Source organism: Rosa rugosa, chromosome 1 (genome assembly GCF_958449725.1).
Source record: "Rosa rugosa chromosome 1, drRosRugo1.1, whole genome shotgun sequence".
In the NCBI taxonomy this organism is placed as follows: domain Eukaryota; kingdom Viridiplantae; phylum Streptophyta; class Magnoliopsida; order Rosales; family Rosaceae; genus Rosa; species Rosa rugosa.
The window spans coordinates 36,636,778-36,697,725 of NC_084820.1; the positions used below are offsets into that span (position 1 = coordinate 36,636,778).

The 60,948-nt window shown below is 38.6% G+C and overlaps 2 protein-coding genes and 2 long non-coding RNA genes across 4 annotated transcripts; 3 read left to right on the forward strand and 1 right to left on the reverse strand.

Annotated features, from left to right (window-relative positions):
• Nucleotides 1-20,070: 20,070 nt before the first annotated feature.
• Nucleotides 20,071-21,512, forward strand: LOC133736279 (uncharacterized). The gene is made up of 3 exons (XM_062163730.1): nt 20,071-20,368; nt 20,482-20,704; nt 20,854-21,512. The coding sequence occupies exons 1-3, from the start codon at nt 20,138-20,140 to the stop codon at nt 21,276-21,278; spliced, it is 879 nt and encodes a 292-aa protein (XP_062019714.1). The 5' UTR covers nt 20,071-20,137; the 3' UTR covers nt 21,279-21,512.
• A 21,603-nt stretch (nt 21,513-43,115) lies between these two features.
• LOC133736286 (uncharacterized) lies at nt 43,116-44,708 on the forward strand. Its single transcript, XR_009859492.1, has 5 exons — nt 43,116-43,252; nt 43,373-43,404; nt 43,475-43,525; nt 44,337-44,402; nt 44,618-44,708. It is a non-coding gene; the product is annotated as an uncharacterized LOC133736286 (long non-coding RNA).
• A 10,680-nt stretch (nt 44,709-55,388) lies between these two features.
• Nucleotides 55,389-56,620, forward strand: LOC133736293 (transcription factor bHLH162-like). The gene is made up of 3 exons (XM_062163746.1): nt 55,389-55,628; nt 55,727-56,077; nt 56,248-56,620. The coding sequence occupies exons 1-3, from the start codon at nt 55,455-55,457 to the stop codon at nt 56,398-56,400; spliced, it is 678 nt and encodes a 225-aa protein (XP_062019730.1). The 5' UTR covers nt 55,389-55,454; the 3' UTR covers nt 56,401-56,620.
• A 3,294-nt stretch (nt 56,621-59,914) lies between these two features.
• On the reverse strand, nt 59,915-60,610 carry LOC133736303 (uncharacterized). Its single transcript, XR_009859501.1, has 2 exons — nt 60,564-60,610; nt 59,915-60,217 (listed from the first exon to the last, which is right to left on the reverse strand). It is a non-coding gene; the product is annotated as an uncharacterized LOC133736303 (long non-coding RNA).
• Nucleotides 60,611-60,948: the final 338 nt, after the last annotated feature.

A 60,948-nucleotide genomic window follows, 5' to 3' on the forward strand; every position in this document is an offset into this window, starting at 1 on the left:
GCGGAGGCGTCTGGTGGCAATGATAAGTGCGAGAGCGAGTTGCTCTAAGGGAGGATATCTTGTTTCTGCTCCGTTCATGCCTCTGCAGGCGTAGAATACTGGGAGTTCCTCCTGGCCCTCACGCTGGACAATGGCGCAGCTTACCGCTGATATTGATACCGCTAGGTATATGTACAGTGTTTCTCCCTGCACAGGAACGGAAATGAGTGGGACTGCCGCCAGGTATTCTTTCAAGCCCTGGAACGCCGCCTGACACTCTAGGTTCCAGTCGATGACTTTCTTGTGAGTTGTTTTGAGGACTTCGAAAAATGGGGCACACCTATCCGTGAGTCTAGAGATGAATCGAGAAAGGGCAGTTAACTTGCCCTGGAGGCACTGGACGTGTACCTTATACTCAGGGTCTTCCAGGTTGAGTATGGCTTGTACCTTATCCGGGTTAGCTTCGATGCCTCGTTCGCTGACGATGTAACCCAGAAACTTGCTGGCGGTGACGCCAAAGAAGCACTTTTCTGGATTGAGGCGCATATCATAGACCAGGAGAATGGTTACTATGATCTTGAGGTTTGCCACATGTCCGCTGGCCTTTATGCTCTTGACCAGCATGTTGTCCACGTAAACCTCGATTATTTTTCCGAGATGTTCCGCGAACATGGCGTTCATCAGTTGTTGATAAGTTGCACCGGCGTTCTTTAGACCGAAAGGCATCACATTGTAGCAGTAGAGGCCCTTGTCGGTGGTGAAGGTGGTGCACTACTGGTCGCCGGGATGCATCTTGATCTGATTATAGCCGGAGAAAGCGTCCATCATGCTAAGGAGCTCATGCCCGGCGGTTGCATCAACCAGTTGATCAATGCGGGGTAGAGGGAAACTATCCTTTGGGCATGCCTTGTTGAGATTTTTGAAGTCGACACACATCCGCCACTTTCCGCTGGGCTTTTTGACCATGACCAAGTTGGAAATCCACTGGGAATAGATGACTTGGTGGATGAACCCAATGCCCTGGAGCTTGGCAACCTCCTCTCCTATTGCCCGGTACTTTTCCTCATCAAAGGCCCTCCGCTTCTGTTTGATGGGATAAAAGGATGGTTTGATGGTCAACTTGTGTGTGATGATTTCAGGAGAGATACCTGGCATGTCTACGTATGACCATGCAAAGACAGCAGCATTGTCACGTAGGAATTGAGTGAGCTCCGCCGCCACCTCTGGGTCTAGTTGGGCGCCTATGCGGACTGTCCACTAAGGGTGCTCGTCTGAGATGCAGACAACCTTCAACGACGTTTCCGGGTTGACCGGCTACTTCTTTACATACTTCTTCTCCTCATCTCTAGGATCCTCGAAGATATTTGGTGGCGGTGCCTGATTACCCACTGTCAGGATTTCATGGCGGCGCGTTGACTGCGCTATAGTCATTGAATAGCATTCTCGTGCCAACTGCTGACTTCCCCTCACACAGCCCGTGCCGTTGGGTGTGGGGAACTTCATGAGAAGCATGTATCTGGCGATGATGCACTTGAGCTTGTTGAGTGTCGGCCGTCCAATGATGATGTTATACGAGCTGAAACAGTCGACGACTATGAACTCTGTATGTACCTCCGCCATGCATGGACTAGTGCCAATGGTCAACCGCATGTAGTCGGAGCCCAGCGGTTGTGTGACGTCGCCGGAAAAGCTGAGCAGTGGCTCGTGATCCTGGAGTAATTTCCTGTTCCGCTTGAGGTGGTTGTAGCAACCGCTGAAGATGACGTTGACATCGGACCCGCTATCCACCAGGATTCTCTGATAGGAGCATTTTAATGCGACGTTTTAACTGCATTTCCCTACATTTTCTGCGTTATTTCCTTAATAAAAACTCTATTTAGGAAAGTTTCCATTCTTTGATTGGGAAAGTTCCTATTTGTAGAAAGTTTTTATTTTGTAGTTTCTATTTTTCATTTTTGGAAAGTTTCCATTTTCAGTTTAGGAAAGTTGCCATTTTTCATTTTAGGAAAGTTTCTATTTTTCTTACTAGTTTCTATTTTCAGGACCTCGGAGCTAAAAAGTGGAAATGAGCTCGTAAATGGAAAGAGGAGCTAGAGAACGTTGGAGGGAAACAAGATGAGATACAAAGGGATGCACAAATGAGCAGAAATGAAGAAAAGAAGTTTTCCTGTTTCAACCAGGAAATCCTGTCCAGGAAAGGAAATGACTCCTAGGCTGTCCAAGAAGTGTGATCGAAAATATTGAAGTGTTATGATGTTGAGAAGCTTCTTGAAGACATTAGAAGATGACATGGCTTGAAGGTGACGCATAAAGGCCCAAGAACTCTCAAGAGAAGTTAGATTTTCGGCAAAATGGATAAAGGCCCATGGAAATTAGGGTTTGTGACGTAATGGAGATATTTTTGGAGGAATTAAATCTGATTTTGCCGTGGGAAATCATGAAGATAATGTGAAAAATCAAGAAGAAATCAAGGAAAAACGTTGGAGATATTCTAGGGAGAGTTTCAAGGGATTGTGCAACAAGAAAAAGCTCAAAACAAGTCCAGATTCGTTCCTAAATCCCCTCAATATATTTTGGACGAAAATGAGGAATAAAATCTGTATTTTGTCATGAAAATCAAGAGAAAATCAAGGGGAGACATTAAAGGAAGTCCATGGAAAGATTTAAGGAATAAAAGGTTCAAAAACAAGTCCAGATTCATTCCTACAATTCCTAAAGGAATTTTGGCCGAAAATAAAGAAGAAAATCAGAATTAATTTATGGATATTCGGCAATAATATATTTGGGACTTATTTTGAAGGCTTATGATTGGTTGGATGACACACCAGGGCTTACATGGCAATTTGTGATTGGTTGAAGTTATGTGGCATTTTCTGATAATTCCTTGGAAAATAATAGAAGATTCATGAAGACTTGGAGACCAAGGCCAACGTCCCCTATGTATACTCCCCCTATGCTAGACGTTTTACACAACCCCATAATTCAGAAATTTACTATATACGCGAAAGCTCTCTCCATCCTCTAGAGCAAGCCACGAAGTTCAAGCAAGGCCGAAGAAGAAGAAGAACCAAGCCGTGAGCATCATCATCCATTCTCCACCTTGAAGCTTGCTTTCGAGATTCAAGACTCCACACGTTTTATCTTTCATCCCCATCTCCATCTCACGGTGTAATTCAACCTCTTTCTTTGTAACCTTGTTTGATTTCGTTGGAATTGTTTCTAGTTGACATATATGTTTGAAGAATTGTTAATTTCTGGAATTTTATGATTAATTGAGAATTTTCAGATTCATATATTGTAATTCGAGAGATGCTTATGTGAGTTTGTTTAATTAAATTTGCTTTACAGAAAACTTTTATATGTTTATCTTATTTGGGTCGACACTTATAGGATTTGCATGTAATTGGTGCTAGGCTTAAGAACATAAATCAACTTTTTGCTTTGTGTGACTTGAATCAAAAGTAGTAAAGGTTTTGGACAAAGATCGAATTTAATTAACGAGGATTGCAATTAGGTGGACTTTTCCATACTAAGTTGTACACTTGAGTTGATAGCCTTTCTCTATGTCTAATGCGTTAAACATGTCATGATTGACTAGCTTTCTAGGGTTTGATTACATGTTTGATAGGATTAATCTAGGTGCTTTCACTTAGGTTAATTAGCATTGAAAAGTAAAATATGGGAAATTGTTTGCTTTCGAACGTTTCACATGATCAACTCCTTTCTCATGACTTAGATGAACAATATTAGGGTTTGAATCGATTTTAATCATAGTTTCGGTTTTGATCTTTGTTCTCTCATTCCATCATTATCTTTATGTTTTTGCATTTTATTTGTTTTACTTATTTAGTTTTATTTTCGAAAATCAAAACCAAAAATCCCCCCTTTTCGTAAATATGTTTATATTTGTGAATATCTTTGTGAATATTATACTTTGTTTTAATTTTAATTGTTTAATTGTTTGACAATGACAGGTGTACCCTCAATCCCCGGAATAGAACGATCCCTATTTGCTTATACTACTAACGATATTTTCAGGGTTAAATTATGCGCTTGCTTTTAGCGTATCATTCTCCCTACTGAAAATCTGCTAAGAATGGTGTCGACCAAGAATGGGTCGTCATGGGGTAAATGCACTCCACGCTCCTCCTCCTCCGAGAAGGTAATAGGTTCCCAACCTGACTTTGGGAGTTTGGCGGATCTCTCGTAGCGGATGTTGCAGACTTCCTTTGGGTGATTAGCACGTGCATAGCGCTTCCTTGCCCTGTGAGACATGCTAGTGATTGGAGCACTGCCGTCGATGGTGTTGATGCGGCCCAAGGTCTCAATGTTGGCGATCACAGGTGGCGGTTGGCGTACTTTGAACTGCTCCATCTTGCCGTCATGGTACAAGGTCTCAATGGCCGTTTTGAAAGCATTGCAGCTGTTGGTATTGTGACCGCTGTCCTCGTGGTATTTGCACCACTTGCCGGTGTTTCTTGGTTTTCCCGTTTTTGGGTATTTGGGTGGGGGTGGCGGTGGGATCTGATCCTTGCACTGATTGTATATTTCCTCGTACGAGGTTGTGAGGACTGTAAACACTACATACCGCTGAGAGGACTCCGCCTGTTTGTTGCGGTTATCCCCATGGGTTGGGCGATTGCCCTTGTTGTAGTGCTGGTCCCTCTGCCGCTTGTTCTGGTGGTGGCCCTACTGCCACTCCCTCTTCTTATCAGTTGGCGGCGCTGAAGGGGTCTTGTTAGCGGTTTCCTGATGATTGGGGGATGGCTGTGTTGACTTTGTTGGTGTTGCTGGTGGCGGTGGGGTTTCTCCATATGTGATGAATTCCGCCTGGGCGTGAATGACCGCCTCACTCATGACGTGGTCATATGCCGCATTTGGATGATTGTAGTTGAGGTGATAGAGGAATGGCCCCTTGAGGAGTCCCTGCTTGAAGGCCGCCGATGCCATTGTTTTGTCTAGATCGCCGCACTGAAACGCCGCCGCCCGCCATCTTGTGACGAATGCCTTCAGTGATTCGTCTGCCCCTTGCTTGACGCTGAACAGCTGACTTGTGTTGTGATGTCCGGCGGACAATAAGATGAACCGAGAGAGGAAGGCGTGCGATAGTGCATGGAATGAGTCAATGGACCCCGGCCGACACTCGAAGAACCAGTTCATTGCCTCACCATCCAATGTTTCGATGAACATGTGGCACAGGGTGGCGTCGTCAAATCCCTTATTGTTGGTGACCTTCTTGAAGGTGTCCATATGGACGAAGAGGTCAGACATGCCGATGTAATGTGACATCTTTGGGGTTTTTGCATACGCTGGTCTGATAGCCTGCAGAATCGCAGCGGTGAAGGGCCCAGTTCTGGAAGTGAAAAGCTGATTTTGAGTTGGCGCTGGGGCGCCCGACTCCGCCCGGATTAATCTCTGCTCCAGTTGTTGCATCCCTTCCAATATCTGGGCGATTGCATCGCCGGCGGAACCAGCCTGGATATTCCGCTGGACCTGTCTGCGCCTTGGTGCAGGCGGGTTGCCTTCAGTCCTCGCCCTAGCTTCCGAGCGGTTGGAATGTGGGAGTGATTCCGCCTCCTCCTCCAACATTAGTTGGGGTATGGGCGGTGGTCCCATCCCCAATAGTTAAGGTGGGTCCAGCGGTACCTGCATTTGTATGACTGGTCCTGGTACCAATGTGTCGGTGCCGGGCCGACTACGCCTGGTGCTACGTGATTGTTCGCTCTGCGCTGGATTGGCGGTGGCTTCCAGCGTCCTCTTCAGTTCATCAAAACGTGACATCAGCGTAGCCACTTGTCTTTGGGCCTCAGCCTTTTCTTTGCGCTCCTCTTCACGCCCTCTGTTTGCCTTGTGAAGGTCCACCAGTGCCAGCTCGTACATAGTGGTGAGATCTTGGCCCGGTGGGCGACTGCTGCTTGGATTTGCCTCACCGCCGGGGTTGGCTGGGGTGTTGAATAGTGCGCGGTTAACGCCTACCGCTGGGTTGGAATGTTGGGGAATGGCGGGTTGGTCCGCCTGCTCTTCAGCGTTTCCCCCGCTACCGTTAGTCATGGTGATTGTGGTGGGATGACCTTTTGTTCAAGGGTTCCCACAGACGGCGCCAATGTTAATGCTCAAAGTCTGGCGGTAGCCAAACCTTCGTTTAACGCGGGTCCGGTGGGCGGACTGCTACTCTGTAGACTTGGTGAACTTCGCTAGCTGTCAAATGAAAGACAGACGTCAGAGGGAGACCGCGTTGGGCGGTCTTCACTTCTCCGATGCCTAAGTCAGTCCAAACATATAGACAGCATAACAATAAATTAGTAGTAAATGCGTAATTAATTAGGAGAGAGGAGAGAACCTTTTATAGGTGAGGAGGAGGCTGATCTTCTCCTTGTTTTCGATGTGGGACTGATGTGCCTCAGTCCCCAGCTTTGGGAGCTTCTGATGCTATTTTGGCACGGCGCATGGCGGCGCGTCGGGGGTGATCTGGGGGTGATCCGAGGCTCAGGCTGTAGCCCGCCTGGCTGTGTATCTGCATGTTATTCCTTTGGCGGGAATTAGTACCTCTGGCGGTACAATGAGCGTAGCCCATTATAGCTAATTATGCTTGTAAATGTACATGTATGTACAGAAGGTGAACAAGCGAAGGTTCACTTAAGGTGCTGGAGTGAAGCGTGCTTTGGACATGGTTGATGAGAAGGCCGATGCTATTGCGGTGATGGAGGACACGACAATGATGTTAGCTAGTACTGATTCTGGGGAAGTCCCTTCTATGTAGGGCGGTCCTAGGTTTTTTCAACAAGTTAGGGTGGACTTCAGCCTTAAATCCTAACATTGTCTTCGTTACTAGTGTTTCATGCTAGGGTAATTGCATCTAGGTTGTTTTAGGGCGGCCTTACATTGATCAATATTGACATAGCCCGTAGAGGATGAGTCATGGCATGTTGTTACCTACTTTTATTCTTAATGGGTTGACATCCTTCCCTTTCAAAATAAATAAATAAATAAAATATTGACTCTATGGATCTCATTTTGGGGGAGGGCTTCTAATTATGGTCATTAAAATGAGGACTTCATAAAGACTTTCTAATCAACGGTTGTGAGATAGAATTTTCGATTACATTACGTCAAATCAATAGTTAGATATTTATGTATGCATTAGTAGATCACTTCAGAAAGTTCTCTTCCAAATTGCTAATCATTAAGGTACCAAATTAGATCAGATTAATGGATGAACCAAATTTGTCAAACTTGAACCTTTCATATTTACAAATGATAAATCACAATTATGAATGCCTTAACGATTTTCAATTTGGTTAAAAATTTACAGAAATAATCTACTCATGAATATCTAAACATCTAATGGTTGATTTATGAAAATGTGATCGAAAAGTGGATCTCACAACAGTATTTTAATAGTCCTCATTAGCAACTCCTCCCCCCCCACCCATTTAAGTATATTTATGAATCCCAAAACATATGCACTTATGTTTTTGATCAAAATTGAGAGGTTATATATATGAGTATAGATTGTTTGAATGTTTTTATACATAAAACGATGTATTATGAAGCATTGCATCTCCTGATAATAACATGTCTATCTAATAAATTACAATTAATCAATTTAGGGTGTTGCTATTTGTAGCCAGCAAAAATTCTAGTACTGTTTAAGTAAATCCAAATTGTGTCTGGCCCAAACTCTAGGTTACTTGACCTAGTGGTAATAGAGTTATTAACTAGAGATAATCTCAGAGAATCTTAGAGATATCCATTCAATGTATGATTACCTTTCCTTGTACGATTCAGATTCTATGCATTGTAATCCTCTATATAAAGAGACCCCTATTATCAATGAGAATACACAGCAATTTTCTCTCAATTCCCATTCTCTAAAACACGTTATCAGCACGAAGCCCTAACCCTGAAACCCTGATTTCGTAGCCTTCAAACCCTAGCAACCATTGCCACATATATTGAAGCCTTCAATTCCAGGACCCCAGAACCGGCGGCGCCAACCCCAGAACAGGACGAAAAAGTACAAAACCGGCCCTCCAAGCATAGAAAATATCCTTGCCCGGTTCACAAGATTCCAGACATCTTTTCACGGTCATACTTTGCCACCAAAGCCAACTCGACCCCAAGCTCCAGGAACCAGGACCACATATCCAGAAACCGGCCAAAACATGACCGGACCGGCAGCATCTCTGCCAGTGAAAGAGAAAAAAAAAACCAAAGAAGAAAAGAAAGAAGCAGCCCAGAAGAAAAGAAAGAAGCAGCCCAGAGGAATGACGCGGCCCAGAAGCATAAAAGAAAGGGAGAGGAGGGCCCAAGTCAGAAGAGAAGAAAAAAGAAAAGAAAAAAGGAGGGCAGCCCACTGGCCCACTGTGCGAGCCCACCGACACGTCAGCAAGCCAGTCAGCACAACCTCGTCAGCAAAGATTCTGCCACGTCAACTCCGGCCAGATTTCCGGTGACCGGTGACTTTTTAGGCCATTTTCCGACCACTTTTTCCGGCCAAATTTTCCGTCGACCTATTTCAAGGTATTTTTTACAAAAAGTTCCCATTTTTTGAGTTTTTATTCAATTTCTCGGGGACTTGCAAACTCCCTTCTTCTACCCCCCTTTCTTCATCATAGGGGAGACCTAATTAAGCCGAACTGTGGGGGTTCGTGCTCACTCCAAACTTAGAGTTTGTGGATAATTTATAATCGACCACTGATGTCATTGTTTTGATCTAATCCAATACCTCTTGGAAGCGATTACGCTCAGAAATTCCTAATTTCTTGGAAGCGATTATGCTCAGAAATTCATAATTTCTTGGGAGCAACTACGCTAAAAAAATTTATATGTTTTCATGGTAGCCTTTTACGCTCCGAAACTAAACCTAATTTCTTGTTCTCTTTCAGGATGAGTAACCTGAACAAATTGGACTTTGCCCCATTGGGAACAACTAGCTATGGATATCACAGGTGGGTTCGTGATGTCCACCAGCATCTGAAGGCCGATGGAATCTTGGATACGATTCTCGAGCCTAGCCAGGACGTGCTAATTGTTGAGCAAGCTCAAGCTTTAGAAGCAAATAGAGCAGCCTTAGAGGCAAATAAGGCGAAAGCCATCATCCTAATGACTCGTTATATGGATGATCCGCTCCAGTACGAGTGCATGAATGAAGAAGACCCTAGAAGGTTGTGGGTCTCACTAGAAGAAAGATTTGGCAATGTCCGTGACTCCCTGCTTCCTGACCTAGAAGTGAGATGGCATAGCCTCCGCTTCTATGATTTCAAGTCAGTTATTGACTACAACTCGGAAGCACTTCGCATTAAATCCTTAATGGAATTCTGTGGTAAAGAGATCACAAATGCGATGTTGATTGAGAAGACTCTCTCTACCTTCCCCGTCTCTGCATTGATGGTTGCTAAGAACTATCGAATCAATGTTACTGCAGGACGGATCACAAGGTTTCATGAGCTCATTGGAGCTATGAATGTCGCTGAAAAGCATGACAACATCCTTGTGAAGAACTATAATTCGAGATCTGTGGAAATAAAGCATATTCCGGAATCCAATTATAGTCGCGCCCCTACGAAAGGGCGCCAAGAGCGAAACCCTAATCTTAGGGATACTTCTGGACGTTCTGGTCCATATAATCGCTCTACATGGGAAGGTAACCGCCAAAATGGGCGAACACAGAACCGAAGAGGTCATCGTGGAAAGAGAGAGAGAGGCAACGCCTCTGGCCATGTTGGTGGCGCCACCAACACTAAGAGCCATCTAAATGATGCTTTCAAAGCACCTCAATCAATGGAGTCTGAGAGAAGAGATGTATGTTCTCGATGTGGAGTATCTGGTCATTGGGCACACATTTGTAGAGCTTGTAAAGAAATTGTCACCGCCTACAAAGCATATTGTGAAGCAAGAGATGCCCACTATGTGGAACAAGAATATCAAGAAGATGATCTAGAGTGAAGGGTTGAAGACTACAAATCTGGCTGGGATCAATAGATCGCCAATTCTGTTTAAGTCTTTATTTTTCCAAGAGATGTAATAGGCAATTGCCATATACTTTGTAGTAAATGTCATTGTTTTAGTTTTTCTTCACATAGGCTCATCCAAAATAAGTATGATGTCTAGGAAGGTTTTGAGATAAGTGGTACTTAAGCGAGCTTTGCTCCACCGACATCTCTCTATTCACCTGGTCATATTTATTTTGGAGTTACCGAAAGAAGTCAAACGACTACCTTTGTTTTGCATTAGCTAGCATTTGGATTAGATTCTCCTAATGGTTAAGAGACAATGATATACTCCGTTGGCTTATGAATAAAATTTCGAGTTCTTTTCATTATGACTCCATTTTGATTTTGAGAATATTAGTTTTGTGACTACGATGGCTGGGTCATCAATATTAATTCAAGGACATGAAATAGCCCAAGTTCCCCTTGCCAAATGGCACCTTGATTAATGTCACAGAAACTCCCTACGCTCCTAGTGCAAATCGCACCTATGAATAGCCAACGGATTCCATGCGAAAACGCATGTAGAGAACGGAAATGAGTTCTTTTGCAATACCTCGAACGATTGCAAACAAAGGCGCATCTTAGAGAAGTTTATGTGTCTCTCTAGTGGACTCTATGTCACTATTCGAGCTATTAAATCCAATAAAGTTATGAGAGAAGATCTCTTGGATTTAGACACATAATGACTTTGTCACGACAGGATAAGTCATCCTAGTCATGATGATCCATCTACTAAAGACTTCACACGGACATCTATTCTTTCGGGCGAAACGAAGCATGAATCAAAAGTTGATTCCTGGACTAAGTGTGACCGCCGCTTCTGCCTCTGGCACCGCCGCCGTCTACCACCAGCCTAGGGCTGACACAGTCCCTATCCATGATGCCATGGATGACGTCCATCATGGTGATGGCTTCCTAGGTGATGCTGCAATCACCAACTTTGCTTCAAATAGCGTTTCAGACGCTCAGGCCGAACCAAAATCCTCATTGGTTGCTTCTAAAGCCTCTCGCTTGTTTACGAAGCCTGTTCCTTAGGGAAATTAGGACTGAGACCGTCCTATGTAAAGGATATGAAAATACTCATTCTGTTCTTACATAGAATCCATGGGGATTCTTTGGACTGATTCAACTAACTTGCGGACGTTTAAATATCTCATGATGTTGGTTGACACGCAAACACGCTGGTCACGTGTTGTGCCATTGTCCACTTGTAAATGCTGCTCATGCTACACTCCTAGCACATATCGTATGACAACGGGCTCACTCCCCGGATCATCCTATTCAGTCAATTGGATTTGACATTGCTAGAGAGTTTACATCGAAGACTTTCGATGGTTATTGTAATGGGACTGATGTTAGACATCATATTCCCATGAACACACCCAAATGGTCTCGCGAAAACGACTACGATGGTAGTCAGGACATTGGTAATGCGCACCAATCTCCTTATATCCGCTTGGGGTGATGCAATATCGCATGCAGCTATGCTAATTCGTCTACGACCTACCGTCACTCAATGTATCTCTGCGTTATAGCTAGTGATTGGGTACAAGTATTTTGTACTTACGCACATTTTAGTGAGCCATTTAGGTGCCAATTGCATCGCCACAGCGCACTATGACAGGTCCTTACAGACGAATGGGTCACTACGTTGGATTTGAGACTCCTATAATCGTCTGTCACTTAATGCCCTTGCAAGGCGATCTCATTACCGCTAGATTTGCGGGTTGTCACTTTGATGAGACAGTCTTCCCGTCGTTAGGGGGAGATAAGAACAGGAATGTTCAGCAGGAATGATAGGAATTGTCGTGGTTTGTCCCCACTATGTCTCATCTCGATCCCCACTAAAGTGACGAGATCACACATATCTGCTGCAAACATGCCTGCAAGGATGGACGTCCTTACGAGAGAACGTAGCGCCACCCTACATGGAGGTAGATATGGCATCAACGCCAAAGAAAGTGGCACTCCAGCGTTACAGGTCATGGCCTCAGCTAGGATGCATGGGAGGCTCGTGGGTTCGAAGGATACTTTGGCACATTCCAATCCTCTGAACATCAAGACTCAAAATCCATCTCATGAGAATCTTCTGGATTAAGGTTACCGTTGGGGGACGCCTCAACGTTAGAACCTATTCCTGAGAATATAGAGCTCTTTGAAAATTACACTAGTGTACATGAGACGTGGGATAGAAACTCCATCATAATTGATGATGTAGTTGCGCATTTTGTTGCGCATAAGTTTGTTGAGTCCGATGATATCGAACCACGCTCCGTTGATGAATGAATGCCAACGTAGAAAAATTTGGCCTAAATGGAAAGATGCGATCCAGGTTAAGTTGGATTCTTTAACGAATAGGAAGGTTTTTGAGCCAGTGATGCCAACACCTCCTAACATAAAACCTATTGACTAATGGGTCTTCGTTAGAAAGCGTGATGAGAAAAAAAGATGGCAATCTCGCCTTATGGCGCAGGGCTTCTCACAAAACACCCTAGAATCGACTACGATGAGATATATTCTCTCGTAATGGATGTCATTACACTCCACTACCCTGTCAGTTTGGTAGTTTCCAAATAACTGATCATGCAGCTTATGAATGTGGTCACTACGTATCTCTATGGGGATCTAGATACGGAATATACATGAAGGTTCATGGTGAACTTCATTTACCCAAGTCAAGTGGCTCTAGACCACGGAGCGCGTTTACAATAAGGTTGAAACGCTCACTAAAGTGACTACTTGATTGGGAAGGGATATGCCTGCGCGTTTCCATAACAAGTTTCGGATTCTATCGCGGTTCATGTCGGACATGATCTTCATTGGAAGCCCTTAAAGAGTTAAGGGAAATCGCTGAACACTTGAAATCCGAGTTTGAGATGAAAGATTTTGGGAGAACACGATTATGTCTCGGTTTGGAACTTGAGCATCGTGTTGATAGATGCTTAGACATTTTGATAAGGTCAAGTCTTCAAGCACCCCCATGATCGTCGGTAGTCTTGGTCCTGAAAATGATCCTCTTTGTCTGAAGGATGATGACGAAGATGTGCTAGAGGCAGAAGTGCCTTACTTAAGTACAATAGGCGCATTATTGTACTTAGCTCAATGCACAAGACAGGACATCTCATTTGCAATAAATTTGTTAGCTAAGGTATAGCTCTGCTCCAACGCGAAGCCATTGGATTGGTGTAAAAGATATCTTTCGGTACTTGAGATGTACGATTGATATGGACTTGTTCTATCCCTATAGAGGGATGATGGATTTGGACACATCACACACCAGGAACGCCGCCAACACTGGCCTGCGTCCACTATCCCCATCCCAAAACGACATGTGTTTTGTAAGGTTTTGCTGATATTGGGTATCTCTTTGACCCATACCAAGGTCATTCCCAAACTGGTTAAGTGTTCACCATGGGTAAAGACCGTGATATCTTGGAGGTCTACAGAACAGCCCCTAGTCGCTATATCTTCGAACAATACAGAGATCATTGCTCTTCACGAAGTGTTTCGTGAATGTATATGGATTGGATCCATAATTACGCATGTTCGAAAAATTGTGGTTTGAAGTCTACCACAGATGAGCTGACGAGCATTTAGGATAATGCTGCTTGTTTTGAACAAATGAAGCAAGACTACATCAAAAGCGACAACACTAAGGATAATCAGCAACAACAAACTCTCCTCAAGATCAAAGTGAACTAGGTTCAATCTGAGGACAGTGTGGCAGGCTTGCTCACTAAGTCATTGCCTAAATTCCACTTTCGAGGAACATGTCGGTAGCATCGTTTGCGGAAGTTATCCGAACTCCCATGACCATAGTCATCAGGGGGAGATGCAGACATCAGGAGGAGATGTCTACATGTATGGTCTCAAAACGTGAAGGGTGTATTGTGCTCTTTTTCCCCTTCGAATGAGGTTATTTTTGTCCCACAGGGTTTTTGTTACTCGGCAAGGTTTTTAACGAGACAACGAGAGAAGCACCACGTTTGGGCGACACAAGGGGGATTGTCAAGTAAATCCAAATTATGTCTGACCCAAACTCTAGGTTACTTGACCTAGTGGTAATAGGGTTATTAACTAGAGATAATCTCGGAGAATCTTAGAGATATCCATTCAATGTATGATTATCTTTCCTTGTACGATTTATATTCTATGCATTGTAATCATCTATATAAAGATACCCCTATTATCAATGAGAATACACAGCAATTTTCTCTCAATTCCTGTTTCTCTAAAACAAGTACATCAATTATAAATTTTTTCCCTCTAATAAATATTACCCTCATATTTTAATAAATCTAGAACAAAAACATAAAAAATACTGCTCTTCGTCTCACACATTTTTTCTTCCTCATCCATCTTTATCTTGCCCCTGGGCTTCAATGAAATTTCTCATTTGATCAAAAAAAAAAAAAATCCATCTCCTATTCTTCTTTGTCTGTCTCTCAATTTTCTTCTTCTCAACATGCCCCTCTTCCTCTACGTTTCTTTTATCCAGATCACTAACACAATCCCAACTTGAATAAATCGAGATGACCTTCACGTCCTTGTTTTAATTTTAATTTTAATTTTACTTAATCCATAGTTTCGTGAAGCTTGAGCAATTCACTTTATAATACATAGATAGATAGATAGATTAAAATGAGGGGCTAATATTCGAAGACTGAGAGCAAAATTTTCACCGCTCGAAATGAATCTTTGATTCTCGTTAGTGACATTAATTAATGGCTTGTCTTAAAAACATTATCCAAGACATCAAGTGGCTATTTAGATTTTTTGACTCTAGTTTTTTCAGCATCTTGCAGGAGGCAAATTTCACTGCTACTCGATTAGCGAAGATGGGTCACTCGTTCAATGCAAGCACTTCATGGAGCCACAATCTTCCCCAAAATGTTGTTACTTCAGGTTTTGATAATCTCAATGTTAGTTATCCACTTATCCTAGAGATTTTTCTTTATAATTTGTTGTAGTCGTTTTCTTATAAAAAGCCAACACATACTTACTTTCATTAATTAGTAAAAGAAAAAGAAAAAGAAAAAGAAAAAGGGTTAATTAATTAATGAGTAAAGGCATAAACCAGTAAAGGGCTAAAGGCTACATAGTGTCGAGGAAGATGCTGAATCAAACTACCGGACAAGTAGATCCAGGGAGTTCGTGGGGTATAGCACACAAAGAAAAAGGGTAATGGTGCATAGAAAGAAGAATAGTATAAGGCATGGATTATCCATCATTACATATCTATCTAGCATCAAACGATTAGTGATCCTAACCTTTTACTTTAATATATGCTTAACATTCCATCAATTAAACTTAAAATATAAATTGATTAAGAAAATGGTTTGTGATGCAAGTGTTTAAGAATATCTTATTTTATTTTATCCATTTTTAATGATTTTTTGTATTGATTTGCAAGTTGGCTTCAATAGGTATGAGTCAAAAGGGCCCGGTACCATTTGGTCTAGTGACATAAGTCTCATCTTTAGAAGTAGGAGGTTGTGAGTTCGACTCACAATAGACTAGTTATTGTATATGAGTTGTTTATTTGATAAAAAAAAAAAAAAAAAAAGGTATGAGTCAAAAGTGTTATATTTACTATAAAATATTAAAATTTCAGAGTTCGAATTTATTGCAGTTTATCATTCACAGTGAACTAATTCAATGACTTTTAAGTCCACAGTTTTAGTATTCTGAAACACTATAAAACATTTAGTATACATATAGATATAAGTTTATGTTTATTTTAATTTTTTACCAACTGTATGAGATGTAAACATACTGAATAGACAATCATGTCATATCAAAACTATAATCATTTCACATGATAATATGTCTGTAATCAATGGGCAAGATAATGTGGTTCACCAAAAGCAGTATATTATTTTATTTTATTTTATTTTATTTGATACTTTCAATTGTAGTTTCAAAAGTCAATTTACTAAACTTGGAGTATTTAGTCAATTTTGTCAATTTTAGAGATTACCAAATTAAAGCACAACCTTACTGTAACCTTATCTCAGCACTCCAATTTAAGAAAAGTGAATTAGAGCATTTCCAATAGAGTAGTTAAATTCGATTTTTAGTTAAATATAACTAAATTTTGAAACAAAACTCAACTCAACAAAATAGCTATAGAAAGTTCTTCTTTGATAAAAAAAAAACACAATAGCTATAGCTAGGTTAAATTTAATTTTTGATAATATAACAAGCTAGTGAATCATGAATAACTCAAGCAAAAATTATATTTCTTTCTCCTCTTTTTTTATCTACATGTTAGTTTATGATTCGATAAAACATATCATATCACAATTTTAATTACTTAACTAAAAAATTAAAAAATTATAATTACTTTGCTACCTAAGATTCCCACATTCGGATATACATATGTATAAACGCCGGAAAAGTGACAAGGAAGATGATATGCAAGATTATATCCAGGATGGTAACATCAAATCCTACTCATATCAACACAACCTACCAACGAGATATTATTTATATTCTACAATATACTTTCATTGCTTTCGTACGCTTTTTCAAAGAATTCCTTTTATAAAGGGATCAATTATTTAAAACTCATTTGTTCCAACTAGGTTTAATGGACAGGTTTTTAAATAATAAATCACAAACTACTCCTACGTGTTAAAGTTGATGAAGATCTCTCTCTAGATTTGCCTTAAAACCTTCATATACCTGAGTATGTCATCTAGGGCATAACCAAATGTTAAAATACTATTTTGAGGGTTAAATGGTAATGCTTCTGACAGTAGCGGAATTTGATTTGTAGGATAATCGTGTAATACATACATTAGTAAATTATACAATAAATCTTAAATTCACGATAAATATATAAATATATATATATATATATATATATATTATTTTTATCAAATAAACAACTCAAATACAATATCTAATCTATTGTGAGTCGTATTCACGACTTCCAAATAACTTATGTTAATATACCAAATGGTGCTAAGCATATATATATATATATATATATATATATATATATATAGATATATATATATATTGTTGATATAATATAGACACAAAAATAGTAAAATATATGATAAAATAGAGTAGTGTGATCATTATTACTAAAAAACGAATATCTATAACAATCATGACCTATTAGAATTATATAAAGTTATAAACATGTAAGTTTGGAGACAAAAGGTCCCCATATGTAGTGGATAAGAGTAGAGATCAACATCCCTTATTACTTTATTAGCTAAAGCCACGTGTAATTTGTGCTCATTCTTTATACTGACCGCGGGAGGGGATAGAGCCCGCCAGTTTTTACTAACACAACCACAACAAAAGCACACTCTGAATTAATTATTACTAGCATCATATCTGTGCGGTCTCTCAAGTAATAATATAAAGAGTTAATTACATATAAGTGTATATTTGAATGTTTTTTTAGCCATAAGACCATCAACTAGTTTTTTCTTTCATATGTAAATATGCCACTAGAGTACAAAATCAACAATCATTCTCTCTCTCCTCTCCGGCGAGATCTCCGGTCAACTCCGGCGAACTCCGACCAACTTCCGGCGGGTCTCCAACAAACCTCCGGCGAACTCCGGCGACCACAAAAGCTACTGTCACTAACACCAAAAGCTACTGTGGCTAGGAACAAAAGCTACTATGATGAGATTCCTGGCAACCTCCGGCGAGATAACAAAAGCTACTATCACCAACAACAAAAGCTACTCCTTACCAAAAAACCTATGCTCCCCAAAACGAAAAGATACTATCCCCACCAACAAAAGATACTGTCACCAATACCAAAAACTACTCTCACCAACAACAAATACTACTCTCACCAACACCAGAAAACTACTCTCACCAACAGCAAAAGCTACTCTCACCAACAACAAAAGTTACTGTCACCAACACCAACGAGATACTCTCACTAACATTAGAGAGCTACTCTCACTAACATAGAAAACTACTAACATAGGTACAGAAAGCTACGATCACTATGATGGACAACCACTATAATAGTTACGGAGAGCTACTAATTTGAAAAAAAAAAAAAAGTTATTGACATTAGCTTGAAAATATACTAACATAGACACATAAAGCTACTATCACTATATTGAAATGCCACTAGGACAATTACACGGAGCTGCTAACTTGAAATAATGAAAATGAAAATAGAAGCTATTGACATCATGTTGAAAAGATACTAACATAGACATAGAAAGATACTATCACTATGTTCAAAAGCCGCTATAACAGTTATAGAAAGTTACTAACTGCAACAAATAACATACAAGAAATGGTTCATTATTCATCAATCAAAATACATCACAACACAAGCAATACCAAGACTTCATATGTCCCCTCCCCGATTAGAAGAAGCAATTAAAAGCTGTACAAAATACTGACAAAAAGAAAAAGCAATTGTTGATCATTGATTGTTGATTCGTAAGATATTCGAACAAAAATATAGAAAATCTAGAGGGAAGAAGCATAGAGGAGTTTAGTGGACAGTAAGACCAAATCAATTGTTAATTGTCATATCATTACGGCCAAAGCTAAGAGAAAATACGTCAACAGAGCAGCATCTTTATACATCAAGCTTCCTGTCTGCAACCTTTAATGACTCTTCGTAATACTGAGTCACTTGGTGACCATGACCTGTAATTGCTACTGAGTCGGAACAGCAGCAATTGATTCAACTCACTCCGAGTCGGTTGCCGTCGAGTGATGACATCAATAACATCAAAGATTCACCAATTCCGAGTGATGATAATTACCTATATGAAATCCTTTAAAACCAGAAGGAACAAAAAAAAGAAGAAGAAGCATAAACAGTCCTATAATCTTTCATCCAAAACTCAATTCCAGAATTGAAGCCATTATGAACAATTGCCCAATTTCTAATCCAATAAGCCAAATCTCTACTCTGATACAGAGAATTACCTTTAAAACACGAAGCACACTGCTTCTGGAGTAGCTCCGATTCGACTTCGAAACAGTAGCCTCGAACTCTGCAACGTCGACGGTGAGATTCTGAGGGAGAACGTCAGAGAAGAAATTGGAGACTGTGGCATTGATCGACAACTGTTCGATTTGGAGCTAGACTTGGAGGACGGAACAGTGGAGGGAGGGAGTCGTCAAGGAGCCTGAGACGGAGATGTGGTCGGTGGAGTTGAGAAGAAGAGGAGAGAGTCGAAGATCCCGTTCAAGTCGGCGTCGTGCGTCGAAGATCCAGTTTGTGCATCAGAGATCCAGTTGCGAAACGACGTCGTGTGTTGGAAATTCAGTTCCAGTTCCGATCGCCGACGTGATGGTGGAGAGAGGGGGTACTTCGCCGGCGAGAGAGAAAGGGAGTATTTCGCCGGTGAGAAAGGAGGAGAGAGAGAGTGATTAATCTAAGAGGATTTGATCGGGGGAAGAGAGAGGAGATAGTGATTAATTTAATATGAAGCAGTTAGTTTTCTTAGATAGAAGGGTAAAATCGGCAGGGTAAGAGAAATTTGAGGAAGCAAGTGGCCTTATGTGTACAAAAAAAATTAGATGGCATTCTAGCTAATTAAAGTTTCAAAATAAAACTTATGTGTAATTTTCTATAATATAAAACTTGATACATTTTAGTCTCAAATTTCAGTCACTAAAGAGAATAAAAGTTAAGAAACTCAACAATTTATGGATTAAAATTGTGTTTCTAATCACTCCTTTCTTCTTTCTGATATTCTTTTATTTGATTTTGATATCATAATGACATTTCAGATGTGATGTGTATGAATTAAGGTTTATTTCATTCAAAGGGCATATATGTTAATCTAAATTTTGATGAAGCCTTTTACACCCAAAAATGGCTTCCATTCCCATATAGTTGTAGAGATTAAAATAAAGGAAATGTAATAATAAGAATATTCGATATGGATAATTGTCTAGAATCTTGTGAAAGACGAGGACGCGGAACTACCCAACTGTTCCATGACATTATACACCTCCACCCGACTGACGTCACCAATACGACAGATTCCTTCACGTTCGCGGCGCTTCGTTCGTCCACGTCGGATTGACTGGGCCCCACCCCTCCCCTTATAAATTGAAGCCCGCGCGCCTGCCCAGGGAGTCTCAAGTCTCAACCATTCATCAACACCACGTGCCCCTAAAATTTTGCAAAGATATATCGATCGAGGAGGATGCCCGGAGTAATGCTTAGAATTCCGGTTACTCGCCTGAGCGCCGACGATATTTTGGAATTTCCCGGCAGAGCTGCCAGTCTTTCCGACATGGTTCTGGGGTTTATCGAGGAACCTGCCACGGATGCCTTCCCGGACAATATCACGTCAGGCTCCGATGAGGAAGAGGAAGATGAAGCTTCTGTGGAGGAGAACAAGGCATTTTGGGAGGAACAACACCAACTTCTCCAAGTAATTAATTTGTTGACTCTTTTCATTTCTATTTGTATGGGAGTATCTGACTCGTTTATTAGGTATTGACCATATTAATTGTTGCTTAATTGATTTGGTATTTGGAATTGCAGGCAACGTTGTGTAGAAGCAGTGGCGTAGAAAAGAAAATTCGACAAGCCACCAAGGAGGCGCTGAGAGAAACTATGAATAGCATGTATTGCGTCTGTTCGAGGGCGGTGGCCGGAGACTGCCGGAATTGTTTGCGAAGGGAAATATGCAATCGCCTTATTAGTTTAGGTTACAACTGTGCCATTTGCAAATCCAAATGGAGAAGCTCAGCAAATATCCCATCAGGTACTTATATCGATCATCTACAACTACATCTTTATTAATTTCAATCTAGCTATCTAGCTAGATAGCTTGTAGGTACAATATTAATGTCTATATATCTCCTTCATGCATGTGGCTGATTAGTGGAATTCTTCTTGTATGTGAATTTGCAGGAGAGCACACTTTTTTGGAAGTGCTAGACAATTCGGATACAGAGAGAGGGGAGATTAGGGTAGTGATTGAGCTCAATTTCCGAGCAGAGTTTGAGATGGCCAGAGCTAGCCAAGACTACAACCGTTTAATTAGCTTTTTGCCGGAAGTCTTTGTCGGGAAAGCCGAAAGACTACGAGCCTTGATCAAAATTTTGTGCAGCGCGGCTAAAAAATGTATGAAAGAGAAGAAAATGCATTTGGGACCTTGGAGGAAGCACAAGTACATGCAAGCTAAGTGGCTTGGAACCTTTGAGCGATCCACTCCGGGATCGTTACCGGTCGGAGGATATAGAAACCGGCCACCGAAGCCGAGGGCATCCATGTTGACCTTCGACTTGTCCGAGGCTATGCCCGGCTTGCATTGCACGGCAGTTGAGGTTCTGTGATCAGTAGAGAAACAAAAATTTTGTAACGCGGTTTTGGTTTTACATATATAGCTCTCCATCTCTAGCCAGCCTGTTGTAATAATCTAAATGCATGTGTAAAAATAGCGAGGAGTAGCTATATATATATATATATATATCTGTGGTGTGTGTAGTGTGAGCTTTTTTTTTTGCTGAGTGAGGACCTTATTTTTACTCAGTTAACCTCCTTCCTTATAGTGAAATTTTCACTGTCCATTTTCAGTTTTCCTTGATTCAATGTTTTTCTCTTCGATAAGAAACTGTTCCAGCTTGACTATAGATCTATCATACTACTTGATTAAGCTTGCCTTGAGAATTCCAACACAGACCAAAACGTATACACAAGCTTTCCTTAAGAGCAATGGAGAAATTATGAAGTCAAAGTCAAGAAAAACAAACAAAGTAACCAGCAAAACCACATTTCATTGGATCCAAGGATTGATCCAACTTGAAACAGGTTTCACGGTTGGTTACCCTAACGGACGGCGGTCATCTTAATTTTTTTAAATTTTTTTTTTTTTTTTTATGAAGAAAAGAAAACTACAGAAGAAAACCTCTAACACAGGGTGCCAAGAGTCAAACATGTGGCTTTGCCACAATGTATGAACTTTTTCAGTCTTTCGATGTTGTTTTGGCCTCAAAACTGTATTTTACTATTTTTTCAGCAATTTAGGTTTTCTAGTTCATTTTGGATTTGTTTTATTTAATCTGTGGGTTTTTGGGATTAATTGTTAGTCACCCAAGGGTTTTCTTTTCTGCTATATAAGCAACCTTAAACAGCTGCAGACGCTATCTGTCATATTATTTTCAATCAAATTGAGAGTTTTCTCAAATTTCTCTGGTGGACTTCGGAATTCTTTTTGAGGGTTTATAGCTTGTAAACCCAGGTTACTTCTGATTACATTAAGAAGCAATATGATCCGCAATGAAGATTGCTTCCCGATAGATATGTCTGAAAAGGATTGAAAAAATTGCACCGCCATGCTTTTAATATCTGCTACAAGAGGCTAAATTAAATCATGTTCACGTAATTAGATTTTGTTGACACCCAAAAATCCAGCTAACAAGCCCAATTTATGCTTTAAGCCCAATTCATATTTCGAGGCAAATTACACCCGCGAACATCACGCCACGCACGTGGACCCAAGCCACATTCACGCACTTGGGGCTTACAAGAATGGGTGTGGTATGGAAGGTAACGGAATTGCATGAGGCCCGTTATTAGTTTTAGGCTCGTTGATAATTTTGGACTTGGGACTTGATTCATGCCCAACGGCCTAACTCTTAATACGGGTAAGTGAAGAAGAGAGAGAGAGCCCAAAAACCCAAGCCCAAATCGTTTCTAAACAAACAAAATAGTAAATGCTAAACATAGGATTCTTGATCCTAGCCGCATAGCATAATCCCATAATCCCAGCAGCACATAATCCCAGCAACACAGCAGAAATCTTGGGATTGCAATCCTAGCAGCAAATCCTGCCTAAATTATGGCAGAAAATCTGCCCAAAATCTCATAGCCCTAGACACAACTTGACAAACCAAAACACATTGCAAAATCCAGTACATGCATTTAACCCAAGCCATCTCTTTACCCAGCAGTAAAGACCTTCCACCGAGATTCCTTTGGCTGCTGGAATTGCATATAAATAGCTATGTTACTAACCAAGCAGAGGCAGGACGGAGTGTGCTAGCAAGCTCCCTAGCACTCTTCTTCTCTCATGCTTCCTCTCTCCCACATTCATCCATAATTTTCCATCCTTTCAAACTCACCTTCTATCCAAACGCCCTTATCTCACAAACCTCAACCAGTATACAACACTGCTGGAACCTCTTCTTCTCAAACTCATGCTTTTCTAGCTCCCACGCCACACACATCTTGCCAAGCCTCTTTTGAAATGATCAATTCACTGCCATGCATATATATAGGAACTGCCGGGAAGAACACAACAGCAACCTTCCTAGGATTTTTAATCCTTCGAAGTTTGCTGGGCCTAGTCTTCGCTAACTCAGACAAAGAGGCAAAGTTTTGGGTCCTTACCCATGAATATCCACTGCCGTACAACTAAGATCAAAGTGCCCCCTATAGATTTAAATCACACGATGGAGAACAATAAGGTAGTTTGATTTATTTATTTTCTTTAGTATTATCCATCATGTGATTTAAATCGATAGTTGAACACAACTAAGCAAGGAACTCATTGAGTAGGTGAACAAACCTCTAAAAAGGAACAACTTGTGGCGTTCCAATTTAGCGAGGTGTTCGGCAAAATTAAAATCACAAGAATGTTGCAGGAAACCTAGATTTGGTGTGACTAGTCCAAATAGGAATGTGATCATATCTAATGTATTAGGGATAGTAGATTTAATCATAGATTTCCTATCTCTTTTCGGAATAGGATTCCTTGTAATATTATGTAATATTTGTACTATTGCCTCTCTATATAAAGGGCTCTATTATCAATACAGAAGCACACAATATATTCTCTCTCAAATTCTCTTATTCTACAATAAATTATCAGCACGAGCCCTAACCCGAGCACCCAAAAGGCCTAAAATCCTAGGAGCAAATGCACCAATGCACCAAGGGCAATTGCTCATTTGCCAATCAAATTGGTACTACCAATCCACTATTCATCCAAAATTGGCAATTGCCTCTAACTTACACAATGCACCAATAAAAGGCAATTTGACTGCCAATTCACTATTCACACTTCCAATTTGAATAATTTATTAATTCAAAATGATGTTAAACTTATAATTTAATTAATTAACGTAATTAATAATGAGATCAATCACTAAACATTAATTTTAAAAAAAATTACGAATTTTTTTTTTTTAACAAATCACTTTCTATATGCATAGATATCGTTATCATCGGAAGAATAAAAAATGGGGAAATGATCATTTACCCAATTTCAGCTTAAAAATTGCCCACTTGCTCCACTAAGAGTTTTTTAACCCCATTTATCCAAAACACTCTAAGAGATTATTTCCCTATTACCCAATTAATTCTTTTTTTATTCTTTTTATTTATTTTTGGGACTTTTTTGCCCTCTTCTTCTTCCTCACTTAGAGAGAGAAGTCGTTGGATACCTTGCCGGACTCCGGTGACTAGTGGCCGGCCGCGGACTCCGGTGACGGGAATCCGGCGATCGGTAACCGGAATCAGACGATCGGTGTCCGAAATCCGGCGATCGGTCCCTAATAATACCCAGTAACCATATTATTGCCCCCCCAGTAATCATATTATTGCCCCCCAATAATCATATTATTGCCTCCCAAAAATTATATTATTGCCTCCAATAATCATATTATTGTCGTCCAGTGAATTGTATGAACTCCCAAAACCAAAATGAATACACTACAGGCACAATTGATCAATTTATAATCATATTATTGTCTTCCAATAATCATATTATTGCCACCCAATAATCATATTTTGCCTCATAATAATCATATTATTGCCTCCTAATAATCATATTATTGCCCCAATAATCATATTATTACCCTCCAATAATCATATTATTTCCCTCAAATGAACCAAAATGAATACATTACAGATACAAAAAAAAAATAAAAAAAAAATCTCATTATACCAAAAAAACAAAAACAAAAATCCTCTAGGCACCCAGGAATTGATCTGGGCACCCACCAGACTGTGAGGCAGATGCAGGAGTCGTCGGGGCGAGTTTTAGAGTGACGGCGATGTTGGAGCGGAGTTGATTCGGGCTGGGTTCGGAGTCGGATCGGAGTTGGGGGCTGAGTTGTGGCTGTGGGCCTTGGATCGGTGGATCTGTGGTTTGGTTGTTGGTGACGCCGGAGGTTGATCGATCGACGTGTTGGCCCAAAGCCGAAAGTGGGGTGCCGGATCAGCCATGGCAGTAAGAGAGAGAGAGAGAGAGAGAGTCTGGTTCGGGTGGCGGCGGCACTCGGGGGTTGAGTTTCGAATCCGGATGCAGTGCTCCGATCTTGAGGCTGGCTTGGGGGACCCATGACGGTTGAGATCGTCTCGGATGGCGGTGGAGACTTGATGGAGGTGGTGGCCCAAAGCCGGAGGTGGGGCGTCGGAGCAGCCATGGTACAGAGAGATAGAGAGAGACCGAAGCCGGAGGTGGTGCGCGGCACACAGAGAGAGAGAGAGAGTGAGAGAGAGTCTGAGAGGAAAGAGTTATTATAGGGGGCAAAACTGTCACTAGAGGTTAGATTGGGTAAATGGGGTTAAAAAACTCTTGCTGGAGTAAGTGGGCAATTTTTAGTCTAAAATTGGATAAGTGGTCACGGCCCCATAAAAAATCTATGACAATTGATAAGATTATTGACCAATCTTCATATGACACGTGTGAACTACAGATATTGTTATCTTCTGAAATTATATCTAGGATATGTAATAAGATTTCTAACCTATATATATGTGACCCATGTACTTATCCTAACTTTTTATCTTTCAAGATTGATAATAAATAAGCTTCAGACTTCATTCTCTACTAACACATTCCTCTCATTCTGCACCTACATCTCTTCTGAAATCTTATCATCCATCTCATTTCTACTCTTTTTTATGGAAGAGTTGAATAAATGGTTGTTAGAAAGGGAGCGTGAATATATGGAAAAACTCGAGCGGATTCAAGCAACAAACTCTCAAGCGGCTGCGATGGTGGTGTAATATCAATTATCGGAGACACCTAGAGGGCGTGGTTCATGACCTGGCCATGCTCCAAATGTCGAAAGACATATAGAAGTCCGAGGTCATTTTCTCTTGGAGGATTGTTTTGTTGAACGTCAAGTGTATGACGAAGTAGATTTTCGGAGGCGGTATAGAATGCAAAAACATTTCTTCCAAAGCATAATGGAGGACCTATGCAACTTCGATAGTTTTTGGGGGCAAAAAGTAGATGCCATTGGAAAAATGGAATTGCTTCCCGAACAAAAAATTACAGGTGCCCTGAGAATGCTTGCGTACGGTGCAGCTGCAGATTAATGTGATGAGATCACTAGGATGGAGGCTTCTGTAGCGCTGGAATGTCTAAAGAAATTTTGTCGACAAGTTGAGTTTCTTTATGTTGGTTGGTTCCTTTGTCCTCCAAATTCCACTAATCTATATTGGCTTCTCAATAGAGAATAATGTCGCGGGTTTCTAGTCATGATTGGGAGTATAGACTGCATGCAATGGGAGTGGAAGAATTGACCAACTGGCTGGGCTGAAACTTTCTCGGGTCGAAAGGGCAGACCAACTATTATTCTTAAAGCAGTGGCATCTTACAACACGCATATATGGCACGCGTTCTTCGGAACCCCTGGAGCTCAAAATGACCTAAATGTTCTAGGTGCGTCTAATGTGTTCGAGCGTGTCATATGACAGAACCTGCCCCGGATTTCACCCTGAAATCCAAAGTGGCCCTGCGGGGCCCATCTTAGCAGAAATTATACCAAAAATTTGGCAGAACTTCCTTAAAAATGGACTACCCGAAACCTGTAGAAAGACAATTAAACTTCTAAACAATCCATCCTTATTCTTCTGGAGCCACCATGCTCCCTAAATCACAATATCTCCCATTTCACAAAATAATTCTCAACTTAAGAATATTAATCCCACGGGTTATCAGAGCAATCTAATGCACAAGGTATACAAGAAAATGGAATAAAAAGGTAAAGAACCGATACATTCTACAATGCGGAAGGCATGACAACTATGCCTCAACTCCATGTACGCACGACCTTAACTAATCTAGGCTGCAAACTGGGCATTTGAAATCAAAGGGCCTAGGGGAAAAAGTATTTAAAAACCGTTAGAGTGAGTAGACGAAAAATAAGTAATCTCGAAGGAAAACAAATATAAGATTTAATGCTTTCCCAAATTATTATCTCAAAAACCAAGCATGCAGTAAAGTCTGGAAAATACTCTTAATCCTCCTCTTTACTAAAATCACAATCACGTATTGTAGAACATCTCGAAAACCATCTCGAAATCGCTTTAAAATCTCATATCATAAGTACCTCTAAATTATTCAGAAATCTCAGAAACCTCGTAGTATACTCATCTTGTAAAACTCTTAAAATCTCAATAAATACTCATAATGGAAAAATAGGCGATAACTAGAGGGAACTGCCGACTAGTCATCTCATGCCACCTGGACGGAACTACCTACCGAACCAGGAGGTGATGGATAGGGGTACTGCCGACTAACCATACATAGGTAGAGGGTACTACCGACTAACTATCTCATGCCATCTGGAGGGGACTGCCGACATGAATATTCTGGAGGGTACTATCGACCAGAATATTACCTGGAAGGGAATGCTGACCACGTAATGCATGCATGCGCTAACACAATTGCCTTCTCGAATAACTGAACTCAATCTCGAAAAATCAATCATACATAATTAGGAAATATTCCGGAATATTGTGTAGGTGTACCCTACAATCCCCGGCAACGGCGCCAAAAATTGGTGCGGCTAAAATAGCCTCACAATTTAACCCTGCAAAATGTAGTTGTCAGTATAGGATAAGCAGGGATCGTTCAGTCCGGGGATTGTAGGGTACACCTACACAAAAAGGTCAATTAACAAATAAAAGAATAAAATGGGGGTTTTGAGATTTGGTTCCTAATCTACTTAAAAGGGCTAAATACTGGTAGTACCCTGTGGTTTAGGTCCAAAATCAATTCAGTCTCTGGACTTCTAATTTCATCAAAAACACCCCTGCACTTTCAATTTTGATCTAATAGGTCCAATTTGTTAATATTCAGTCATAGGTTCAAGTTATAGTTGGATTATTTGTTGAAAAACTATTTATTTGACAGATTTCTAATAGTGGATCTCACTCCTAAATTGACTATGTAGGCCACCTCAACACCACATCATAAAACATAGGCCATATATGAGCCACATCAACAAGTTAAATGACTCAATTGTCGGAAGACTAATAAATTGGACCTATTAGATCAAAATTGAAAGTGCAGGGGTGTTCTTGATGAAATTAGAAGTTCAGGGACTGAATTGATTTTGGACCCAAACTACAGGGTAGTAATCAGTATTTAGCCCTCTACTTAAAATAAAAAAAACGAAACAAGTAAACCTATATACAATGATTGACTTCCCTAACCTAGACCAATACCACTCAGAAATTCATTTCCACATGCTACAAAACTGTGCCCATCTTGAATGCATAGATAAGAGTCCAAATGAAAAGCCTCAGCGGATCAATCCATTTATCTGATTCGTTCTGATGTAGGCTTGGATCGGAAAAGTCCTTACCAAGCTTAATACTACTAATTTTCGAAAACACTCAGCGTAATTCTCTTAACTAGTAGTATTATCTAACCCTCGAATCAACTCACACGTGCAAATTAACCATTACACATAGAATTTAACACGTAATTTCCAGAATAATTTAATCATTAAAGCATGATTTTTACCACTTTTTAGAACTAATTGCTACTTGTTTAACTCAACGCCTTAACAAATAACAATTACCCTTGGCAAATTAAGCAAACACACAAGAATACTCAGCGTGATTCTAGCATGCAAACTTATTAACCTAACTCTGAAAATTACCTAAACACGTAAAAGGGCACAAGATTGTAACATGCATCATCAAAGAATTCTAGAAATTAACTCAATAATAAACTGAAAATCTCAAAAATATTAATAAAAATATTCTGAAAATCTCATGTCTCCAATTACACAACTCGCAAATCCAAACACACAAAACCGAAACAACAATTGTAAGTAGAGTCATAGTTACACTTTGAAGCTTTCCTCAGCGGCTTAGCAACAAGGTGATGAACTCGTCTCTGCTATGGTGGTGGAGCGTCCTTGACTCAATGCCTAAGAACTTCGTAGATTGATGGATGGATGGTGGTCACGGTCTTGTAGGTGTTGGAGGTTTGAGAAGTGAATTGGGCAAAGTCTTGGAATAGCTTTTGGCCAGGAAGTGATGAAAATTCTGTTCTGGACGTTGCCTATTTATAGGGGAGCACTGGTTGGCTTTTGTCGATCATACCCTTCATCATTTGGACGGATGGGATTGCATCATAATTCCTTTAATTTCCCAACTAAAACATCTCCTTTATGACCTTAATTCCTCTCATAATGGGGTCTTTTAATAAGCTGAAACGTCTTTTTCCTTTATTTCCCTTCTTCATTGCTTGGTCAAACGTCTTTAAATGCTTTATTTTCTGATTCCATCGTTGCTGTTTCCAAGAGTTCCACCAGCCAAGGTTTCCTACAACAAGCAGGAGAATATCAGAAATTTCTAGAGAAAATAAAGGGAATTAAAATGTAAAGACCTCAAAAACGTCGATAGTGAGGAATTCTGATCCAGCTAGGATTTTTCATGAATTTTGTGTTTTCCCTCTATTTCACACCAAACACTCTACAAGACTTTGAAAACGACTCAATGACTCAAAACACGAAACTAAGGGAGAAACAAGGCTAAAATGGGGCATATACTCAATAATATCGTCGCACTTTATGCTCCTATCAAATACCCCACACTTAGCTTTTGCTAGTCCCTTAGCAAAACAAAAATACAAAACTAAACAAAGATTCTACAAAAAGCAAGTAAATGACTCTACTACCCCTAACTGTTGGCTCAGAGACTCCAAACTCATGGCTTTCACGTTAAACACTTCATCAAAATCGCATAGATAATTCCATGGTTAATAAACATGTAACACTCATATGACTAAGTAAGATATGGAGAACTTAAGTTATACAGTGAATGATAGCATGTTTCGAACAAGTCCAATCCAAACTCACAAGGCATACTCTCGATTTTTCTCTCAGAAATGGCTATGCTTAAAAGCTTCACACTCAAGTATATGCAAGAGAACAAATTGTAAGGCAACAAACAACTTGCATATTTCATCAATAAAAGCATTTTGTGAAGAATTTTTTTAAAGACCTCATGAAATGACTAAGTGCACAAATGGACCTAAACCATAAGCTCGACTGCATAACTGACTCCACTAACCAAAGACTGCCCATCTCAAGGATCAAGTAAGGACTTGAAACAGGTTGTAATGGGGCTAAGCTAGGGTTTTCAAAATGAAGATTAAGGATACAAAAATCCTAAGGACCTAGCAGAGCATATATGAACCACCTTATGTCACCATTTTTGTGGGCCAATTATCATTGTTTTGGGCCCAACCTTCACTCTAACGAACATGGAAACGGACAAAGGCCTAATTTTCAACTTTGAGCCTTCTACAAATTTGAAAGTCCAAAACCACACTTACACAATTTCCCAAGAGTTTTCTTTTCAATTTTTCTTCTCTTCTGCCGTTTTTCTTTCTTTCTTTTTCAATTTGATAGGAGCATAAAGTGCGACGATATTATTGAGTATATGCCCCATTTTAGCCTGATTTCTCCCTTAGTTTCATGTTTTGAGTCATTGAGTCGTTTTCAGAGTTTTGTAGAGTGTTTGGTGTGAAATAGGCGGAAAACACAAAATTCATGAAAAATCCTAGCTGGATCAGAATTCTTCACCATCGACGTTTTTGCGGTCTTTACATTTTAATTCCCTTTATTTTCTCTAGAAATTTCTGATATTCTCCTGCTTGTTGTAGGAAACCTTGGCTGGTGGAACTCTTGGAAACAGCAACGATGGAATCAGAAAATAAAGCATTTAAAGACGTTTGACCAAGCAATGAAGAAGGGAAATAAAGGAGAAAGACGTTTCAGCTTGTTAAAAGACCCCATTATGAGAGGAATTAAGGTCATAAAGGAGATGTTTCAGTTGGGAAATTAAAGGAATTATGATGCAATCCCATCCGTCCAAATGATGAAAGGTATGATCGACAAAAGCCAACCAATGCTCCCCTATAAATAGGCAACGTCCAGAACAAAATTTCCATCACTTCCTGGCCAAAAGCTATTCCAAGACTTTGCCCAATTCACTTCTCAAACCTCCAACACCTACAAGACCGTGACCACCATCCATCCATCAATCTACGAAGTTCTTAGGCGCTGAGTCAAGGACGCTCCACCACCATAGCAGAGACGAGTTCATCATCTTGTTGCTAAGCCGCTGAGGAAATTAAGCTTCAAAGTGTAACTATGACTCTACTTACAATTGTTGTTTCGGTTTTGTGTGTTTGGATTTGCGAGTTGTGTAATTGGAGACATGAGATTTTCAGAATATTTTTATTAATATTTTTGAGATTTTCAGTTTATTATTGAGTTAATTTCGAGAATTCTTTAATGATGCATGTTACAATCTTGTGCCCTTTTACGTGTTTAGGTAATTTTCAGAGTTAGGTTAATAAGTTTGCATGCTAGAATCACGCTGAGTATTCTTGTGTGTTTGATTAATTTGCCAAGGGTAATTGTTATTTGTTAAGGCACTGAGTTAAACAAGTAGCAATTAGTTCTAAAAAGTGGTAAAATCATGCTTTAATGATTAAACGATTCTGGAAATTACATGTTAAATTCTATGTGTAATGGTTAATTTGCACGTGTGAGTTGATTCGAGGGTTAGATAATACTACTAGTTAAGAGAATTACGCTGAGTGTTTTCGAAAATTAGTAGTGTTAGGCTTGGTAAGGACTTTTCCGATCCAAGCCTACATTAGAACGAATCAGATAAATGGATTGATCCGCTGAGGCTTTTCATTTGGGCTCTTATCTATGCATTCAAGATGGGCACAATTTTGTAGCAAGTTGAAATGAATTTCTGAGTGGTATTGGTCTAGGTTAGGGAAGTCGATCATTGTATATAGGTTTATTTGTTTCGTTTTTTTATTTTAAGTAGATTAGGAACCAAATCTCAAAACCCCCATTTTATTCTTTTATTTGGTAATTGACCTTTTTGTGTAGGTGTACCCTACAATCCCCGGACTGAACGATCCCTGCTTATCCTATACTGACAACTACATTTTGCAGGGTTAAATTGTGAGGCTATTTCAGCCGCATCAATACCTCTCGAAAAATCAATCATACACATAATTAGGCAAGGTATCACTCACAGTACTATTTAGGCGACCACGCATGCGGGTTTCTTTGTCGAGCAGTAGCTTGGTCTGTCGCCCTGTACACATAATTATATTTTGTAAATAACTATTCGCAAATAAATATGATTCTAAAATGAACCCTTGTAAACCAATATCTCCTTTTCTTCTTGGATTCAACCCAAACTTTCCTATCAACAATTATGATTCTAAAATGAACCCTTGTAAACCAATATCTCCTTTTCTTCTCGGATTCAACCCAAACTTTCCTATCAACAATTATTCATCTTAACTTCCTTCCACTAGCTTCCCTCTAACTCCAATACTTCAAAGTCACAATTTTCCCAATTTATTCTCAACACCAAACCCCAATTTCTCATCCAAAATTCTACAACTTTACTTGGGGGCTAATACTAATACATCCTAGGAAGTATGATAAAGCTTAAAAATGATAAAAATGGTTATGAAAGGCTGTCGGAGGCGGCAGAGCAGCTGTGGCACAAGGTGGCCGGAATTCCAACTTCCAAAATCTTCAAATTTATGTGCAATATCATAATCAAAAGAAATCCCATGAGGTAAGGGACAACTTTATACCTTGGGATTTCTCCAAATTCTCGATGATTTGGCCGGATATTTGAAAATGGCCTGAAAAACCCAATCTGCTATAGTAACCGATGTTACTTCGATTCTCTCTTCTCCAGCCAAGATATCGTGATCCACCACCACAGGTGTGAGCAGAAGGAGGAGGCGGTTCTAACACGACCAGTGGCACGCCGTCAATTGGCTGGACGGCGGCGAATCGACAGAAAAACCAGAAAACACGAAGAAACGGTGCTGCAGTGAAATTTTTCTCCTTGCTGCTCTTTCCACAGTCCAAAGCAAGCTACAAACCACCACAGAATTGAAGAGGAGGAAGAGAACCAAAAGTAAAAGTAAATGTCTTTTACCGTCTGAAAGACTAGTAAACCGGTAAATTGCAATCCGAGATGTAACATCATAGGTGGAACTACTCCTCTGGTTGAGTTTGAGGTTAGTAACAAAAGGTAGACCAATGGTTACTATCTTGCTGATGGAATATATCCAAGGTTGTCCACTTTTGTCAAAACAATATCAAACCCCAGAACAGAAGAGGAGAAACACTTTTGTAAACAATAAGAGGCTTATCGCAAAGATGTGGAGAGGTGTTTCGATATCCTCCAATCTCGATGGGTCATACTACGTCAAGGTTGCTAAGTTGTTTAAACTGGAGGATCTTCGAGCCATCATGATAAGTTATATCATTCTTCATAACATGATTGTGGATGATGAGTTTGTTGAGGAAGAATTTGTGGAGTCTCAAGAAGATGATCTAATGAATCCAATAATGGCAACCATCTATGACCGACCTGTACGTGCATCCCAATACGGGACAACATATTCCTTTCGAACCGGTAAGGAGAAATGGACAGAATCTTCCTGCATTCATGGATCTTGAATTTCAGGTAGAGTCAGCCTACCTTCAAAAGTGCCTAAAGTTGATTTGGTGATGCACAATTGGAACATGGATGGTAACTGAGTATGAACCACCATAATTTGGGATTTAGATTTGAATAAATGGTGGTTTGTAATTTTAATCAATGTTTTCTATGTTTGTGTGCTTTCTTGATATGTTTGGTTTTATTTGTAACTTTAATCGATGTTTATTGGCATGTTTTATTTCTATGTTTGAGAATAAAATTTGTTTAACATTAATAAAATTATTGGCATTGGAGTTACATACTTGTTATTGTTATTATTATTGTTATGTTCATTCATCAATTTATTCAAAGCATAAAAATTTTATTTCATAAAATTAAAATTACATTAGTGAAATTAAGATTACAAAAAAAAAAAAATTGATAATCCTGAACAACATTTTATTATCGAATAATAAAATGTTGCTTACATAATAAAATTAGTCGAATTGAGGTATGTAGCAACCGCTGCTACCACCATCGGACATTGTTTTTGCTATGATATCACCCTTCTTCTTTTTCCACCAAGCCTTTGATGGTGGATCAATAAAATACGGGTGATACTTAACTTTCTCCCAACATTCAAATTTATCAAACTTCTTGGGATGTTTTTTCATGAAAATCCCTTGAGTTTGATTTTCCTAAACAAGGAGAATGAATCAATAAAATTCAACCGATATAAATCAAACATTTGTAAGGGACAAATTTAACTTAAAAACATAAATAATAATAACAATATGTCAATTAATAGTATCGGGAGAAAAGTCAATAACTCATCCATTCTATTGGATCTGCTCATTATACGATTACGAGAGGTCATTTGTGCATTGTGTCAATCTTGGAGAATTCTTTTCAACGTTCGAAATTGAGATTGGAGAGCTTGAGGACTTCGGCTTGTTGGTGGACCTTGTCAATTTTGCACATAATCAGCATGAGCTTTTTCCCATAACTTTGAGGAAGTTATATGTTTGCTGGTGATTGGGCACACTGTCTTACGCGCCCATGAATCGCACAATTAAATTTGCTCGTCGACTTGCCAATTAGTACCTAAATCTCCCATTGTTGGATGATAATTGAAAGAAATGACGAGAAGATTGATGGAGAGGTAAATTTTTGAAAATTTTGGTGTGAGAGAATTAAGGTGAGGGAGTAGGTATTTATAGAATTTTTAAAAATAAATTTATGATTTTTGTTTTTACCTTCCAGATTATTTTTTAGGGTGAAAAAGTAAGTTACCGTTGTCAATTAATTGCAGCCATTGGATCAAACGATCCAACACCTACAATTAATTGACCGTTGCACAAAAGTATCAGTTAATAAAAAAAAATGGAGCCGTTGCCAGCAGGCCCATGTGAGTGTGAAGCCCACCACCAACGGTTGGGGAATTCACTTGTGGAGAATTAACCTTCCAATTGCCTGGGCAGGTGGGGCCCTCCAATTGTCTGAGCAATTCAGTCATGCTGCATCACCTCATTTCACCTCTCTCTCTTCAATTGGTCACCCAATTCGTATAGCGCTGCATGTGCTTTAAAACCCTCACGCCACTGTTAGCTCCCATTCTTCATTCCCCTCTTTACTGCAACACGTGCATCCCCGAGAGATTCTGCACTCGCGCTCCTGTGCTACCACTCATCCACAAGTGCATTCTCGCGTCTCACTATCTTCGAATCCCTACGCGCACAAATCAAGCATCAATAACTGAGAAAGTTTTTATAAAGGTTGCTGCTTATTTAGTTTTCTGCTTTCCGTACTCAAGGATTCTAATATCCCTTGCCTACACCCACTTTTCAAGCAGAACTGTGGGGGTCCGCGTGCTCTGAATTTTGGATTGTTTGAAGCCTTGAACGTTTTATTGTTCCCCACCATTTAGAAACGTCCAAGTTTCTGTCTAATCCAAAATCCTTGACATTTACGTTTTTTTTAAGCGATTTTCGCTAGAAAACCTATTTGGTTAGTAATTATTGTAGAAGCCTTTTTAGCTCCGAAATACTAATTTTGTTCTTGTTTACCCTTTTCAGGATGTCAAACTTGAACAAGCTCGACTTTGCCCCATTGGACACTACTAGTCGTGGATATCACAAGTGAGTTCGTGATGTCGCAAAAAGCAACTCACGGCCAAAGGGATCATAGCAATGATCCAACCACGTAACAATGTTTGGGTTGTGCATAACCTCCTTGCAAACAATGCCAAGGCCTTTATCTTGATGACACGCCATATGGACTATTCAGTTTAACTCGAGTACATGGTTGAAAATAACCCTAGAAATTTGTAGGTTACATTTGAAGAGCGTTTTGGGAATGTCCAAGACTCCTTCCTGAATTGTGCGAGATATGGAATAATCTTCTGACCTACACAAAGTTAGTGCTCAATTTAAAACTCTATCAATGTAGTAAGAATAAGTAGGGATCGTTCTCAACCGGAGATTAGAGACCTTTAATTCCTGAAAAATAAAACGTTAGCAAAACAAATTAAAGAATAAATTTATACATTATTTACGAAAATACAAGTAAGGGGATTTATGATTTTTATTTAATTTAACAACTAAGTAAATCTATACACATGTGAAACATCAAAACACAGAGTCAAGTAGAGATAAATGGATGGAACGAATTTAGATAGGATTAACCACTACTAACACGTTGGCAAGGTTTCAAACATCAAATCACGAATTAAAATATGTCAAAGCATAGAATCAATCAAGAACAAAGATGAACGAATACAAAGTTCCTTGTACTTCCCTTAATTAGATTAACTAGATGAATGCACCATAGTTAACCCTATTAAACATGCAATTACTAGTGCTAGCTAATCACTAACAAAAACACTTTCAACGCATTAAGAATCATGGAAGTTTGATCAATTCAAGTCAAGAACACAAGTTAGAACGCTAATCACGCATGCAAGACTCATTGTTAATTTACCTAAGTAATTATAGGTTTTCCACTTAATTTATTAAAGCCTAGAACGCTAGCACCTTAGTATGGATTCAATTACATGTTCATCAACCTAAGTATGCATCCAAAGATCAATTGACACATAAAAGATGGGATTGAAGCTCGAAATTAACAATTATGCAAGAACATATAGAAATCGCAACTTTTCAATTTGAAAACCTAAAACCTAAAACATGCTTCATAGTATTAGAAAATCACATATTTAAAATCAACACTTCATCATCACAAGAAATCGCAAATCAAGAAACAAGAATAGAAAACCAAATCGCAATTTTATATAAAACCCGAAATAGTTTACATAGCAAAACCGAAAACAAAAATAGAGTTTCATGGTTACACTTTTTGATCTTAAAGGACGCAAGAAGCTTCAAAAGGTGGTGGAATGAATAAGGATCACGGCAAGGATTCTTGAATGGAGAGGAGGATGCTTCACAGCCTTGAACTTGGAATTCCTTGAAGTTGCCGAAACTTGGAAGAGAAGGGGAAGTGTTTGTGGCTTTTGATTCTGAATTTTGTGGTGTGTAGAAGAGCTTCACAAACCTCCTTTATATAGTGAACGGCAAGGGCTAGGGTTCCCTTGAATTTCTCTTTAATTGCATCACTTCGGCCAATAAGAAAATTCTTTTGAAATTGGAGAGCAAGTATTCTTTTGCCGCAATCTTCCATATATGTAGACTTCAATTCGGCCTCCTTGTATGTAGAATGAAATTAGGACTCCAAATTAATATTTATTCCTATATTTTCTTCTCCAAAATTCCATAGAAATCCAAAAAAGATATTTGCCGAAATTCCTTGATATTCTCCTTTATTTTTCACGGCAAAAAGCAATTAGAATGGGCCATGGACTCCTCAAAAACGTCAAGAAGGATCTAGAGCATCATGTGCAAGTCACATGCTTCAATCTTCGGGCCAGACTCTCCCAAAATGGGCCAATTCGAAATCCATCTACATTGTTGCCAAATTCTTCATTATTCTAGAATAATCTTGAACTATCTTGAGTCATCTTCAAGACACAGCATCTCCTAGTCTCACCAGGTCTCCTAGCAGCATCAGGACTCCTAGTGTCATCAGGTTTCCTAGTCCAACTGGGACTCTGTCATTTCTTCATTTTCGAACATAATTTTTCCGAGCTCATTCCTATTCGCATTAGGATTCCTACTTCAATTGGGATTCCTTTTCCTGGTAGAACTGGGAAAATTTCATTTCTCCATTTCTTCTTATTTCTGCGCAAATAACTCATTGCCTTCCATTTCCAGACTCAAAAACTACCTAAAAACACAAAACAAGTTAGAAATCATAATGTTAAGGAAATAACTCAGCAAAATGTAGAGAGAAATACACTAAAATTGTAGTAGAAATTAGTCTCAACATCTTCGCCTTGCAGAGTAAAAGTCTGTACTATATTACAATTCGGAAGCCCTCAGCATCTTATCAATGATGCAATTTTGTAATTAGAATATTATAGATGAGGACCTGATTGAGAAAACTCTCTCTACCTTCCCCGTCTCTGCTATGATGCTAGCTAAGCAATATCGAATCGATATACAAGCAGGAAAAATAGCAAGATTTGATCAACTGATTTCAAGCGATGTCTGTTGTTGAAAAGCATGACACCATTCTTGTGAAGAATTATAATTCTCGACTTGTTGGAAGAAAAGCCATTCCGGAATTGAATTATAATAATGCCCGAAAGGAGGCCATCGCAAGCAAAACCTAAGGAAAAACAATTCGAAGGATTGCTCAATACAGGAAGGAAACTGCCGGAACAACCACTGTGACAACCGTCTTAGTCATGGAAGCTGCAGTGGATGGAGATAGTCCACCGCCATCAACTGCTAGCTGCGTTGCTAACCAAAAGGGTCAAGGTATCTGACGAATCCTGCGCCTCAATCAAAGAATGACAACAAAAAATCGATAAATAATGATACGTGTTTCCGTTGTGGAGAATTCGATTATAGACAAACATATGTAGAGAAACAAAAGAGGTGGCTGAAGCATACAAGATTGTGAAGAGCGCAAGAGTTATCATGTTGAAAGTGATCAAGATGTCGAGCTCGAGGTTGTAGACTTTACTTAATTACTTTTGCCAAAGTCAAAGACATAAATGTCGTTGAATATGATGACTAGAAGCCTCTTTTATTTCAAGGAATTATGTTATGACGCTTGCCATATTTTATTGATAACATAGATTAAAACTTTTTTACGACTAGGCTCATCCAATTAAATGCAATGTCTAGACAATGTTCGGATGATGCAGTGCACTTATGACAGAACTCGCCTCGAATTTCACCATGAAATCCGAAGTGGGCTTGCAGAGCCCACCTTAGGAGAAATCCTACTAAAAAATTGGCAGAATCTACCCTCAAAGTGGACCAAAGAAAAAGTCAAACTTAGAGCCCCTAAAAGTTTGAAATGAGAGTAAAAAGTGAAGATTTTAGTCGTTTGCCATCCAAATGATTAGTAAATAGGTAAATCTAGATACGGGACGTAACAACCTCCTCACCTTATAAAAATTTCATCCTTGAAATTTCAAACTATCAAAGCAGAAGTGGGACTTACAAATCCAAAGTACATCTATTGAGGAAGAGAAAAGTGTACCGATCTCACAAAAAAGATAACAACAACGCATTGACTAGAAGTGTAAGTCTACTAAAGCAAAGGAAGTGTTTCTCCTTAATTACGCAAGATAAGAGTTGGTCAACTAGAAATGGATGACTAACATCGAAAATTGATTCTCATGCCGAAATGCTGAAACTTGGCCTGAAGTTTGGTTGAGTCCATACCGTTCTTGCTGAACTCTATTGCCCTAATTGATAAATCCACCTCATACAATAGTACAATTCCCACTGCTGAACGCACCACCATTCGTATTACTCAATTCCTGACTAGAATTTTAATCAAACTTCAAAATAACATTCTCAGTTATCTAGGCAAACTCTCTCTTATAACTCCACTAACCCCACGTATGACATCTCCAACTAACTGTGTGACATTGCCCCATGAAATTGTTGTATGGAAGATTTTGGCATAGGTATTAAACCACGATTTGATGGTAGGAGGTGGCGGCGCGTGAGGCACTGAATTCACCAAACTTCAGAAATTCTGATTGAAATCTAATGGGTGAAATTAGAACACCAGAAGAGGCAGCACGCGCTGTCACCTCCGACTATCAAATCGTGGTTCAAGATCTATGCTAAAATCTTCCTTACAATATTTCCAACAACTTTTACAACTACAACACGTCCAATTTCAATCGAGGGAGTCGGAATTTAACTCGAAAGTTTCGATGGCCGGAAATCTTTAAATCCAAAATTCATCTTCCTCGGGTTGAATTGAGATGTGAAACTTGGTGAGTTTGTAGAGCATAGCAAGACGAGCAAAGCCCAGTCGATCTCAACGTTCAATTTGGCCGGAATTTGAAAAATATTTTGGAAAAGGGTCGAAGCTTCTATATGTCGATTCGTCATGTACGGTGAATGAAAGGGTGCAAAGCATATATGGTTGGAAAGAGGGTTAGAAGACGAAAAGAATGGTATCAATTTCATGGCCATAGGTGACCGGAAGAAACTGCAGCGAGGCTGCAAAGTTCTGCATCGAGAGGAATAATTTCTGGGTTTGGGAATGACTTTCCATTTCTAGAATGTTCCAAACATAGCTGTTTCCGAAAATAGAAACTGCTATTTATAGTATCGGACATTTTAAAGAAAATTACTAAACTGCCACTAATTTGAAACCCTTATAATTTCTTTGTTACAACTTCGATTTTAGTGTGCTTCATGTCTACGAACTCGGTTTAATATCCTCTACATACTTTCTTGAAGGGAATTTTCTCAATATGTAAACGAAATAAAAGTCAACTTTTAGCGCCCCTAGAAGTTCAAAACGAAAGTAAAAAGTGAAAAATTTCGTCGTTTACCGTCCAAATGACCAGTAAACAAGTAAATCTAGATATGGTGCGTAACAACTTAAGTGATCCTCGCTCCACCAAAATCTTATTCCTCCATACCTGGTCGCAGCTAATTGGAGTTACTGAAAGAATTGAGTGACGACCATTGTTTGAATTAGTTTGGATGAGATCTTTTGGAGATTTTTGATGTAAACATTGGCTTATTAGTGAATAAATTTTGACTTTTATTCCCTCGACTCTGTTTTTAATTTGATTTTTTATCTTTAGGAATGGACTTTGGAGAATTACAATATCTTGCGGATAGTGCAACTACGCATACTATTCTCCGAAATAAGCAACTATTTTTGGAGATATTGCCTACACATTCCTCTGTAGCAAGTATGGCAGGCCCATCAACCTTTATTCAAGGCTATGGAATGGCCCAATTTGCTTTGCCCAACGGCACCATACTTACCATCACAGAGGCTCTCTATGCTCCTCTTGCCTGGAAGACCCTTCTGAGCTTTAGAGAACGGATATCATGTGGAAAAGCATTGTGAAAATGAGAATGAATTCCTTTGCATCACCTCTAATGATTGCATTCGTATACTTATCTTAGAGAAGCTCATGTGTCTCTCTAGCATACTATATGTCACGACTATTTAAGCTATTGAATCTAATAATATTGTAAGAGAAGATCTTTTCAATTTTGACACATATTGGCTTTAGCACGACAAATTAGGTCATCTTGGTCGTGATATAAAAATCCGTGTACTTAAAACTTCACACATACATCCTTTCTTTTGAGCTACATGAAGCAAGAATCGTAAGCCGATTCCTCTCAAACCACAAAACATGGTTTCGTACTTCATTTAACCATCGGTGCACACCGCCGACCACTTGCCAGCACGACGGTGACTCTTTCTCAGTCTCTTCTTGCTTCTCACATAGCTTGTGGTGTCTCAATCATAATTATACCTCTTTGGCCCAATCGACATCCTCATCTGTTATCGCCAAGGCTCATAGCTTATTCTGCAAAGCTTGTTTCTTAGGAAAATTAAGACTAAGACCGTCTTATGCAAAAGATTCCAAAGACTCCATCCCATTCTTACAAAGAATCCAAGGGAATATTTGTGGACTTATCCAACCAACTTACGGACCATTTATATACTTTATGGTGTTGGTTAACGCGTCGACATGCTGGTCACATGTCGCGATCTTGTCCACTCGCAATGCTACTTATGCTAAACTCCTAACCCAAATCATAAATCATTTGATTACAGGCTCACCATGGGGATGATCTAATTTAGTCGATTCGACTCGATAATACAGACGAATTTACATTGAAAACTTTCGATGACTATTGCATGTCAATTGGAATTGACGTTGAACATCCAGTTCCTCATGTTCACACCCAAAATTGTCTCACGGAAGTTACCATTAACAAATTGTAAATGATTGCTTGAACATTGGTTATGCGCACCAACCTTCCAATTTCTGCATGGGGCTATGTAATTGTGCACGCAGCTATACTCATTTGTTTGAGGTCTACTGCCACCCAATCATTTTCTGCGTCATAGTTGGCGACTAGGTATGAGTCTGGCATCTCACACTTACGTATTTTTGGGTGTGCAGTTTATGTGCTGATTGCACAACCACAACGTACCAAGATATGTCCTCAAAGAAAATAGGTATATTGGGTTTAGGGGAGATAAGAACCCTTCATAGGCAATCTCTTTACCGCAAGATTTGCAGATTATCTGTGAGCCCCCGAAAATTTTGTTTAATTTTTAGAATGTAATTTTTCGCTAACAAGATTTTCGCAAGGTGATTTAGGTCAAGAAATCGATTTTGGAAATTGTTTTGGTGTCGAGACCACCTATTGGGCTGACAATTTAAGTTTGGGCCAATGTTCTTTCATTTGGGCGTAAGACGAAGTCAAGAATTGATCCAGGAAATTTCCGACAAAAAAATGAATAAAAGAAAAGTTACGAGCTCTGTAGACCCCCGTACTTTTTCTTGTTATTTTAATTTGTCGCATAACGTATGAAATTACGTATTCGTAAGGTACGAATGTATTCGAGATTAGATTAAGATTTTGAGGCCATTAAAAGGATTAAGAAATTAGAGAAATCCAATTTGGGTCTAGGAAACTATTTTTAAAGTATCGAGGCTTAGGACAAGCCCGGAAAAATTTCCCGAATGGATTCGGCGAAGTGTAGGAGAAATAAGGATGTTTGAAGATGTATTTTCGAATTTGGCTTGAGGAAATTAAAAGGAAAATGAAAATGGAGCAGCCCAAGCCCATTGGCCCAACAGGAGGGGCAACTTAGACATTTCACAATTAAATTTGGGGAGAGGTATAAAAGGAAAACCTTCTCTCAAAACCCTAGCCTCTTCCTCATTTTCTCCCTTTCCTCTCTCTCTCTACCCGAGAGCTTCTCTCTCTACCTCTCGCCGGAAATCGCCCCACCACTGGACGCCGCCGCACCGCCGCCGCCATCGCCGGAACCCCATCCTTTACCAAAATTTCCATATTTTCTTCTCTTCCTTCCCTCTTTCCATTTCTCCAACCAAAATCAAGAAATTTGGCCATCCAACCCTCCAAAAACCTTAGAACCCGAAGCTAAATTGGGGCTTTTTGTGATTTCTTCTTTCCAAGTTCAAATCAAGGTATTATCCATCCTAATCAAGCCTCTATTCCTTCGATCTATACATCTTTCTTATCAAATTCGAGTTTTTGATTTCCATTTTTGATTTTTGGTGCATGAACCCGATTTTCTCTAAATCAAGAGGCTAGGCTATGGGTTTGGCAAGGATTTGTGGTAAGGATCTATCCATGCAACCTTGTTTCGAGATTTTTGGCTGTGGTATTGATGTTGGACGAATTTGTAGGTGAAGAAGGCCAATGAGGAGGATTAGGCCATGAGTTTTGAAGAAGAAAGGGTAAGGAATGGGTTTTGGACAAACCCTAGAATTTTTGGAATTTATTTGGTTGATTTTGATTTTATTGAGATATTGTTGTTGTTGGAAAAATTGTGAAAATTACATTTGAAGAGAGTTTAATTAGTAGGATTTTATTGGTCTAATTTTCAAAGGATTGGAAATTGGTGTTGAAGATTTTGGTGATTATTGTTGTGTAGTTTTGGCCAAAAGAAAAAGAAAAGGAAGAAGAAAAGAAATGTGTTTGTTTTTGGAAGAAAAAGAAAATGAAGAAAATGGTAAAAGTTTGATTAAATGAGTTTTACCTTGGTAAATTGGTAAAAAAGTGAAGAAGGTGAAAGTAAAGGTAAATTCGGTAAAAAGGAGGTAAAAGGTAAAAGTGTAAGTGTGGAGGTGAAATTCATGGTAAAAGTGAAAAGGTAAAAAAGGAGAAGTAAATTGGTAAAAGTAAAAGTAAAACTTTATTTATAATTACTTACTTATTTATTTTTGATAAATAAGAAATAATGGTAAATAAGGGAATACTTGGTCAAAAGTCAGAAGTCAAAGTCAACGGTCAAAAGTCAACTCCGAGAGTTGACCAGGGTTGACCGACCTCGTAAAATGTGAGGATCGACTCAACTTTGGTCGCTCGGATTGGCGATAGTTTAGCGGAGCGATAAGGACGTTTTTCCTTTTTAAGAAAGAAGTTAGTTTCCCAAATTGGTAAAGGTTAAAAGAAGTAATTAATGGTCTCATTGAAATAAAAAGGAATACTTAGAGTTGATCATGATGTTTACCTGGATAATTACTTACAAACTAAGTAATGGTTTAGGAAACACGATCGTTAAGGAAGCTTAAGCGGAAAGCACCAGAGTGTGGAATACGCCGGCATTTCCAGGTAGGGTGAGCTGTCCCTTGTTAGAGGCTTTTCTATATGTGGAATGCTCTAGTATCATAATATGTTGCCTGCAAGTACGTTTTTGGTTGTTCATTAGTCGATGCCTCGTGCTATCCGTGTTTCCATAATTGATAATTGCTTATTGCGAAAACCGAGGCTAGACTTGTATGTTGAGATACTGTACCCATTGTATGTTTGTACTTGTGACCTGAAAGTGAATGGGACCTAGACGCGTAGATTCCTAGGGATCCCACGGTGTCGATAACCGTGAACCTCCGGAGGGGGCCGTGCTCCTATGTTTGTCGAGGAAGAGTGAGTACAGACAGTGAACCAGTCATAGGAGACTCAGGGCCAGGAAATGGACACTTTCGCTACTTGTAGTCATACAGACTATAGAGTAGTTGGCCGGTTCTCGAATTCAGGACGAACCAGGTCGGTCACCGATTTGATTTATATTGGCCGGCAGGTAAGTATCTCGGAGCTCCAAGTGTGTGAAGCATACTGCACATGTTTTATGAAAGAAAACAAATGTTTGTGGTTGCCACTTTTCTTAAAGCATTTTTCGATAAACGTGCACAATATTATGTAGTAAATATTTTCAAGTATATTATTTTTCAAACCTAGCATGGTTGGGTCGGCCCCTACTGGGCATGCGAGGACGAAAGCTCACCCCTACTATAGTGTGCAGGTTTCGAGCATGTGGTCGGGAAGCGTATAGGGGAGGCACATGGCACGGCTTGGCGCATTTCTCTTTAGTTTTATCAAAAGAAGGTTTTGGTCCTTAATTGGATTTTGTTGTAGCTTGTTTTTTTAGTTATTTATTTTCTTACTAATTTATTTGTTTATTTGTTTTCTATTCGCTCATCTACAAAAATTCAGGGAGACCCGTAACCCTGGGGCGCGTCTGCCATACTTGTAGTTACTTAGTGATCCGTTTTATTTTCCAAATTGGGCTCCGATTGCAAGCCCAAAACTCTTAGCCCATTTCGAATTCCGCTTTTGAAAATGTGTTGTTAGGTTGCTAGAATGATTTGTCCAAGAAAGTGTTTTGTAAACCAACAACCTAAACTCAAAAGGCCTTGCGGTTTCGGGTTGATGAGCTATCGAGATGCCATTCGTGACATGTCGATTCCTCATTGGCTCGGAGTCGCGGCGCTGTGGGACCCCCTTCTCAGGTCACCACATTATCACTTTGATTAAACATGCTTCTCATCATTAAAGATAGATAAGAACGTTCAACATGAATGACGTGAATTGTCGTGGTTTATCCCCACTTTGTCTCATCTTAGTCCCGAACTGCGTAGTCCAAAATTAAAGTGCAACAAATTATCAATCTTCATAACGTGGCAGATTCAATGTTCGATGCATTTTCTGGTATCGTGAAAGTGACGAGATCACACATACCTGCTGCAAATGTGCCTGCAATGATCGATAAACGTCCCTACCACAAGAAGTAGTATAGGCAAGGGAGAAGCTAGGCACAGCGCCGCCGTCGAAAATGGCGGCTGGGTGGCTAATGAGGCATGGTTCCCGCTAGGAAGCACATGAGACCTTTAGGTTCGATGATTCTCATATGAGGAAAAAGCCGAATTTGGCACAAACCAATCCAATAAACATTGATGTTCATGATCCATCCCATGAAAATACTCCGGATTACGGTTATGTTTAAGTGACATCGTTGGAGGATGCTTCAACGTTAGAACCTGTTATTGTCTAAGATTTAGCGTTGGCCAAATCTTGGTTAACGTTGGTCCGGTGGGCGGACAGCTACTTGCGATGTTCTCAGAGTTTCCGCTACCTGTCAAGTAAAATACAAAGGGCGTTAGAGGGAGACCGCGTTGGGCGGTCTTTTCTTCTCCGATGCCAAAGTTAGTCAATGTATTTATGTTGACAGAATAACAGTAGGTAAGTAGTAAATGAGTAATTAATGAGGAGAGAGGAGTGGATCTTTTATAGGTGGGGAAGAGACTGGTCTCTTCCTTGTTTTCGATGTGGGATTGATATGCTTCAATTCCCAGCTTCTGATGCTTCAGCGAGGCTATCTTGAAGCGGCGCGTGGCGGTGCGTCAGCGGTGATCTGGGGGTGAGCCGGGGCTCAGGTGATAGCATGCTTGGCTGTGTTTCCGTAGGTCACACCATTGGTGGTTGTTGGTACCGCTGGCGGTGGTATGAGCGTGGCTCATTATAGCTAATTATGCTTGGCAAATGCTTATGTAAGTACAGAACCAATTCTCAAAAATATAGAGACCTCTGTTAATTATACTAGTGTACGTGGGACGTGGAATCAAAACACAATCATCATTGATGATATATTCGCATACTCTTATTGCGCGTGAAATTATTAATTTCGATGATATCGAATCCCGCACTGTCGATGAATGCAAATGCAGAGCAGCATGACCTCGATGAAAAGATGTGATCTAGGATGAACTAGATTCGCTAAGGAAGAGGAAGGTTTTCAAACTAGTGCTACTAACACCTCCTAATATAAAACCCATTAGACATAAATGGGTCTTCGTTAGAAAGCGTAATGAAACGAGGTTGTGAGATATAAAGCTCGACTCGTGGTGCAAGGATTTTCTCAACGCCTTAGTATCGACTATGATGAGACATATTCTCTTATAATGGACGTTATAACGTTCCGATACCTTATCAGTTTGGTAGTTTCCAAAAACCTAAATATGCAGCTTATGGATGTGGTTACTGCATATCTCTATGGCGATCTAGATATAGGGATATACATGAAGGTTCCTTATGGACTTCAACTACCCGAATTGTGTAGTTCTCAGCCATGGAGCAAGTTTTCTATAAAATTGAAACACTCAGTTTACGGATTAAAGAAATCTGGACGGATGTGGTATAACCTATGTGTTTTCATTAAGAAGACAAGGTCCAGGATTTCTATTATTACAGTATATGTCGATAACATGAACCTGATTGGAACACTAGAAGAGTTAAAGGAAACTGCATAAATCATGAAATCCGAATTCGAGATGAAAGATTTTGGAAAAACACGATTTTTCCTTGGAAAAGAACTTGAGCACCGTGCCAATGGAATTTTGGTTCACTAATCGGCCTACACATAAAAGATGCTCAGGCATTTTAATGAAGATAAAGCCAAGCCTAGTAGTACTCCCATGATTGTCCAAAGTCTTGATCATGAATAGGTTCTATTTCATTCCAAAGAAGATGATGAAGATGTGATAGAGAATGAAGTGCCATATCTAAGTACAATAGGCCCATTATTGTACTTAGCACAATGTACAAGACTGGATATCTCATTCGTGGTGAACTTGTTAGCTAGATCTAGTTTTGCACTAACTCGTCGCCATTTGACTGGCGTAAAGAATATCATTCGATACCTAAGAGGTACAACTAATATGGATTTATTTTATCCCTACAGGGAGAAAATCAATTCTGATTATGTGATGGAATTGGACTCCACGCGAAGAATCACTGCGTTTGCCGAACAAAAATCCAACACCACCGTTGCCGACTCTACCAACACAGCAAGAACTCTACCGCTTCCTCCCCTTATCAAAATTCGAGTCATGTGATGGATTTTGCTGATGTTGGGATGACCCGCACAAAGATCGTTCCCAAATTGGTTGTGTTTTTACAATGGAAATACCACGATATCTTAGAGGTCTACTAAACAGACCCTCATCGCTACTTCTTCGAATCATCAAGAGATTTTTACTCTTCACGAGACAGTTCATGAATGTATATGGATTAGATCCATAATTGCGCATATTCAAAGTACATGTGGTTTGAAGTCAACCACAAATAAACCTACATACATATATGTGGACAGTGCCGCTTGCAATGAACAAATGAAGTAAGGTTTCATCAAAGGTGACAATAGCAAGTATATGTCGCCAAAATTCCTTTATAATCAGCAACAACAAGTCCTCCTTAAAATTGAAGTGAAGTAGGTTCGATTTAAGGATAATGTGACATATTTATTCACTAAATCATTGCCCAAATCCACGTTCGAGAAACTTGTGCATAGCATTGGTCTACGCAAAACTATCCAAGCTCCCAGAATTGTAAACATCAGGGGGAGGTTTTATACCTACATGGTGTTCTCGAAATGTGACGCATGTTGTACTATTTTTCCCCTTCGATTGAGGTTATTTTTGTCCCAAAATATTTTTGTTACTCGGCAATGTTTTTAATGAGGCAACATGAGAAACGTCATCAACATCACATGACATCACGTTTGGATGTCACAATAGGGAGTGTTGCAGGAAACCTAGGTTTGCTATGACTAGTCCAAATAGGAATGTAAAATCTTATGTAGTAGATTTAATCATAGATTTCCTATCTTTTTTTAGAATAGGATTCCTTGTAATATTATGTAATCTTTGTACTCTTTCCCCTCTATATGAAGGACCCTATTATCAATAAATAAGCACACAATTCTCTCCAAAATTCTCTTATTCTACAACAAAGAAAAACATTTTTGATTGAAAAAGAAAAAAGAGTTATTGAGAAGTACGACAAAGCAAAAAAAAAAAGGGAGCAATAATCTTAGAGAGGTATATATCAAATGGCAGGATGAGGCCTCAGTTTTGGGCCTCGTATTCTTCATATTCTTATGTCTAAAACTTTATAAGCCTCAGTTTTCAATAATTACTACACCTTGTCTAACAAATAATAAAATTAAAATTGCTAAAAAAAAATATGAGGCCTTCTTTCAAGTGAGGGCCAAGGAGATTGCCTTGGTCGCCTTCCCTTGGGGACAGCTCTACTAAGGGTTGGGGCTTTGGACCTGAGGAATTGAGAAATAGACCCGAATCAAACTGGAACCCACAGTTTGATTCGAGTTTTTCTCTTAATTTTTATCTTCAGTTCAGGCTCAGTTCTCATGGAGCATTTGTCAGTTTGGTTCCGATTTTTGTGTTTAACTTTTAGTTTTACACAAACTGATATAAGAGTCTGTTAATTCTATAAATTTATACTTTTATTATATTAGGTGGCAACTTTTAAGTGTGCAAGCCTATACTATTGCAATAGGCTTGCCCACACATTACCCCTAACAAAAGTACAAAACCATAATCTACCTTTACCCACTCACATATTTCTACATCTCACTTTCTCGGCCGCCCACATCATTCACATTTCTGAATTCTTTAAATGTTTATGTCATGTCTTCTCAACAACAAACCTAGCTATCTTCTTCATTTTCTTTCCTTTTCTCTTCTTCTTTTTCCTGTCCTTTTCTCTTCTTCTGCTCTGTAGCTAGTTAGCTACTGTTCTAGTCTTCTAGAGGTGTGAATTGATCTTCTCGACTTCTTCATAGCTACAGGTCTGAGGTTTCTCTAGATCTACTGCATAAATTTGTATTTTACATAAATATAGTTTAAAGGCGCAATATCAAAATAACCATGGACGATCACGATTTACAAAATCTAACAAGATTTTTTTTTTTTGTCAAGGAATAATCTAACAAGAGATCTTTTCGGCAAGGAATCTAACAACATTGTTAGATCGGCTCAAATTTGGAACACAAATGAAGAACTGAGGAACCAAACAGATTTTTGTCGGTTAGGGTTTTGCTTGGTTCAAGAAGCTGAAAATCATCAAATCAACCTGATCTTTGTTTTACCGATTTGGTGCCCATTTCGGCTATGACGGCTAGAAAGCTGACCTGATCCCAGCCCTAGCTTTACCAATATACTCAAAGGTCAAAGGTGCATATGGCGGGTGTTCTACCGGGTAATAATATAACGCTAATTGGCCTTGTCAGCCTCACTTAATAATAATGCTTGAATGTCTTATTGGAGTGAAATTTGGTCTTTCACCTTCTTGAAGAATGTAATTGGGTCTATTGATGAGGAGTGAAATCCACACTTCCCATTTTACAATTCACACTGCATTTTTTTTTTTTGAAGTCACACTGCATGTTTCTATTTTCAGTAACTTAAATTTTGTCTTTATATGAGAATTATGACCAAAGAAAGAAAGATGGAGTGTGGACTACACATTAGGGATTGTGGATTTCACTCCCCCTATTGATAATTATACCCAATATAAATTACTGAACTACACATACAAGATCAGTCGACCAAAACTGAATGTGAGAACAGGCCATGTGGTGCCAATTATGACCAGGAGAATTCTTCAAGGAAATATGGAGAGAATTACTTAACCTTTAAGAATTTGTAATTATAGTCATTGTGACTTAGACATTCCAACTCTTCTTTTAGACCATAAAGTCTGATCTTATTGCTGAAATAAAAGATCTAACTGAATTTATCTTCGGATGCTACTTGGTTAGAGACCGCAATGGTACCTTCACCTCCCAATTTCATTAAGAAGGTGGAGAGATGTGCAAAAAGATAGTCTATCTCCGGAAAAAAAAACAAAAACAAAATCTAAGACTTTCATGTTATATTTAATTAGATCTGTCAATGAATTGAATTTTGATCGATTCGTTGTTAATATAACTTATATTAATTGCATTCTACTGCTGAGACTATTTATTAGTGGTATATAAATTTTGTTAGCTAGCCACGTTATTATAGAGACTTGTAAGTTGTAACCATTGACTTTATTGATAGATGAAATTCTAGTGTACGTAATATACGTTAGACTGGTCCTTTCAAAAAAAATATATGTTAGACTGATATAGGATGAGATTTTAGCAAATTTCAACAAAAAACATCGAAAAGAAAGAAGCGTTGTCATATTAGTGTGATATATGGACTTAGTTAGTTACTCACTTTATTAAAGAGACTTGTAAGTTGTAATTATTGACTTTATTGATAGATGAAATTATGGTGTACCTAATATATGTTAGACTGATGTAGGACAAGATTTTAGCCAATTTCAACAAAAAAACATCGGAAAAAAAAAACCAGTTCGTTCTTAACCACTATAGTAGTCGCAGCCAAGCCAAACAATTACGGCAAAAATCAACCCCGCAGCAACTCCGGGGCTTAGCAACTAGTTCTTATGTCTAAAATTTTATAAGGCTCCATTTTCAATAATTACTACTCCTTGTTTAACAAATAATAGAACTATAAATTGTTAAAAAAAAATATGACGCCTTCTGTCAAGTGAGGGCCAAGGAGATTGACTTGGTCGCCTTCCCTTGGGGACAACTCTACTTAGGGTTGGGACTTTGGACCTGAGGAATTGAGAAATTGGCCCGAATCAAACCGGAACCGACAGTTCGATTTGAGTTTTTCTCTTAATTTTTGTCTTCAGTTCAGGCTCAGTTCTAATGGAGCATTTGTCAGTTCGGTTCCGATTCTAGTGTTTAACTTTTAGTTTTACACAAACCGATATAAGGGTCTGTATATTCTATAAATTTAGACTTTTATTATATTAGGTGGCAACTTTTAAGTGTGCAAGCCTATACTATTTCAGTAGACTTGCCCACACATTACCACTAACAAAAGTATAAAACCATAATCTACCTTTACACTCACATATTTCGACATCTCTCTTTCTCATCTGCCCACATCATTCACCTTTCTCAATTCTCTCTATGTTTATGTCATCTCATCTTAACCACAAACCAATCTTCTTCCTTTTCTTTCCTTGCCTTCTTCATTTTCTTTTCCTTTTCTCTTCTTCTGGTTAGTTACTGTTCTAGTTTTCTAGAGGCGTGAACCGATCTTCTCGACTTCTTCATAGCTATTGGTATGAGGTTTCTCTAGATCTACTGCACAAATTTGTATTTTACGTACATATAGTTTAAAGGCGCAATATCAGAATAACCATGGACGATCACGATTTACAAAATGTAACAAGATTTTTTTTTCGTCAAGGAATAATCTAACAAGATATCTTTTTCGGCAAGGAATCTAACAACATTGTTAGATCAGCTTAGATTTCGAACACAAATGAAGAACTGAGAAACCGAACAGATTTTTGTCGGGTAGGGTTTTGCTTGGTTCGAGAGGCTGAAAATCATCAAACCGACCTGATCTTAATTTGTTTTATCGATTTGGTGTTCATTTCGGCTATGACGGCGAGGAAACCGACTAATAATACAACGCTAGCCCTAGCTCTACCAATATACTCATATCACAAAGGTCAAAGGTGCAGATGGCGAGTATGCTACCGAGTAATAATACAACGCTAATTGGCCTTGTCAGCCTCACTTAATAATAATGCTCGAACGTCTTATTGGAGTGAAATTTGGTCTTTCACCTTCTTCAAGAATGTAATTAGGTCTATTAATAAGGAGTGAAATCCACGCTTCCCATTTTACAATTCACACTGCATGTTTTTTTTTTTTTTTTGAAAAGTCACACTACATGTTTCTATTTTTAGCAACTTAAATTTTGTTTTTACTAACTTAAATTTTGTCTTTATACAAGAATTTTGACCAAAAAAGAAAAGATGAAGTGTAGATTACACATTAGAGAGTGTGGATTTCACTCCCCCTATTGATAATTATGCCCAATATAAATTACTGAACTACACACACAAGATCAGTCGACCAAAACTGAATGTGAGAGCAGGCCATGTGGTGCCAATTATGACCAAGAGAATTCTTCAAGGAAATATGGAGAGAATTACTTGACCTTTAAGAATTTGTAATTATAGTCATTGTGACTTAGACGTTCCAACTCTTCTTTTAGACCATAAAGTCTGATCTCATTGCTGAAATAGAAGATCTAACTGAATTTATCTTCAGATGCTACTTGGTTAGAGACCGCAATGGTACCTTCACCTCCTAATTTCATTAACATGGTGGAGAGATGTGCAAAAAGATAGTTTATCTCCGGGAAAAAAAGAAAAAAAAAACAAAATCTAAGACTTTCATGTTATAATTAATTAGATCTGTCAATGAATTGAATTTTGATAGATTCGTTGTTAATATAACTTATATTAATTCCATTCTACTGCTGAGACTATTTATTAGTGGTATATGAATTTTGTTAGTTAGCCACTTTATTAAAGAGACTTATAAGTTGTAACCATTGATTTTATTAATAGATGAAATTCTAGCGTACGTAATATACGTTGGACTGATATAGGATGAGATTATAATCAATTTCAACAAAAAACATCGAAAAGAAAGAAGCGTAGTCATATTAGTGTGGTATATGGACTTAGTTAGTTACTCACTTTATTAAAGAGACTTGTAAGCTGTAATTATTGACTTTATTGATAGATGAAATTATGGTGTACGTAATATATGTTAAACTGATATAAGACGAGATTTTAGCCAATTTCAACAGAGAACATAAAAAAAAAAAAAAAACGTTATCATATTAGTGGTATATGAATTTTGTTAGTTACCCACTTTATTAAAAAGATTTGTAAGTTTTTTTTTTTTTTTTAAAGAGGGCTTGCACAGCTGCCCTTAGGCCTTGATCATTAATGAAACTTTAGAATACATGGAGGGGACATGATACCTGAACCCCAAATTACAATAAGCATAAGAGATTTGTAAGTTGTAACCATTGACTTTATTAATAAATAAAATTCTAGTGTACATAATATGTAATATATGTTTTTGCGCTTTATGATATATATGGTATTCCTACCTACTTCCCGTAACAACCACATGGATTACTAATGGTGGGTTTTTTTTTTTTTTTTTTAATGAGAAGAAGATCAATAATTGTGGTTGAGTCGTCTATATTTGTCTAGACTATGTACAGTAAGTAATTAGGTCAGGATCGTTAATGGAAAGACTTGAAAGTCAAAGTCTATACCAATTAGAACCTGCCGAAATATACACAGTACGTAGTTCACAATGTTCCTGTTCTTCTGAGGCTTAACCCCTAACTAGGCTCCGCATCCAATACACACTCAACAGTCAAGACTCAGACAAAGGAAGCTTCATGATCATATATCGTGTCCTAAAAGTTAAAATTAGCCTTATCAATCAATCAATGCTGCTGCCTCCATATAAAGCACGTGCTTCAATTTGTTGCCGCAAATATTTGATGTTCTTTATCTGCCAATTACATGTTCATATTATGTTGATATTTTATGATTAAATGTCATTGTCTTTTATTTTATTTTTTTCATTAATAAATCAAACTCACCATTCTATCATATTTTTCATATTTTTCAGATTTTACCCTGAATTGCTAGTTGACAACTAAATTTTCTAAATGCATATCTTTGCATATAGAAAATGTGAGTAAAAGAATTTCTTATACTTTAAATAATAATAAGATATGGAAGCAAAATTCTAGAGAACTGGTCACCTATTTTCCAACACGATTGATCTGTGGCTATGAGTTAACACATTCCCATCTCGTTTTCTTTGACGAGTTAGTTTTATCGTATTTAGTGATTACTTATGCTCGTTGAATATCAACTTGTACTTCGAACCTTGATTATTGTGTTGAGAGTATTGACCAGGACGATGATCTTTCGGTTGCAAGCCTTTTGGGCCACTTGCTCATTACAGTTTGTTTTTTTTCTTACAGAAGCAGTTTGTTTTTGTTGGAGTATATGAGTATATGATGGGAAACGTTTGACTTTCTTGGTATAGTTTAAGATTGGTAGAATTAGGTCAGGATGTTTGAGTAATGTCCATTTCAGTCAAAGCTTGAGGAGAGGTCATTGTGTTTACTGACATATGCGCCGTGGTTTCTTTTAGAAATGTAATAAGAGTACAAAAAACCGCGTACGAAGTATGAAACTATGAACTGCGTGTGAGGTCTAATGCATTATGCCCCAAAAGCAGTTAAGCATACAGCAAAACAGGTCTTTTCCTGGAAGTTCATATAATCCACACGTGTCTCTCTTTATGTCTACTTTTGCAAATGAAAATTCCAACTTGACGGCTTCTCTCTGTCACTCTTTGTTTCTGATGATGTGTCCTAGATGACGATCTCATATAGCGTAGCTCATCCATTAATCATTACAGGCTTGTGCTATCATCATCATCATCATCATCAAGAAAATTCAACCCTTGCCCCTGCTGGTAAGTCATCCATCACAATGCACTAGCTCCTCTGCTTGCACTTTTTCAAGAGCGTGTATATATATATAGATCCATCGAACTGACCACAACCAACACATACAGCTACAACATTTTAAAACCCTACCTGCTTGCTCTCTTCGTTCATGGGAATTTTGGTGCTTAATTTGCAGCCCGACGTCAAACAAGTAATGGATAATACTCGAGCAACAACATCAGGAACTAAAGTAGAACGGAGGGTTATTGAGAAGAACAGGAGAAACCACATGAAAATCCTCTACTCCCATCTCAACTCTCTCCTCCCAAACCAAAATTCCAAGGTAATCTCCATCTCCATATTTTGCTTGCATTCAACTGCCTTTTGAATTTCATTTTCATGTGATTAATCCAATCAACTACTGGAAACTAATTAATGCAGGAACCTCTGAGTCTGCCTGAACAAATAGATGAGGCAATTAACTACATCAAAACCCTGGAGTCGAATCTGCAGAAATCCAAGCAGAAAAGGGACAACCTAAAGTTTGGTAGGAAAAGATCATATGAATTATGCAGCAGCACCTTTGAGACCAGATCAGCTGCCCCCACAAAATCGCCGCAAATTCAAATCCATGAGAATGGTTCCACCCTAGAGGTTGTTTTGAGTACTGGCCTACACAATCAGTTCATCTTCTACGATATCATTCGCATACTTGACCAAGAACAAGCAGATGTTGTACATGCTAGCTTTTCAGCTTCCGGAGACTCTATACTTCACCTAGTCCGTGCAGAGGTACGTGTCTAGCTAAGTCCTTTACTCCCCATCTTATGCTCTCGCTATGTATATACAATTCGATCGATCTATTTCTAGCTTCCTCGGAAAACCTTACAACATACTCCTGATGAATTGCTGGCACTAGTTAAAATGTGGCTTAAATTCATTGCATTATCTTATGTATGTAGCTGGGCAAGTCGATGCTTGATTTTGGGGCAGCAAGAATAACTGAGAAGCTGAAAAGAATTGTCAATGGATCCGCAAGCGATGAAGAACTACAGCATGATGATCAAGACTACTTTTGGGACTTCCAAATCCATCCTCAGATGTGGGATTTCTGATCTGAGTAGTATTGCATGCAATTGATCGATCGATAAACAAGTCACTAATTCGGGTGTCCAGAATTAGAAATATTGGGCAGTAATCGAAAGGCTAACTAGCTGATCATGTATTATATATACAGGACATGCGTGAAACTATAGTGAACAACATTGTGTGTTATTCCAAATAAACATTTCTAACGTACGTATGTGAGGATTAATTGAACATCTTATATGTCAACTTTTTACTTGCATCGTTAATTCATGAACCCCAGAACTCATAGAACTTTTGTTTTGCCTAAATTTTGTCAGCGGTTCAGTTATAACTAAAACTCCTCATATAGATAATTATCTGAACTTTTGTCTCAAAACGTACAGTTCTAGCCAAGTACACTCCTCAGAAGCAAGGCTTTAGGGAGAAAGACTGTCATTTTTTTTTTTTTTTTTTGAAAGGAGGAGAATGACTGTCATTAGGGCTTTAGAGTTTCCTAATCTCTAAGGGGACGTAAACCTACCCTAAACCTTAGAGGGTGAACCCTAACTCATTTGGTCATTTCCCTTTGGTACATTATATACATATGTGTGTGTGTGAGTGTATAGAGGACCTCCTTAAATCTAAAATTTAAGGATTTTTATTATTTTTTATTAGTATACAACCTAATTCAACGATTGTTAAATTTTAATGCAAAAATTGTGTCTATAAAATTTAATCAAATTCATAATTATTTGGTCATTGAGAATGAACAAACAAATATTGTAGTCTAATTAGAACAATGGTGCTAATCAAATGTGATTAAACGTTTTTCGATCGATTTGGCTAATTTTTTGTTAGATTCATGTGTATATGTAAATAGAGAATGAGTGGTTTATATTATTAAAACTAAAAATATGAGCATTCTTTAAATTTTAAGTTTAAGGAGGTCATCTCTAGAACCTCCCCATATATGAGGTTGTCTATGGTTAAAATGTTTATCATACACTCATTTTACAATCACTTGAACCAAATTTACTATATTGACAACAAATTTATTTACACTATTTACATATAATATATTGAACTAAGTTACAACATTAAAAATAAATTTGTTCACAAACTTGTAATAAGGTTGTAATTACTTCTAATAAAACTAAGATTACACAAAAAATGTTGCTACAATGACAACATCTATAAATTTGTATATGATATACATGTATATGTTGTAAAATTTTCCATATATACCTATAAGAGAAAATTTTACAAACTGTACCCTAAATAAAGTTCATTCATTATTTTGATACATTACATTTAAAAAATATCATACTAGTATATATATCAACTTTTAAACCCAACATAATTTTCATACTCTCTATCTATAACGGTGTAACTTTATTGCCACGTAGGCTATTTCATGGGCATTTTCATCTTTTCATTTTCTCTGTTTTTTATTTTTCCCTCTCTCTCTCTCTCTCTCTCTCTCTCTCTCTCTCTCTCCTGAACCCTTCTCTCCATGTCTACAGCAATCCGAGTTTGAAGACATCATCTCCGATTCAGCTTTCTCTGTCGAGAGCCCACGCCACCAAAGAAGCAGCAGTTGGGTTACAGTAGACGGGCTCATCATGGAATTGATGAAGATAGAGAATTTCTCCTCTATTTGGTTGCTCTCAATTTCAATTTTTTCTAGGTTTTGGTTATTAAATTGTATCATCTGAAAGATAGGGCGTTTTTCTTATGACACCCTACAAATACGTACTTAAATTTCATTCTTAATTTCTTCATTCATCATTAAACCTTAATGCTCTATTTCTTAACATTCATCATCTTCAATCGTTCTAGCTCATTTTATGCTAACGGAAAAAGAATTCGACACTCGGAGGAGGCCAAATAGAAAAAGAATTCGAGTTAAACCCTTGCACCATTGAAAAATGGTATTTTGGGTACCGTAAATGGGTGAACTAAGTAAACTTACAATTATAAAAATATACCTAGGGTGAGAAGAGAATTTAGGATGAAGAAAGTAGTTAGTATGGTGGCAATAGTCACACTCAAAACTAATCATATAAGTAATAATTGAAATGAAAGAAAACTTAATACTTTCCCACATATTTTTCCTTTAAAATCATCGATGCGGGTTGCATATGAGACATTTTTTTTTTGTTACAACCGGGGCCTAGGAGGCCCAAACAAAAGTAAAAGAAAACAACTTAAGTGTTAAAGCACAGGCCAGATCTTCTAGCTCTAGACATAGCAGCAATATCATCTAAATATTCTTGGGCAACATGGATAGGAGGACCATCAAACTTGATGATGCCCAGTTCATGGTTGATGCTATTCTTTTCTAATGCATTAGCAACCATGTTACACTCCCGGAATATGTGAGTGAGCTGTGTATTGGTCATATGAGACATAAGCAGTTTGCATCCATTGAGTAGGGATCCGAGAGGATGAAGGGAGAGATCAGGCATTTGCATCAACTGAACTAAAATAGCAGAGTCAGATTCAATCTCCAAGTTCATAATGTGGTGCTCAGTAGCCAATTTAAGACCATATTAGAGGCCCCATGCTTCAGCCTCCAGAATTTCACCTGAACCAAGATTAATTTGGAAACCAGTGATCCATAGACCAAGCTGGTCCCTAATGACCCCACCTACGCCAATTTTTTCAGAAAGAGAAACTCTTGTACCATCAATTTTCAGCTTATAACAATTCTCAGAAGGCTTAGGCTTAGTTTGGGATTGCTGTGCTGTGAGAGGAAGCACTTCCGAACTTGCTGTGAGAGGAAGCACTTCCGAACTTGCTGTGAGAAGAAGCAGCTGAGGTGTTTGGTAAACTGTTTTGAAAAGTGCTGTGAGAACGAAAAGCAATTTCTAGGTGTTTGGTAAGTTGCAAGGCAAAAATGCTTTGGCTGTGTATAATTACCAAAATGGGCATACATAGTAAGATATGCTACTAAAATACATAATTTTGTTTTTTGATTATAGAACCATACCAAATGAAAAAATTTCTCATGTATTATTCTTCTACCCTTGGTTGGACCGAATAAATTAAACCCTTCAATATGCATATTATGTTTTACTATTACACAAAATAAATATAAAATATTTAGATTAATTTCCCGACCATAGTTCAACGGGAACCATTACACAAAATAAATTAAAGTCACTTGCAATTTGCAACTAAATGGAACTAGTAGATGCATTAATTAGACTTTGTGCAATTGCATTTCTTAACACCTTCATTTCTTGTCTTCCCGAACCACTACTAGAATTATGCCCTCAGACATCGGCAAAAAACCGATGAGAAAAAGAATCTCGACCGATGGTTATTATAAAACCATATGGAACCATCAACTTCAATTCCTATATACTTTCAATGTAAGATGGTTATTACAAAACCATGAATTAGAATGTACCTCCAATTTTCCATGCAGCATTGCAACAAAACCATTGAGACCTAAAAGAGCTCAATGAATTGTACTCTGAGGTATCAAAATTCATGGTCTATGTAGTTACAGGATTCCCTCATGGTATCGTAAAACATAACTTTAAAAAGCAAACGGACTGGAAATACAGTTTTGCTTATTTATTGATATAGATGTTGAAACAAACTGTAAAGGAACAATGTTACACAGTTTGCTTAGGCTATCATATTCCATCTTTCATGATAGTTTTAAAATTGAAGACACTAATCTAAATTTTGGATTGCGTTTTACATGTAAAGTGGCTACTGCATTTCATGATCTGGGCAGATTAGTAGTTGACTCTGGCTTTTTCTTCATTTGCTTTGAAGGACGGCTGCATAGAACCATGCATCTTCAGGCACAAATCTCGTTATTTTAGCTCTGCAAAATACCAGCTTGTCCTAAAATGTAAAGCAAGGTATAGACAGTGTTGATATATTTAGGAATATGAATAGATTGTTGAGAAAGAAAAAAAAAATTAAATGCGGCAAACAAGCACAAAATGCAGCTATTTTTATCGTACTTTAGAATCCACGCACAATGTGCATAAGCCGAGCTGAATTGGTTTAAACTATATAGAGGTTAATCAAGAGAACTTATTATAATAACTTATTATTTCTATTTAATATTGCAGCAAGGTAATATTGACAGATATTTTCTTTTCTCCAAGTTTAATATCTCTCTATACAAAGGCATTGGAAGTTTGAAACAGAAGGTATTACCGACTAATTAGATAAGTTTACTGACCTCCTCTGAACTCCTATGCCAATTGTCCTGTATGTGGGACTTTTACTCAGAGCCGGCTTAGAGGCTGTGCAATGAGTGCGATGGAACAGGGCCCCCAAATTTTGGGGCCCTATATATAATTCTTTGTGCATATATATAAACTATAAAAGGGCCTTGATTACCTAAAAGCTTCGTGGTTCAGTTGGTAAGTAGCTCTTATACCTATTTGGAAGTGCCAGTTCGATTCTCCCTACAGCTTTTTATGCTTTATTTTCTTTGGCCCCTTTTCCTACCTCCATTTTCTTGTTCTTTTGGGCCCCTTTTCTTATTGCAGGTGATTTACTTTTTATTTCTTTTCTTTCGGGGCCCTCTTGCTGCCTCCATTTTCTTGTTCATCAGGTAGATA

What these genes read in the sequence shown, in the direction of transcription:
- LOC133736279 (XM_062163730.1), top strand. Translation starts at nt 20,138, where the DNA reads ATGCCCGGAGTAATGCTTAGAATTCCGGTTACTCGCCTGAGCGCCGAC. An exon ending in AACAACACCAACTTCTCCAA is followed by an intron (nt 20,369 to 20,481) that starts GTAATTAATTTG and finishes TTGGAATTGCAG; the next exon opens with GCAACGTTGTGTAGAAGCAG. An exon ending in CTCAGCAAATATCCCATCAG is followed by an intron (nt 20,705 to 20,853) that starts GTACTTATATCG and finishes GTGAATTTGCAG; the next exon opens with GAGAGCACACTTTTTTGGAA.
- LOC133736293 (XM_062163746.1), top strand. Translation starts at nt 55,455, where the DNA reads ATGGGAATTTTGGTGCTTAATTTGCAGCCCGACGTCAAACAAGTAATG. An exon ending in TCCCAAACCAAAATTCCAAG is followed by an intron (nt 55,629 to 55,726) that starts GTAATCTCCATC and finishes TAATTAATGCAG; the next exon opens with GAACCTCTGAGTCTGCCTGA. An exon ending in TTCACCTAGTCCGTGCAGAG is followed by an intron (nt 56,078 to 56,247) that starts GTACGTGTCTAG and finishes TTATGTATGTAG; the next exon opens with CTGGGCAAGTCGATGCTTGA.